Source organism: Bubalus bubalis, chromosome 9 (assembly GCF_019923935.1).
Source record: "Bubalus bubalis isolate 160015118507 breed Murrah chromosome 9, NDDB_SH_1, whole genome shotgun sequence".
Taxonomy (NCBI): domain Eukaryota; kingdom Metazoa; phylum Chordata; class Mammalia; order Artiodactyla; family Bovidae; genus Bubalus; species Bubalus bubalis.
In genome coordinates this window covers 105,387,518-105,455,909 of record NC_059165.1, presented here as the reverse complement: position 1 = coordinate 105,455,909, position 68,392 = coordinate 105,387,518, and the positions used below count along the sequence as shown (strand labels likewise).

General features: G+C 54.7%; 4 protein-coding genes and 1 long non-coding RNA gene across 9 annotated transcripts; 4 read left to right on the top strand and 1 right to left on the bottom strand.

Moving 5' to 3' along the window:
• The first annotated feature begins 1,055 nt into the window (after nucleotides 1-1,055).
• LSM4 (LSM4 homolog, U6 small nuclear RNA and mRNA degradation associated) lies at nucleotides 1,056-13,362 on the top strand. Its single transcript, XM_006057955.3, has 5 exons — nucleotides 1,056-1,187; nucleotides 5,512-5,553; nucleotides 8,074-8,172; nucleotides 10,692-10,875; nucleotides 12,728-13,362. Exons 1-5 carry the CDS (start codon nucleotides 1,185-1,187, stop codon nucleotides 12,817-12,819), a joined length of 420 nt encoding a protein of 139 aa, XP_006058017.1. The 5' UTR covers nucleotides 1,056-1,184; the 3' UTR covers nucleotides 12,820-13,362.
• Nucleotides 13,363-18,119: 4,757 nt separating this feature from the next.
• On the bottom strand, nucleotides 18,120-22,784 carry LOC102409836. The gene is made up of 3 exons (XR_003111592.2): nucleotides 22,517-22,784; nucleotides 18,524-18,743; nucleotides 18,120-18,328 (listed from the first exon to the last, which is right to left on the bottom strand). It is a non-coding gene; the product is annotated as an uncharacterized LOC102409836 (long non-coding RNA).
• An 8,973-nt stretch (nucleotides 22,785-31,757) lies between these two features.
• JUND (JunD proto-oncogene, AP-1 transcription factor subunit) lies at nucleotides 31,758-33,624 on the top strand. The gene has a single exon (XM_006057949.4). It carries the CDS (start codon nucleotides 31,893-31,895, stop codon nucleotides 32,934-32,936), a length of 1,044 nt encoding a protein of 347 aa, XP_006058011.2. The 5' UTR covers nucleotides 31,758-31,892; the 3' UTR covers nucleotides 32,937-33,624.
• Nucleotides 33,625-33,771: 147 nt separating this feature from the next.
• On the top strand, nucleotides 33,772-58,726 carry IQCN (IQ motif containing N). 5 transcript variants are annotated; one of them, XM_045166771.1, is made up of 4 exons: nucleotides 33,772-34,181; nucleotides 35,236-38,572; nucleotides 46,491-47,618; nucleotides 47,710-58,726. In XM_045166771.1, exons 3-4 carry the CDS (start codon nucleotides 47,592-47,594, stop codon nucleotides 58,639-58,641), a joined length of 10,959 nt encoding a protein of 3,652 aa, XP_045022706.1. In that variant the 5' UTR covers nucleotides 33,772-34,181; nucleotides 35,236-38,572; nucleotides 46,491-47,591; the 3' UTR covers nucleotides 58,642-58,726. The 5 variants fall into 5 exon arrangements, with proteins under 5 accessions (XP_045022706.1, XP_045022704.1, XP_045022708.1 ...); XM_045166769.1 differs by having other exon boundaries at nucleotides 33,772-35,020; XM_045166773.1 differs by having other exon boundaries at nucleotides 33,772-38,572; nucleotides 47,710-51,381; nucleotides 57,712-58,726.
• A 724-nt stretch (nucleotides 58,727-59,450) lies between these two features.
• Nucleotides 59,451-64,645, top strand: LOC102408859 (putative protein TPRXL). Its single transcript, XM_025293855.3, has 4 exons — nucleotides 59,451-59,865; nucleotides 62,461-62,850; nucleotides 64,231-64,382; nucleotides 64,499-64,645. The coding sequence occupies exons 1-4, from the start codon at nucleotides 59,757-59,759 to the stop codon at nucleotides 64,544-64,546; spliced, it is 699 nt and encodes a 232-aa protein (XP_025149640.2). The 5' UTR covers nucleotides 59,451-59,756; the 3' UTR covers nucleotides 64,547-64,645.
• Nucleotides 64,646-68,392: the final 3,747 nt, after the last annotated feature.

Sequence of the window (68,392 nt, the reverse complement as noted above, 5' to 3'; positions counted from 1 at the left end):
ATTCCAACCTACCAAAAAGATGGTGACTGTAGTCATGAAATCAAAAGGCACTTGCTCCTTGGAAGAAAAGCTATGACGAACCCAGAGAGCGTATTAAAAAATAGAGACTTCACTTTGCTGACATAAGCCCGTATAGTCTAAGCTATGGTTTTTCCAGTAGTTATGTACAGATATGAGGATTAAACCATAAAGAAGGCTGAGCGCCGGAAGAATTGATGCTTTTGAACTGTGGTGCTGGAGAAGACTATTTAGAGCCCCTTGGACAGCAAAGCGGAGAAGGCAATGGCACCCCACTCCAGTACTCTTGCCTGGAGAATCCCATGGATGGAGGAGCCTGGTGGGCTGCCGTCTATGGGGTCGCACAGAGTCGGACACGACTGAAGTTGACTTAGCAGCAGCAGAACAGCAAAGGGATCAAAGCAGTCGATCCTCAACCCTGAGTATTCGTTTGAAGGACTGATACTGAAGCTTCAGCTTCAATACTTTGGCCACCTGATGCGAGGCCGACTCACTGGAAAAGACCCTGATGCTGGGAAAGACTGAAGTCAGGAAAAGGGGACGACAGAGGATGAGATCGTTGAATGGCATCACCGACTCGATGGACATGAGTTTAACCAAACTCCAGGAGACAGTGAAGGGCAGGGACGCCTGGTGTGCTGCATTCCATGCGGGTCGCAAAGCGTCCGACTCACTGAGCGACTGAACGACAGTAATGAGAATCAGAAAAGGGGCGGGAAGGCAGACATTAAGCACATTCCAATAATAACCGATAATAACCGAACAGCCTCCATTTCTCAAGGAAATTGGAAGTAATAACCGACTTTGCCCACAGCGTGGAGCCGATGAGATCCTCGAGCGTTTGACCTGCGCAAGCGCCTTTACCCACAAGGCCTCCTGCTCGGGCATATTTTGTTCCGCCCCCTTTTGCAGCACTCACGGCGGCACTTTACGACTCTGGTCCTTATTTCACTGGTGAGAACACGGCCCGGCCCGCCCCTCGGGCTTAGTAGGCCCCGCCTTACTCTGAGTGGATTGGTTAGCCTTCCCACGAGCCCCGCTCTGACTGGCTCGCGTCGCTGCCACTCTATTTCAGCCTAGTGGCGCGCAGCGGCGGCTACCGGCGGGAACGTGAGCGGCGGCGGCGGTGGCGGAAGTGGCCGGGGAGGCCGGTCCCTACCGACACCATGGTGAGGCGACGGGGGATCCGGCCGCCAAAGGCCCTCGGGGCGGGTGCTGGGGCAGGGGCGATGCAGAGCGAGTGTGTTATCCGGGCCTCGAGTCCTGCCACCCGGTCGGAGCAGGGGAAACAGACCAGAGAATGCAGGGGTTTCTCTCAAAGCACCTGGCACGTCGGTCTCAGGGGAACAGAGGATTGGACGAACGTGTAATCATAGTATAGCAGTCTAGACGCAGTCTTCTCATTTTTTGGATGGGAAAAATGAGGCCGGAGAAGAAGGGGAACCCCCCTCCCCCTCCCAGAACCCCAGTGAATGAAACAGAATGACTTCTCAGTTAGGGAAGTGACTCCGAGTGATCAGACCCAGTCTGACCTCGTAGAATGTAAAGCTAGAGCGCCAGGAAGTAGAAACCCGTTGTGCGTTCTCAGATTAAGCCAACTTGGGGAATTTCAGAGCTTGTAAGGCCCTTAGAGGGCTTCCCTCGTGGCTCCGTGGTAAAGAACCCGCCTATCAGTGTAGGAGACGCGAGTTCCCCGCCGGGGTCAGGAAGATCCCCTGGAGAAGGAAATGGCAGTATCTTGCCAGAGAAATACCGTGAGCAGGTGGGTCTGGCGGGATACAGTCCATGGGATCGCAAGAGTCGGACCGACTTAGCTACTGAACAACAAGGCCCTTAGGATGCTAGCCGCACAATCTCCTGTGCCTCTCCTTTTCAGGCTGAAAAACACCCAGAGATGGGTTTGCTTTTCCCAGGGTCACACAGCATGCGGTTCAGAGGGAGAGGGGTCATTTTGAGCCAGAATGGGCTAACTATCCTCCCAGTTCACAGAAGGAAAAACTGAGACCCTGACAGGAAACCTCTCCAAAGGCATGCTATTCACAAGTTGTGGACAAGTTATAGATCTAAACCAGAGAGTGCGTGTACCCCGCCCCCTCCAGTGTATGACAGGGAAACTGTGGCCCCACAATGGAATTGAGAGCTGAAGGCTTCCTGAGAGAGTACCTGGCCTTTCAGCACCCAGGTTGCTCTGAGGTGGTCCCTGCACATTTCTCTGAGCCAACCCATGAGGGCTCATTAAATTTCTCCTGGTCAGTGTAAGGCTAGAGAGAAGGGAACAGGTTCCTCTCTGCTCAAGGGTAGAGTTGGTCTCAGGGAATGAGCAAAACTGGAAAAATCCATGTGTTAAGCTCCGTGGAGACAGGATTTTCGCTTTTTATTCTCATGGGAGTCCCAGAGCCTAGAGTAGTGCCTGCGTGAAGGACAGACTCGTTCAGCCTGTTCCTGCCTTCTGGGGAGTGTTGAGGCCATCGACAAGGCTTTTTCCCTGTGGTCCCCGCAGGGCCGGAAGCAGAGGTCTGGGTGAAGGAGTGGGTGGTCTGCAACAACTTCCTGAATTGGGAGCCTTGGGATACTGTTAGATCTAGGCCTGAGGACCAGGCCCCAGGCATTCTGAGAAAGGCCAAAGAAAGGCCTTTCTTTCCTCAACCATTTTCCCCTGACTCCAGAGGACCCTATCTCCCCCAGGACTGAGTGTTCAGCCCTCTCCTATCTCCCTGGCACCTTCAAGCATCTTCCATCCCCCACCTGTGCTGCTGTCCCTTCCCCTTGGCTTTCAGGTTCATCAGAATCCTCCCCTTCCCCTCACCCCTGTCTTCAGCACAGTTTGGGGTTGTAGAAGATGGTGAGATGTGATCGTGGCTCCAGGCCCTGGGCTGTCCCAGCTCCACCTCTCCCTACCCAAGCCTCTCCTTTCTTTGCGGGGTGGAGCAGGAATCCCCCCACCCCATGTGCCTCCGGGGGGTGGTGTGTGCTGTATTTGTTCAGCAAATATTTACTGAGACCTTCTCGTGTGCCTGACCGGGTGTTTAGTGCTGGACAAAGTCCACACCCTCCGAATTTTCCAGTCTAGCAGGAGGTTTGGTGTTTCCAGTCTAGCCAGGGAGACATAATAAATAAACAAGTTAATTAGAGACTGGCTGTGTCCTGTAATAGAAGCAGCAGAGGGTGACCCAGGTGGAAACCTCCTTTCTTCCCTCGACAGGGTTATAATGAGGACCTGGCTGAGGGGACAGTCACCAGCTGGGGGCAGGGCACCCCAGGCAGAGGGAGCCTTAGAACAAGGGCTACCAGCAGCACCAGGCGTGGTGTGTGAGGCGCAGAGGGGGCCGGTTTGCTGGAGCTGGATCGGGTCTGGCTCTGTGGGCTGCCTAGGGAGGGGTGCACAGGGAGGGTTGTGAGCAGGTGCTGGTCCCATCTGTGCCGCAGCCATCCTCTGAGGGCATACTGCCAGCAGCAGCTGTGGAGGCTGTGGGTCCTGCAGGTCTGTGCTGCTGGTAGCTGGGACAGGGTGGCAGCCTGAGAGGGACCAGCTTAGAGGCTCTGTGTGCCATAAAAGGACATCTGTGGGTTCCCTGCTGACAGGCATCAGCCTACTCTCCCCAGCTTTACCAGGACCTTGCTCTGTGGCCCTGGGTAGGTTCCTCCTGCTCTAGCCGCTGGTGTCTCATGTAGAGGCTCCTTGGTTGGACTGCTCCGACCCTCCCTCCACCTCTCAGAATCCATCTTCATTCTCGCCTTCCAGGGCTAACCTGGTGATCTGGGAGGAGGACCTAGGTGTGCCCCTGTCCAGATTCCCATTGTGGACACAAGAGAACAGGCTTGCCCAGGAAGAGTGCGAGGCTTCGCCGCTGTAAATACCACCTGGGTGTGTGGCTGCTGCATGCGTGTCTGAGCCTCCGGCTCACCGCACTCGGGCAGCCTTGCACAGATTCATTCCAGAGTAGAGGGCAGGTTGGCCACCCACGTGTCCTTCTGGGAACAACCACCTCCTTTCCACGTAGCCCCTTCTTCCTCCTTATCTTGCCCTTCCAGGAAGCCTGTGCAGGAAGTGGGCCTGGGCCTAGCTTCCTGCCGCCACTGGACCTCCCCCTGGGTGGCTTGTAGGGAAGGCCCGTGGGATGTGGAATTCCCCTCCCTCCAAGCCCTTGCACAGGGAGCCTTCCTCTGGAGATTGAGGGCCATTTGTGGCCTCCTGACAGAGAGGCTCACAGCCCCCACCACCTGGAGAAACAGCTACCCCCTATTAGATAGAGCCTGAGGGTAGGCTGGGACTCCCCAGCAAAAAGCTCCTAGGGGTCAGGCCAACTTAGAGTTCCCCAGTTACTGGGGCATGATAAGGTTTTCCCTGAGGTAATTTCCTGTCTGGTGGGGCCCTTGCTCTAGAACTTTCACCCACCTATGCTGGATAGGAGCTCCTCCTCCTGGTCCAGAGCTCCTCCACTGGACCCTGAACCCAAGCACTGCCCCTTGAGTTGCCCTTCTGGAGGCCCAGAGACAGGCCCCAGGGTAAGGCTCAAGATTTGTGTTCCAAAAATGAAAACTAATTTCCGCCCCGCCCCCCCAGTTAACACTATATGGTTTGTTTGTTTGTTTGTTTTTTTAATGAAAAATTCAGTAATAAAGGAAACAGAACTGTCTTGAAAGTTTACCTTATCTGGGTGAGTTTTAAAATCCCATTGTTTATCTACTGTCCCTTCCAGTAACCACAGACTTTTTCTGAAATGTTTCTTCCTCTCACCTGGTAAATTTCCCTCAAATGCCCAGCTCAGATGTCACCTCCTTAGATCATGAGGCCAGTTGAGCCTGATGGATCACTCTGCTAGGGGACAGTCAGGGCTGCCCCCCAAGGTGTGGGCCCAGGATGAGCTGCCTTCTGACAGATAGGGTCGAGCCACACTCCATCTCTAGGTCTCTGGCGCTGGGCAAGTTCCTCAGTCTCTAAGCTCATCATCCTCAACTGAAAAGTGTGTGTGACGATAACCATCTACCATACTGAAAATGAAGGCTTAGCTAGAGCTGCATGTGTTAACCTGGATGTATCTCTGAAGCAGCAGCAGAGCGAAACACACAAGCAGCAGCAGGACCCGTGTGCCATGATGCTGTTGATAAACCTGGAGGGCTATGCCTGGTCCTGTCAGGCATGAGCTACAGAGAAATACCCAGAATGATCAGCCCCAACACCGGAGGGCAGCTGCTGCTGAGATTGTCAGGGGAAAGATCAAACTGTTTTATTGAAGGACTTCAGGGGAGGGTCAAAAGGCTGGGAGGACAAAGATCTAACGTCCTCCTCCTGGCTGAGATCTCCCCAGCTGCAGAATTGCTGAAATGAGATTTTCTAGACCTGAGTGCTAACCTGGGAGGCGGGTATGTGGCCTGGGGTTGGGCAGAGTTCAGAGGCTGTGTTTCTGTTGAGGGGTATGCCAGCCCTGCCTAGAGGCCGGGGCCACGGTGCTGATGAGCCAGACAGGTCATGCGCTTTTGTTTGCCTTTCAGCTTCCCTTGTCGCTGCTGAAAACGGCTCAGAATCACCCAATGGTGAGTATGTGCCACTCTGGAGTGGTGCCTTTCAGCAGGGCCCAGCCTCAGCACAGGAACAGGGACACTGGGCAAAGGGCGAGGTGCCTCCAGACAAGCCCGCCTCCTGCCTGTCCCCGAAGCAGCAGCTTGTCCTCTCCTCCCTCTCCCACGTCAGGGCCTGTGTCATTTCTGCTCTTGTTCCAAGTCATACATACTTATTAAAAGTGTCAAATACTAGAGATTCAGAGGAAGGGGAAGCCCCTCTTCATTAATCTTTCCAACAATTTATTCTTCGGTTTTTACACGTTTTGACTTTTAACGTGTGTATAAGCATGAATGAATTTTTAAAATGTGGGTGGGTTCATGCAATACACATTCCCTAATCTGCTTTTGTTCCTTTGTGATAGAGTGTGATATCTGTCAGTATATTCTGTTGTCTTTTTTTAATTCAGATATTATTCACACAACCATACAGTTCAGCCTTTTCGGGGGGACAGTTTAGGGACGTTCAGCATGTTCACAGGGTTGTGCAACCACCACCTCTGTGTCATTGCAGAGTGATCCTGTCACCCTCAAAGGTGGCCCAGTCCCCACTAGCAGCCACCCCCACAGCCCCCTCCCCCAGCACCTGGCAGCCACTACTCTGCTTTCTGTCTCTGTGGATTTGCCTGTTCTGGACATTTCCCATAAATGGGATCACACAACACGTGGCCTTTCGTGTCTGGCTTCTCTCACTCAGCATGATGTTCTCAGGGTTTGTCCACGTTATAACGTGTGTCAGAGCACCATTCCTTATGGCCAGGTGCTATTCCATTGTGTAGATATATCACACTTCATCCATTTGACCTGGTGGCTTCCCTGATAGTTCAGATGGTAAAGAATCTGCCTGCAGTGTAGGAGACCAGAGTTTGATCCCTGGGTTGGGAAGATCCTCTGGAGAAGTGAATGGCAACCCACTCCAGTATTCTTGCCTGGAAACTTCCGTGGACAGAGGAGCCTGGCAGGCTACAGTTCATGCGGTCACAAAGTCGGACACGACTGAGCCGCTAACACACATCCCTTTGTTCCCTGATGACGGACGTCTGGGTTGTTTCTGCTTTTTGGCTACTGAAAATTTGAGCTGCTGGGAACATTTGTGTACTCATTTTTCCGTGGGTACATGCCTTCATTTCTCTTGGGCAGATAGCTGAGTTGATTCTTTTTTTTTTTTTTTTTTTTTAATTTTTTCAAACTTGAAAGTGATGACTTTCTAAATCGTGTTTAAACCTTAAAGTGGTTGCCAAGGGAAACAGGCAGAGTGGCTGTAAAATGTCTACAGCACCATGGAAGGCAGGGGAGAGCGCGTGATGACTGCCGGTGGCCATCCGGGGACTCAGCTGAGCTGTCCTGCAGGCCTACCAGGGTCTCACCCTCACCCACGTCACTGGTCACCCACCAGCAGGAACTTGAGCAGGAAGTCACGGGCATGGGCTGGGCTGCCGCTGGCGCTCATCATGCCAGCACCTGGCATCATGCCAGTGCTCAGGCCTGGCCCACAGAATGGTGCAGAGGTGGTGTCTGGGCAGCCCAGTGCCTCTCCAGCCCCAAGAGTTGATTATTTTTTAAAATTTTTATTTTATATTGAAATATGGTTGATCCACAACATTTTGTTAGTTTCAGGTGTACAGCAAAGTGATTCAGTTATGTATACACAGGTATCTGTTGTTTTTAAAATTCTTTTCCCATTTAGGTTGTTACATAATATTGAGCAAGGAATTCCCTGTACTATAGAGTAGATCCTTGCTCAGTTTTTTGTTTGTTTGTCTTTGGAGTATAATTGGTTTACAGTGCTCTGTTAGTCTCTGCTGTACAATGAAGTGAATCACTATATGTGTATATATATCCCCTCCCTCTTGGACCTCGTCCCACCCCACCCCCTTCCCATCCGTCTAGGTCATCACACAGCACCCAGCTGAGCTCCCTGTGCTATACTGCAGGTTCCTAATTATCCATTTTAAATATAGTTGTGTGTACATGTCAATTCCATACTCCCTAACTATCCCTCCTTGCCCCCATCCCCTCTGGTAACCATAAGTTTGTTCTCTGAGTTGATATTTTTTTAAGACAGGCTTTTCTAGCAAAAGCATGTCTTCTGAATGAGGTACTTTTCCCCAAACACATCAAGACAGGCAAGTAATTCCTGCAATGAAAGACTATCTCCAGACCACTATAGATCACACATGTGGCATCACTGGGCACCTGGCCACCCTGTTACTACTCATTCTTTTAAAGATGTGTGGGTGTTCATTTCTTCCACACACAAGAAAACGATTTCATCATAGAAAGTGTACAATGCCCAGCAAAGTGTACTGAGAAAGCAGAGCACATCTCCTGCAAGATGGGCCCCTGGGGGCCTGGGTACCGGGCGCTGTGCCCGCTGGGTCCCAAGAGGAGCCAAGGCCGTGTCTGAGCAAGGCCCGATGGTGGCGACCTGCTCCTCGGGGTAGGTTTGCACCTTCCTTGGGGCCTGTGCCTGATGTGGGGCCTGTTTCTCTCCAGTTGGTGGAGCTCAAAAACGGGGAGACATACAACGGGCACCTGGTGAGCTGTGACAACTGGATGAACATCAACCTGCGCGAGGTGATCTGCACGTCCAGGGTGAGTGCCCTGTGCCCTCAGCCTGTACCCCCTGTGTGGGGGCCTTCAGGTGGTGCTGGTCTGGTGGGCGTCTTGAGTGGAGGCTGTGTGGCCAGGGTCATGCACTGGGACCTGGGATGACCTTCCAGAGCCTCGGCCTTCTCGTTTCCAAGTCCGGTACAAGCCCTCTGCCTGGACCGGACGGCCCACACCCCAGCCTCTACTGCAGGTCATCCTGCCAGGGGCGGGGCTCTGTGGAGGGGCGGGGCCCGAGGGACTGGGTTGGGTGTGGAGCTGGGCAGAGGGACAAGGCTCTAAGTCTCTGGTGCCCTGGACTTTGCACCTGTGGATGCTGCCCAGCAGGTACTGAGCTGCTCCTCCACCCCCCAACCCCAACACCACTCCTGACCAGGAAGGACTTGGGCCTAGGGGTGCCTCTGGCTGTAAACCCGTTCTCTACAGGAAGGGGCTGGCCTCCAGGGCAGACTCCCTCCCTCTCCCTGCACTGGGTTCTGCTAGTTAGTACTTTCCTTTCCCCTTGATTCCTGTCTCCATCACCTGCCCAAGGTAGCCCCCCCATGTTATGGGGAAGAAGCTGCTGGGAGGCCCAGGCTGTCTTGAGCCAAGGACAGGGTACCCCCAGGGCTTGCCCCGCCAGCATTCAGCAGAGCACGAGGCAGCCTCTCTCATCCTCGAAGGCAGACGGGGGTGGGGGGACCACCTCCCCTCCCCCCTCAGCTGCTCAGCTCTGTGACTTATTTCTTGGGACCAAACTCCAGGCAGCAGGTGGCTGTGGCACATGGTGCCATGGTGCACAGCTGGCACATGTCCTTCTGTACACGGCCAGTAGGTTTCTGTCCACTTTGAGGACGCTGAGCCAATCACTGGGTCTTGGGGCAAGGTCAGTCCCACCTCCATGGCCAAGCCTGGACGTATGGCTCCCCCTGGAAGGTTCCCCTTGGGACCCAGCGGTTGGGAGGAGAAACTGGGTGTGAGGAACCAATCTATGCAGCCATCAGGCCTCCTCACCTGTAAACAGGTGACAGCAGCCCCTTCTCCCCTCAAGCAGCCGATGCAGAGACCGCAGGGACTGACAGTGTGCAGGAGAGCAGTGTCTGGAGGCACGAGCTGCCCCCGTGGAAAGCACATAAGCCTAGTTCCCCCAGGGAGTGCGCTGGGCTGGGCCTGCCCTTGGCCGGGGAAAAGCTTCACACTGAATGGCCGCCCCGGTCCCAGCCCTGAGCTTCCACAGAATCATCGTTCTGCCTGGCTGTACTCTGCATCCCCACGGACTTGGCTGCTTGCCTACCCTTTCTGGGAAAGGAATGCTCTGAGGCCTCTTGGGGCTCCTGTATGGGTCGGGGGCTCTTATGTATGTTCCTGGGAAGAGCTGGTCCTCAGACATTCCGCTTGTCCCCACCGAGCGCCTGCACTGGGCTGGGCCGAGTGGCCCAGGCACTGCTGATGTCATGCAGGAGGACTGGGGGCTTCAAGGAGGCTGCAAGCGAGGCCTGTTGAGGGCTGCAGTTAGCCAGACACGAAAAGGTGGGAACAGCGTGTGCAAAATGCTGGAGGCCAGAAGCCCACTGTGTGTGTTCCAGAATGTTCCATCTGGAAGGCACATCGAATGCTGAGAGAGGGCAGCCAGAGTGGGGCTGGATCTCAGGCCCTCTGGAGCCACACTGAGAGAGTTGGACCTCATCCTCGGCCAACGGGGCCCTGATTGGGATCTAAGCAGGGAGATGTCTTGGTCTGATTTCTAGGGGTGTGGGGGAGAGGTTGGCTTGGGGCAGCAGGGGTGGGGCAGGAGAAGCAATGTGATGGACGAGGTCCCGGGCTCCTGCCCAAAGGCAGCAGGAGGGTGGGGCGAGGCCTTGTGCTGGTCACAGGGTATTTGAGGGTCAGGGGGAGACAGCATCCTGAAAACTTCAAGGTCGGCGTTGCTCAAGAGTCTACAGCTGTACAAGCTCCCTTGTCTCGCTAGCTTCTATTAGCTCCCCTGTAAACTGGCATCACTGGGTGCCGCCCCGGCTGGCCGCAAACTGGCCTCCCCACCCCCTCCTGGCCCTCTTCACCCACCACGCAGCGTCTGTGTCCTGCTCACCTGTGTCCCATGCCCAGCTCAGACCCTGCCACGAGACACTTGTGTGAATGAATGAGTCACGGTGCGTGGAGCGGATCTGGGAGAGTTCGGGAAGACTGGGAGCAGAAGGGGGAGGAGCTGGGCTGTGGCAGCACCTGCCCGTGAGGCAGCCTCGCCCCTCTCGGGGCTTTGGACGGCATCCCCCACCAGAGGACAGGCTGAGGACACAGGCTGCTCACGAGGCCCTGCCCTGCCCGCCCGCCCTCGTGCATGAAGGGCTGCCAAGGATCTGGAGAGAGCCTGCTGGAGGGCGGCCCCTCCCGTGTCCTGTGCAGAAGGAAGAACCTCATACCCTGCGGGGGCGACGCCAGGTGCAGGGAGCCTGAGCGGATCGATGCTGCCCCGGCTGACTACACGTCCCTCCCCACGGCTCTGACGTATACCCCCTCTCTTGCAGGACGGGGACAAATTCTGGCGGATGCCCGAGTGCTACATCCGAGGCAGCACCATCAAGTACCTGCGCATCCCCGACGAGATCATCGACATGGTCAAGGAGGAGGTGGTGGCCAAGGGCCGTGGCCGCGGTGGCCTGCAGCAGCAGAAGCAGCAGAAGGGCCGCGGGATGGGGGGCGCCGGGCGAGGTAGGCCCTCCTCTCCCCCTTCTCCCCTGGCAGGCAGCCGGGGCCTCCCCGCTGGAGGATGACTGCCGCACACGGCATCTGGCCTGGCCCAGTGTTGACATTCTCCACTGGCGTCGTCATGTTGCCGAGGGCCTGGCTCTGCGCCCCTCCTCCATAGCGCTGGGGGGCTGTGACTCACAGGGCTCTTCTGTGGAACAGCTGATGCTGCTGGTTGCCACCTGCATGCCCCGTGTCCCCCACCCCAGGAGCCCAGCTAAGTCCTGGTGGTCAGTGCTAGCTGCGCCCGTCCCCGCAACATGGGCCCTCTTCCCCCCAGTGGCTCTTGGTGCTCCCTCAGCTCCAGGTGCCGCCCGGCAGACTAACCCGGTACCCACACAGACCTGGGACTTGAGCCCCACCTGTGTTTCCTGGCAGGTGCTCTGGGCACCTCTGCGAGGCTCAGATTCCCCGCTGCGGAGAAGATCTCCGTGGTGCCCAGCCTGGGACCCTTCCCTGCTGTGACTCCTTTAGACAAAACCGAGGTCATGCCTTTTGGGTAGATCACCCCGTGCCACCCTGAAATGATAAATCTAGCATAAAACTAAACGTGCAGTCAGCTAGAGCCGGAGCCCAGAGGCCAGCGGTGGGCCCCACCCTTCCCCGCCTCCCCACCCGACTTCCGTCCTTGGAGGGACCTGGCTTTGTCTTGCCCACCTGGAGGGGCTTGTATGCCAGGTCCCAGGAACCCACCTTAGGGGCTTATATGCAGAGCCAGGAGGGACATAGGAGCCCTCCCTGAGCTGAGGCTTGAGTGACAGAAAGGAGCCAGAGAGAAGAGGGCACCGCAGGTGGAGAAGAACCTCGGATGGGGGTGAGCAGGGCCCCAGGGGTCCCAGGACCTGCCCGCAGGGCTAGGCTCTCCACCCAGGGTGCCGTCACTGTCGAGTAAACTGCCTGAAGGAGCAGGGAGGACAGGGAGAGCAGCTTGCTTGCACAGGGGCCCCTGCATGACCAGGCTCCCCTTGGCCAAGCTGGGTCTTGCTCCATGAGAGATGAGGCCAGGCAGGCCCTGTCAGCACTGGCTGTGTCCCCTGCATGTGTGTGGAGGAAGGGGGCCCTGGAAGGTCAGGCTGCTGCTGCTGCGACTTCCTGGGCAGGGGCTGCACCCACCCTTAGGCTATTCACCTTCCCCAGCAGCAGTGCTGTGTGCGCCACGTAAAATGTCTTTCGGAAACAGCCCCACCTCTGGCTGCAGAGGTCAGAGCTCAGGAGGCTCCCCCGCCCCTTCTCTGGGCTGGACACACAGAAACCCCACCCCACCCCATTGTTTCTCTCAGGGCCAGCAAGACAGGCTGGGGTCCCTGGTGCAGCCCCAGCCACACAGCTGAGCATCGTTGCTCCACCCCTGGGCTGAGTCCAGGCCTCATTCTAGCTTGTACTCCCTCCTCCTCCTCCTGGAAACCCTCTGACTTTGTCCTGCTGATGACCACCCACCCCCTCACCTTGGCCCTCAGCCCTCTCTTCCAGGAAGCATCCCCCCCCGCCCCGCAAGCCCCAGTGTGACTTGGTGCCAACCTCTGTCCTCCTTGGCATCCTTCGCACCCTTGGGGCGCCTGGTCTGATATCCCTTGTCACACTGAGAACATTGTGGAGCAGTACCCCTGCCCAGCACTGGTCAGACGCTCCACCTCAGGTTTTCAGCCTGCTCTTCCCACTGAAGGTACGGTCACTGCCCCCACTTCACAGAGGTGAAAGCTGAAGCTCAGAGGGGTTCAACGACTTGGCTATAGTCTAAGAGTTCCAGTTCCTGGTCCCTGCCTACAGTGACCCTCCCAGCCCAGCTCTACTGAAGCCCCCCTCCTCTGTCTCACAGGTGTGTTCGGTGGCCGGGGCCGAGGTGGGATCCCCGGGACTGGCAGAGGTCAGCCAGAAAAGAAGCCAGGCAGGCAGGCGGGCAAGCAGTGAGCCGCCCCTCCCTCCATTCCCGAGACTGAGCTGCCGCATGGAGCATCTGCTCCCACCCCGAGGCTGCTTTCCTGCTCTCCAGTTTATGACTGTTCAGAACAAAAAGAAGAGGCAGGGGTCGGGGAGGACCCCCTGCCTGTCGTCTCGTGGTCCTCCTCTTTTTTTGTTAGCCAGCAGTTCTATGGTTGGAAATGTTATTCTGTGCTTCTGGTTTTGTGAAGCCGCAGCCAACTGGATTCCTGGAAGATTCTGTGTTTAATGCATCTGTAAAGCCCTCTTGTTTTAAGGGCAGGCATTTTCCAAACAGGTTTGTTTTGCATTCTGTATGGTGAACAGACCGGAGGTTTTTATTTTCAGCTGTTTGCACTGAGATTGACAGCCTGGAGGGTCTCCTGAAACACGGACCCTGAAACTGCCTTTTCGAAATGAATCCAGGCAAACAGAAGCTGTGCCTCAGAAGCTGTTCTGGGGGATGATGCCCTGTTCCGTCCCTTCTTCTCTCCCTCTTTGTCTTAGAAAAATAAAAACAAATACAACTACAAACTGTGAAATTCGTAATTCCTTTAAACCACTGGGCGCATCTAGTTGTAGTGTCCCCAGGAAATCACAGCCCCACGCAAGAAGTTTCCTTTTGCACCCTGTGGCCTCTCTCCACGGGGAAGCATTTCAATGGGACACTGGTTCCCATGACCCTCAGCAGCCTCTTACCAAAGGTGGAAGGCAAGATGGGGGTCTGGGCAGTAGGGGACCCCCTTCACCTCTTCGTGGGGAAGTGGGGGAGGGAAGTCCTAGGCGGGAGCCAGTGGGACACCCACACTGCCTGTCCTCAGCCTCCGTTCCTGTTGTGCAAGCACTATTCACAGCAGAGCTCCCTGAGAAGCTGTGACAGGGAGCTGCCTCCAGGAACACAAGAGGAAGGCTTTTCGCGAAGCTTTTGCCTCCTCTTGGAGTCGGGGCACTTTCCTGTCCGTGACTTAGCGATTTGCCTGAGACGCTGAGCCGGCACTTGTGCAGAGCACTTCCGGCGATGTGGTCCTTTGACCTATATTCCTGGACAGCCTGGTGTTCAGAGGCTGGTGCCTATGGATGTGAGGTCTACCTGGCCTGAGGTCTACTTATCACCGATACCGTATTGTGACCGGTTCTGAAGGGTGATTGGAAGAAAAGATGGTGGTGCCTGTGGAACTCCACTTGGGTCTGCAAAGTACTGGCCTAACTATTGCAAAGATTCTCTAAGATTTCTCAGTCGGATCCTATCTGGAGAGTGCTGTTCCCTGCCACTTCCTCATCATTGCTTTGCACCCCCTCCAGGGACCTGCTGCTGCCTGAGTCCTTGTTTTGGCATAGGTTGGGGACAGGGGTGCGGGGTCTGAGTGCGACCTGGGCCCTGGGAACCCACCTCCCTCAGAGACGTGGGCGGTGCCAGGCCAGGTTGGTAGGAAGACACAAAAAGAATGGCGGGGAGGGAGGGCCTGTGTTCACAACTCCCCTCCCCATAGCCCTGGACACAGAATCCCATTAATGGCCTTTGGGGGCCTTGGTCTGAAGTCTGGGTTTCCCACTTGCCAGGGGTGTGATGTCTCTGGTGAAGCTTTGATGGAAGCGGGGGGTTGTGAACGAGAAACCCCTTAGAAGCCCCGCCCCTTCCTGCTGTTCGCGGTTTGGTTTTTCTTCCTTAGCTGTGGACCAAGAACATGTTCAGACGTTCCCAAGGGCCCCTTCGCCGCTCAAGGTCTTAGGTCTCCGACGCGCCCCGTCTCCACACAGGGGCGCATCCCCGGCGGCGTGCGTAATCGCGGCTTCCTGCCAGCCGCGCCAGCCGCCCCTGACCTTTCCAGTCGGGCAGCCCCGGCTCACGGCCCAGTTCTCTCCGAGCCGGCTGGTGACGTGAGCCGCCTCCCCGGCACTGGCCGCTTAGGTGCCAAGGGGCTGCCGGAAGGCTCCGTCCTCCTGAGTTGGGTGTCAGGACAGCCCGGTTTTCCAGTTCTTCTTCCTGGTTGGTTTCAAGAAACCAGCCTCAACGCCCTGAACAAGAAGAGAAACCAGAAGTGCCGGGCTGGTTCCCACAAGTCGGCCTCCTTTCTGCCCTCCTGATGGTCTGTCTCCGGGGGCTGACGCCCCCATCAGCTGACTGCTGCATGACCTGCAGCCTGCGGGCTACCTTAAGTGTGGGTGGTGAAGTGTAGGTGTTTCTCGCGGGCCTACCGTCTCCCTTTGGAGTTTGTTCCAGCTGTCAGGCCAGGGAGGCCCACACACCCAGGTGTGACTCAGCCTGGGGCCTGCCTGGATTGCCCTTTTCCTTCAACCTGAGCTCAGGACTCAGCTCCCTGAGTCCATTTCAGGGAGCTGGATCCAGTGGGCAGCCATAAGCAGCAGCCCCCCAGGCAGGAGGGGGACTCGTGCCTTCCCGTGTCAATCCTGCCTGCACACCCCTCAGCACGGACTCCTCCTCCACTGGGCCTCACCTGGGGCTCCGCCAGCACCTCCCCTGGAAGCCCTGCCCCCAGCCTGCTGCCTCCCACTTCAGGCAGGCTTGATGGCAGGCGCCCTCCCCAGCCATCCAGCTGGGCCCTGGGGTCTGTGTGTCCCGGCCTGTGTCCGTACCCGCCCATCGCTGTCTGTGTCCTCTGACAGCCCTCCGTGGACAAGGCTGCTTGGTCTGTGGGAGGTATGGGAGGTGGTCTGATGTCCACTCAGACAGTCTCAATGGGGGCAGCTGTTCGCCATAAGAGGAACAGAGGCCTGGCTGGGGGTGGAGGAACTGGGGCCACAACCGAATCCTAGGCACTGGAGACTAAGCTGTGAATTAAAGAGTCCCCCACCACAGGGACCCTTACCTTCCAGAAGGGTGAGCTGGCAACGAACAGGCCGAATGCATAAATGACAAGAAGAAAATGAGGGTGGGGAAGAGAGGCGGTCAGGGCAGGCCAGGGGTGACATTTGAGAAGAGGGTTGGAGGGAGGCAGAGGAGTCATACCCCTGGCGAAAGAGTGTTCCGGACAGAGAGACAGCCTGTGCAAAGGTCCTGGGCCAGGTGGTGACAGGAGCAAAGTGAGAGGGCAGGAAATGGGGCAGGTGCAGGCCCTGAGTGAGATAGGAAGCCAAAGAAGGTTCTAGAACAGACTGAGGCAAGCGTGTAAGCCAAGAAACCAGAGGAAGCAGTGCTGGGGTGGGGGTGGGGTCAGCCCAAGGGAGAGGCCACAGGTGGCGGAGGCAGGGGTGCCGTGAGGGCCCAGGCAGGGCTGTTCTGCAAACTCAGGACGCTGGGCTGGGAGCTTTTTGAAGACTAGAAGGGGCACATGGTCAAATTGGTTTCTGAAGGACATGAAGCCTCTGCTCAGGACTTTTCTGGAAGTCCAGTGGTTAAGACTGCCTTCCAATGCATGGGGTGCAGGTCTGATCCCTGGTCAGGGAGCTAAGATTCCACATGCCTCTGGGCCACAAAACCAAAACAGAAAACAGAAACAAGACTGTCCAAATTCAATAAAGACTTTAAAAAGTGGTCCACATCAAAAAAGTCTTAAAAAAAGAAAAGAAAAAGAAGCCTCTGGCCTTGGGAAGAGAGCAGGGAACAACAGGTAAAGGGAACAGTCAGCACAAAAGCCCTGAGACTCTGGGGCCTGCTTGGGGAGGGACGCGAGGATGAGCAGACCCAGGGGCTCAATCCCAGCAACAGCTGAGCGGGGCGCAGGCAGTGCCCGTGCGCAAGCACAGAGGGCGAGCCATCTACCCCAGGACACACCCTGGGACGTGTAACCCCACTGTGCCTCAGACACACAGCCAGTGCTCCATACTTGCTTTTAAAAAAAATTTTTTTTTTTTATACTAGGAATTGAACTCATGCCCCCTGCAAGTGGAAGCGCGGAGTCTTAACTGCTGGACCTCTGGGGAAGTCCCTCATTCCTGCTTGAAAACACAGGAGAAGCACCTCACTGGGCACCTGGGGAGTGTCTGAAACCTCACCTAGGACCCTCTTTCTCTCCATTAGCTGTGGGGGCAGCGTGACTGACTGGCCAGGGGGACCTGAGCAGCGGTGCCATGCCACAGGGAGGGGCCGGGCCACTGTCCTCTGTGCCCCGGAGGCCGACACCAGATGCCTGGCCCCAGGTCCCTAAGCTGTCACCTTACAGGCCCTGGGTCCTGCCCTGAGACCCCCCTCCTGGTCTGGGCCCAGCCACCCAGGGATGACTCACCCCCACTCCGCCCCCGCTGGAACCAGGCACCAAAATAGTCACCCAGCTCACTCTTGGGAGTGGCCGTGGAATATTTCAGGGCCGAGTTCAGTGCCTAAAAATACTTGGGGAATACAGGCATGCATCTCCCCTCCCTCGTTCCCGTCTCTGTTCCTTGGAAAACCATCCCTATAAGCACCCCCGGGCCCGTCCCTCCACGCTACACCCCTCCAGCAGGTTATGCCTCCCCGGCCAGCAGGTCTGTGGGAGGTCCCCAAGTGCCCACATCCCTGTCAAGTGTGGTGAGGTGGCCTTGCTTCCTCCCTGTTGCCATGGAGAGACTCCACAAGGTTCCCCAGAACTCTCTGGAAGGGCAAAGCCTTTTCCACAACCCTTAGAAGTCTCGATTCCTGGAGAGGGAGGCCAGGACACAGCAACATGGATCAGGGAGATCTTCATTACTCAGCAGTTTTCCTTCAAAATTAGAAAATGGATCTTGCTGTTTGTGTTCAGGAGGCTGCTGGAAGCAGGCTCCTAGGACAGGGCCCCCAGCTGGGTCCAATCCTGTTGCCTCCGCTGGCCACTTGTTTTGGGACCGCACATAGGTTACTGGTCCTTCTCCCTCCCCCAGGGAGCAGCCTGTCCCCCTCCAACACACCCAAATACTTTGACATCATCCTAACCACTGAGTCTCCTGGGCACACTCCATTCTAACCCCAAGCCCCTTGACCTTTCTTGTGGCCCCAGGAAGGAGAGGGGAATGATTCGAGTTGGAGTGTGGCTTGGCCCACTGGGGTCTGATCCACTTCTCTATGCCCTGAAGCCTCCAGCTGCAGGGAATAGCAGGTGCAAAGGCCCTGGGGAAGGCACATGCTGGGTGTCTTGGAGACACAGCAAATTGAGCATTATTGCCTAAAGTCCACACCTGATGACTCAGAAGGTAAAGAATCTGCCTGCAATGCAGGAGACCTGGGTTCCATCCCTGGAATTGGGAAGATCCCCTGGAGAAGGAAATAGCAACCCACTCCAGTATTCTTGCCTGAGACATCCCATGAACAGAGGAGCCTGGCGGGCTACAGTCCACGAGGTTGCAAAGAGTCAGACACAACCAAGCAGCTAACACAGAGACAGTTTTTACCTAAAGTGCTTTAAAAACAATTGAAGTAACATTCAGTAACATAAAATCAACCTTTTTAAAGTGAGCAATTCAGGGACTTCCCCGGTGGTCCAGTGAAGACTCTGTGCTCGAAGTGCAGGGGGCCAGGGTTCCATCCCTGGTCAGGAGGGACTAGATCCCACTTGCTTCAACCAAAGATCCCGCATGCCACATCTAAGACCTGGCACAGCCAAATTAAAAACAACCAAAAGAAAGTGAGCACTTCAGCGTATTTAGTACATTTGCGATGTTGTGTAACCACCACCTGTACTTAGTTCCAGAACACTGTCATCAGCCCAGAAAGAAGCCTCACACCCACTCCCTCCTCCTCAGCCCCTTACTACCACTAATCTGCTTGCCGTGTTTATGAACTGACCTGTTTTGGACATTTCACATAAACGGAATCATATCCTATGGGGCCTTTCGCATCTGGCTTCTTTCACTCAACATAGGATTTTTAAGGTTCATATGTTGCAGTGTGTATCGGTGCTTCATTCTTCTCTTTGGCTGAATAATACCCCATATGACTGGATACATTGTGTTTATCCTTCATCAGCTCCTGGGCTGTCGGCTGAGTGTTTACTCTGTGTTCACACCTAAGGAACAACAGGCCATCTCTTAGGTCTATATACTCTGAAGATGGAGGGTAGAGAGATAATCAGGAAACCAAGAATTAAACAAGACAGATACCTGGTGAAGACCCTAAGGGTCTTTCAGGCAGAGACAGCAGTATGTGCAAAGGCCCTGAGGTAGGAATGAGCTGATGTACTGGAGGAAAGGCACAAGGCTGATGTGGCTAGAGCAGGATAAGTGAAGAGTGAGGTGGGCACAGCTGTGAGGCCTGAGGGGTGTGGGGAAGCGTCTGGGCTGTACTTTGAGATGGAGACCGAGAGAGAGACTGAAAGAGACACAGGAAGAGGGGGAGAGACTGACAGCAGAAGGGAGAAAAGAGGGCCTCAGCATCTCGAGGCCTGGGCCCAAGCGGCCAAGGGTCTTCGCCAGCATCCTCTCAGCCCAAACCCTTCTCTGATACTCTGATTGCCCTGTGCTGAGAACAGTGTGGCCACGCAGGAAGTGGTCCATAAACGTTAGGTGGATGAATGAACAGAGGGATGGATGGATAGGTGGGTGGATGGATGGGTGGATAGACAGACAGATGGGCGGGATGACAGGTGGATGGAGGGAGGAAGAGCTGGTACCCAGTCACTGCAGTGAGAACATGATCTCCCACCTGCTAGCAGGTGATTGGATGCGGGTTGTGGAGAAACTTAACCAGCTGCCGCAGGGCCTCACCTGCCCCTCTCTGGTCTCAGAAGATGAGTGGAGTGCAGGCTGCAGGGTGGGGGCTGGGCAGGGTGCCTTGCGTGCAGAGGCGGCCTCCGGGTACCAAATGCCGCTACCTGCCTCTGCCTCTGAGTCAGCATCACCATGGCAACGCGGGCCCTGCCGGATGCTCCTCCAGGCACATCCCCCATCACTGCAGCCACCATCACTGCCACCTCCTCACAGGGGGCTGGGGCAGAGGGGCAGCTATTTTTAACCAGGTTGTGGGCAGAGCTCAAGGACCCCGATGCCCACCTTCTCCCATCTGTCAGCCTCTCTGTCTCTTAAGCCACCCCCTCCCTGCAGAGCTTGCGGCCAAACATGGGGTGAGGGGGCTGAGTGAGGGGCCCAGTGGGGTTGGGGAGCCAGCCAAGGGAAAGTCGTCAGGCTCGGCTAGATACGGGGGCTGCAGAGTGTTTTGTGGGCACTAGTGAGGGAACATCATGGACAAAGGTTAGGTGGCTGGATGGCAGCAGTGGGCAGAGAGCTAGGGGGTGACAGGGAGATGGGCTGAGCAGGGAGCCACAGGGCATGTGAAGAGGCCAGGGGGCACCCACAGAGAGCAGGAGATAGACCCCTGTGACCCTGGGCAACCTCTATGCCCCGTGTCTCCCCTGCATCCTCTGGAACATGGGCACTGGTGGGGAAACGGAGGCAGGAAGGGTAGTCACAGGCTCTACCTGAGCTGGCAAGGACTCCACCTTCCCCCACCCCAGCTACTGACAACATGGATGCCCCTGTGATTCGCCCCTGCCCTTACCTTCCCCCATCTCCCCTTTCCTTACTCTACTCCAGCCTTGATTGTCTTCCAACACACTCTGTATCTCTACCTCAGGGGCTTTGCACTTGCTAACCCAGCGTTTAGGAACATCCTTCCCTGGTGCCTCCTTGCAGATGTCATGGACCCTCTGTATTCCCCACTCCCCTCCTCCTGGTGAGATTTCTTCACAGCTCTTGCCAGATATTATATTACCTACATTCTCAGATATTCCCACCCCAAGAATGCAGGCCCCTCTCAGAGTGTCGGTCTATCCAACGACGGCAGTAGCCAGTGTGCCGAGGGAATGGGAAGCCAGGCCATGAAATGCCAGTGTCTGGGTCCTCTCCACCTGACCCAGAGCTGCAGGGCCAGGCTGGGGACTTGGGAGTGAGAGCTACAGCTCCCTGGGTGGTTCAGGCCACAAAGCACTGAGGTCACTGAGGGTGACCTCACTCAGTGACCACCACTGAGAAGGTGGGCATCGGGGTCCTTGAGCTCTGCCCACAAGTCAGAGGTCACTGAGCAGTGGGTGAGCCAGGCCGTGGCCAGAAGTCAGCGTCAAGGATCTTGCCCTGTGAGCCTCCATGGGAGCTGAGGCCTCCAGCTCGCAAGGTGGCCTCCTGAATCCCTTATCACCACACATACTGAGCATCGCTAGGGCCGCCATGCCCTCACTAGCTCCAACTAGGCTGCCCTCGGACAGTCACTTTGGATAGTATCTTCCTTGTACAGATTTATAATGTCACCCATCTCATCATGCCAACAAGACTGAGGACTGGTTCCAATCCCCAGCCAAGAACCATGGACCCCAGTGAAAATTGGCTTGATTTTATAACAATCAAGAGTCTCTTGCTGTGTCTTTTGTCTTCTATAACTGGTCTCTCTTCCCACCTCCTTTCTCTCTGGTCTCTGTCAGTCTCCACCAGACTTTGCCTCCCTCCCCTCCTGTTCTCTTCCTCCATCTCTGCCTTTCTCCCTTTGTTTATTTCACAGTCACTATAATTCCTTTTCCCCTCCCAACTATTTGTCGGCTCCAGCCCTCCTGTTAGGAGGCCATGAAGAGTCTGCCTTGTCCAGCCCCTAAGCCTTGATTGATCCATTCATCAGTTTTATCTGGTGGCTCAGTGGTAAAGAATCCGTCTGCCAGTGGAACCCCCGGGTTCCATCCCGGGGTGGGGAAGATCCCCTAGAGAAGCAAAGGGCAACTCACTCTAGCATTCTTGCCTGGGAAATCCCCTGTCCATGGGGTCGCGAAAGGGTCAGACGTGACTTGGCGACTAAACAACAACCCATTGATCAGATGGGCTTGTCCTGGGGCCTGAAGTTCTGGGCGGAGGGGAGTTTGGCAGCTGACACTCTCCCTCCTTCCCGGGCAATAGCAGCGCTCCAGGGCCCGGCATCGAAGGGGTTAAGGCGTGCGGTCCTCCCTTCCCCAGCCCTGCATTTAATTAGCGGCCCCGCGGGGAGGCCAAGCCAGCCCGGGGGTGGCGGGGCGATGGGAAGGAGGAGGGGAGGAGGGGAGGAGGGGGGAGAAGTGGAAGGGAGGAAGGGAACGGAGGGAGAGGGACCAGAGAGGGCTGGAGGTAAGGAGGCGGGGCCGGGAGCCAGTGGGGGATTCGAATCTTGCCTGGCTAGTGTCCCCAGCTCGTACCTCTGGGCTTTCGTTTCCCTTCCCCGCCCCTCGGGGTGGGAATCCCCTCCCAACCCCCTCCCTAAGGCCGAGAGGGCCCCAGCAGTAAACGTCAGCTCTCTCCCCATTGTCGGGTGGAGAAAACTGAGGCCCACGTTGAAGTGGCGACTAAGTCCGGCAGCACCCGGGGCCGCCCAGCGAGTATTTAGGCGGTTTTGTCCGCGTGCTGGAGAACAAAACTAACATATCAGTCCGTGCCAGCCAGGCGACCCCAGGTAGGGGGACAAAGGTGAGGAGTCCCGGCTTGGATGAGGGTGACCAGGTGGGACAGGGGCGGGCGGGGGCCTGGAGCCCAGGGACCCGCGGCGATTCCAGGTAGGCCACGCCCCTTCTCGTGCCTCAGTTGCCCCGTCTTTTTGCACCGCGTGGGGGAAACTGCGGGGGTAGGCCTCCCCCCACCAACCACACCCACCGCCTCCCGAGCGGCGGGGGCGCCGGCCACGCGGCCCGAGCATCCGCGTCTACGCCGCTCCTCCTTGCCTTGACGTCGGTTCTGACGCCACCCACCCCCACGCTAGAGTCCGGTCGCAGCAGGGGTTAACTCTTGCGCTGCCGCCTGCTGCGCCGAACCCCACCCCCCCACCCCCCGCCACAACCTTTCTCTCCCAGATCTCCGCCAGAGGCGGGGCCAGGCTGCGGGGACCGACGTGAGACAGGTTTTGGGCAGCGCAGCCGCGAGGCAAGCCGAGAAGCCCCATCGGGATCAGGTCTTTGCCTGCGCCGCGGAATGCGCCTCCCTCCTCCCTCCAAGTCCGTGTTTACTGCGACGTCGCTCCCTCCGGCCCGGCCCTGACCCTTCTAAGGCTGGGCGTGTCCTTGTCCGGCTGGGTTTTCCCGCCCCGGGCCGGGGGTGGGGGTGGGGAATGAATAGGGTCGAGGGGCTCGTCAGGTCCGGGGCGGGGACCTCTCACCCAGCAATTCACTGTTTCAAGGTCGAGCTTCTTATCCCCACATTTAAGATGAGAACCGTCAAAGCCTAGAGAACTTGTGTTACCGTGGGGTGGGGGGGTGGCGGGCGTGCAACCCTGGCCCAGTCCCAGCTCGGGCAGCCCCCCTTGGGCCCCACCCCTGTGTGTGTGCGGGGGTGGGGGGCCCTCGATTCTTGCTAAGGGGGAGGGAACCCTGCAGGCCCCGCCCTGCCCCAGGGGAAGTGAGAATGGGGGGCCCTCCCCCGCATCCTCACCACTTCCTCCCTGGGAGAGGCGGCGGCGGCGGAGCCTGGGGGGAGGGGGAGGAGGCGACGGGCGAGGGGGTTCGGAAGAACGTCCTCAGGTTCAGAGGAAGGGTCGTCCTGCCCCCTCGCCCATTAAGCGCAGGACTGGCGTTAATACATACCCCATTTGTAGGCCTTCGCCCCAAGTCTGCTCCTTCCTTGGGGCCTCTTCCTAAGCGACGCGGACTCCGCCTGCTCCTCCCCACCCTGGGGGCCCCCGCCGCCTCCTCCCTGCTGCTTCACCCCCTCGTTCGATCTACTCCCCTACAGGGGCCAGGATCCTGTAGAGCTGCCGACGTGGTGCCTTCCCCCAAGGGCCCCAGCAGCCCCAGGTCCAGCCTCATCTCCCCAAGATGCCCACCTCCCTGAGCCTTGTCTGCCCGTAGAGATTCACCTGGATTCCAGTCTTCCTCCAAAGTCTGGACCTATGCTTTGCTCAGAACCTCAGTTTATGTGAAAAATGGGGACAGGTGTCCCTCTTCTCAGTGCTTCTGTGGGGCTTTTAAAGAACAATGTCAAGAGTGGGTTTCCCATCTTGGCCTCCTGGAAGCATCTGCTCATTACTCCACTAAATGATACACTTATTCATTTAATTATTTGTTACTGTATCCATTGATTCCCAACTTCCCTGGTGGCTCAGATGGTAAAGAATCTGCCTGCCATGCGGGAGACCCGGGTTCGATCCCTGGGTGGGGAAGATCCCCAGGAGCAGGCAATGTCTAACCCACTCCAGTATTCTTGCCTGGATAATTCCAAGGACAGGAGTCTGGTGGGCTACAGTCCATGGGGTCACAGAGTCAGACAGGACTTACATCCCTCCTCTCCAACCCCAGGTAGTATGGGAAGAATGTCAGGGTCCCACAGTATTGTGGGTGGGGCATCCCCAAGGTCTTTAGGCAGAAATGAGAGCTTCCACTTAACCAACTTGAAGCCTCCTCAGAGAGACCCCTGGCGACACACACCCAAGAGGCCTCTGCCTGCCACTGCCATCTGTCCCCCCGCCCCCTAAACAGCTCAGTACCTCGAGGAACCTTGGGAGGATCCTGGCTGATGCAGGCAAACCCCACACATATTATAGTAGGTGCTTATCACCCAGGCTGGGCACATTATTGAGCTCCTACTGTGTGCTGACCCCACTCTTGGAGACTGGAATGCTGTGTGGGTCCCTGCGGCCCTTCCTGCCCTGTGAACACACATGCCTGTCTTGTTGGTTTGGGGCTTCCCAGCCTTTAATATTTTTTGGATAATGGAACATTTGGGGTCCGGAATCGACCCAGAGTGTCCCGGAGGAGGGAATGCCTGAGTTTTGCTCTCATTTCTTCGTTTTTCAGTTTCCTTCTATTTATGGCAAGAGAAACTGGTTTTCCATTCCTGGTGCTGACTCGAAGCTTCCCTTTTGAAATGTATTTACTGAAGTAAAAGCTGGAAAGGGGTCAACTTAAAGGAAAAGAAAATGATGACACTGACCTAAAGTGGGCTTTTCTGTTATGGTGGTGGTTTCCCATCCCCCGTGAGATTCTGGTCAGCTTAGGGGTTGATTGAATTGGGAAGGCTAAGGGAAGGCCCTAAACCCTCCCCCAGCGCATAGACCTTGGCATACAGCAATGGTTCAGTAGAGGGTGGTAGATGAGTGATGATGCTTCAACTTGGCCAAAAGCAAAAATCAACTTCTGAAGTTGGTCTTGTGACATCTGACCCTGAAATCTGTTTCTCCAATGTCCACCTGTGAATACACTGGGCCTGGGCTGTGCATGCAGCAAGTGTACTTACCTAGGCCTGTACCATGCGGTTAGTTGTGTCCGACTCTTTGTGACCCCATGGACTGTAGCCTGCCAGACTCACTCCTCTGTCCATGGAATTTTCCAGGCAAGAATACTGGAGCAGGTTGCCATTTCCTACTCCAGGGGATCTTCCCCACCCAGGGATCTAACCGGAATCTCTGTCTCCTGCATTGGCAGGTGGATTCTTTACAACTGAGCCACCTGGGAACCTGGGCGTGGGTATTCAGCAAATGTACATAAAATGTTCACTGGATGAGTGCAGGAGTCCTGCCTGTCCTGGGCGGGGGTGGGGGTCAGCGTGGCCTCAGTTATTTTCTTCTTGTCCCATAGTTCTTCTGGGCTTACTTGGTACGGTCAATTCAATCAACATATATTGGACTTAGCGGCTCTTCTGGGAGCCTAGGGACATCACAATCTCGGGGAACAGTCAACAGGGTCGCGGGTCGTAAAGCAGGCTCTGCCCGCTTTTCTGGTGCTGAAGGGGGCTGGCGGCGCATCAGTTTCCTCGCCTGTAAAATGGTCTTGTGAGACTGGAAAGAGCCAGAGGGCTGGGGCTGGGTCCTCACCCAGCGACCGGACAAACACCTGTACTGGACGAGGGAGATGACTGCCGTTCCCGCTCCAGGCGAGGGCGGAAGCGGGGCAGGAGGGGAGGGGCCGCCGCCTGCGCCAGTAACCCGATCCTCTGGAATGCGCCGGGGCCAGACGCGCCCCCAGCCCGAGCCCGGCGCCCTTCCCCCGGCCGATGCACAGCTCCTGTCCCTGGGGACGGTCTCCGCAAGCTCCACCCCCACCAGCCCTTGGGTCCTAAGCGCCGGGGACTCTGTAGGCAGGAGCCCCACCCGCCCCGCGGGGTCCCGAGCGCCCGGGCAAGACCCTCTGCCCCAGGACCCCTCCGCTTCATTCCTTTCGGCTTCCTCCTTAACTTTATTCTTTTGGGGCTTTGTGTTTTATTAAGTAGATTTTAGGTCTCGATCTTCAAATAAAGACTAAACATTAAATCGAATTGTAGGTTCCTTTAAACAAGAGAGCAATCTCTTCGCGCTGGGGAGAGGCCAGAGCCGGGAGATTTGAAAACGAGCGAGGGGGCTGTTAAGATTAGACAGCCTCCCTTTGGAAGGCTAGGTTGGGAACGGGGCTTCAGCTTCGGCTTTGTGACCCAGGGCAGGTCACCCATCTTCTCTGGACCCTGCTGGGGGTGGGGGGTGGGGTGGGATAATTCCCAAGACTTAAGACGCTGCAGGGAGAATAAACGGGAAAATGAGGAGTCCCAACCTAGCCCATTTCCCTTCTAGTCCCTCAATTCCATCTGCCACTTCTGCTCTTGAGACAGGCGCTCAGCCGTGTCCGAATCTTAGCGATCCCATGGACTGCAGCATGCCAGGCTTCCCTATCTTTTACCACTTCCCAAAGTTCAAATAGCACCTGGGTTTCAGTGGAAGCACTTTCACCTTTCACCGCCACCCTTACCTTCTCTCCCTCTGGCTTTCCCTGGCTCAGTGAATCCAGCCTCACTTCCCTCTCTACCCTGCACAGATGTGGCCAGCAGGTTTCTGCCCCTGGACCTTTGCACTTGCTGCTTTCCCTGGGACACTGCCCTCAAATGAATTATCTCATGATTTGCTCCAGCTCCTCCTGAATTCAGCATCATCTCCTGGGGTGACCCTCCCAGAGTACTCAACTCTAAAACCACTTCCCCCTGCATCCTGCAGGAAGGAGGTACCATTTATTCTCCTTGAAGCTGTGCTTGTCAGGTTCCTCCCTCAGACTGTGTGCCTGAGCGGTTGCTGGTGTTTGTGTCATTCATGTGTTCCATCACTAGGCTCACAGTAAGTGCTCAGTCAATGTATGTGGAATGAATGAATGAATGGGAGATAGCCCATGTTCACTGCCTGGGACTGGTTGATAGATTTCAGGCCCCCTTTGACCTGGCTGAGGAGCCCTCCATCTGGGAAGACTAAGCTGGAAACAGCTGCACCCCAGCTCTAGGGGGTCAACCCCTGGCCCAAATGGAGGATCAGGACTGGGATGTCCCAGACGGAAAAGGGAGAGGATGAGGAAGGACACTGGGTCACAAGGAATGCCAAGTCACAGCACAGGAGCCTAATGGGGTAGGTATTGGAGAGTAGGGATGGCAGAGGCTGCCAAGGGCAGCCAAGACAGGGCTTCCCCATCTAGCTCCAAGGACCCTCCTGCTGCTAAGTCACTTCAGTTGTGTCTGACTCTATGCGACCCCATAGACGGCAGCCCACCAGGCTCCCCCGTCCCTGGGATTCTCCAGGCAAGAACACTGGAGTGGGTTGCCATTTCCTTCTCCAATTCATGAAAGTGAAGTCGCTCAGTCCTGTCCAACCCTCAGCGACCCCATGGACTGCAGCCTACCGGGCTTCTCCATCCATGGGATTTTTCCAGGCAAGAGTACTGGAGTGGGGTGCCATTGCCTTCTCCAAAGGACCCTTCTAGGGCAGAGTAAAGCAGACATAGAGAGTGGGAAGGGCTCACTCAGATGGAAGGGTCTAGGGAAATCCCTGTAGGCATGGTGATGGAAGACTTCTTGGAGCAGGGGACACTGGAGGTGGGTTTTGAAGGATTAGTAGGAGTTCGCCAGGAGGTTAAGGAAGGGCAGTCCAGGCTGAGGGTAGTCCAAAGAACTGCAGTTAAGTTTGGCCAAATGATAATAAAACAATTACAGAAAACATTTATTGAGCTCTTACTATGTGTTCAAATACTTCCAATAGAAGTCACAATACTCTATGAAGTAGGTGGGATTATTTGCTCTATTTTCATAAGCAATAAATACAAACAGAGGTAATATGCCTTGGCCTTCCTTTGCCTCCATTTTCCAAAGCCTGTCTGCTGGTCACCCACAGGTGACCAGCTCAGGCTAGCCCTGCCCGCAGCTCACCAGACCATTCTTACCTATCAAAGTCAAGGCCCAAGGTAAGGGGGGAGCCTCCTTAGGCTACCCACTCACCCTCCTGCCTTGGGGAGAAGCATGGCCCCATCTCCTTCAATCTAGCCCCACTGCATAGGCCCAGAGCAGGGTCCTAGGGTGTGGCTGGTTATAGGCTAGGGGCTGCATCCCCTTCATTTAGGGGTCCCTTCAGAAGAACTGTACAAAAAAGATCTTCACGACCCAGATAATCACGATGATGTGATCACTGACCTAGAGCCAGACATCCTGGAATGTGAAGTCAAGTGGGCCTTAGAAAGCATCACTACGAACAAAGCTAGTGGAGGTGATGGAATTCCAGTTGAGCTATTTCAAATCCTGAAAGATGATACTGTAAAAGTGCTGCACTCAATATGCCAGCAAATCTGGAAAACTCAGCAGTGGCCACAGGACTGGAAAAGGTCAGTTTTCATTCCAATCCCAAAGAAAGGCAATGCCAAAGAATGCTCAAACTACTGCACAATTGCACTCATCTCACATGCCAGTAAAGTAATACTCAAAATTCTCCAAGCCAGGCTTCAGCAATACGTGAACTGTGAACTTCTTGATCTTCAAGCTGGTTTTAGAAAAGGCAGAGGAACCAGAGATCAAATTGCCAACATCCGCTGGATCATGAAAAAAGCAAGAGAGTTCCAGAAAAAAATCTATTTCTGCCTTATTGATTATGCCAAAGCCTTTGACTTTGTGGATCACAATAAACTGTGGGAAATTCTGAAAGAGATGGGAATACCAGACCACCTGACCTGCCTCTTGAGAAATCTGTATGCAGGTCAGGAAGCAACAGTTAGAACTGGACATGGAACAACAGACTGGTTCCAAATAGGAAAAGGAGTATGTCAAGGCTGTATATTGTCACCCTGCTTATTTAACTTATATGCAGAGTACATCATGAGAAACGCTGGACTGGAAGAAGCACAAGCTGGAATCAAGATTGCCAGGAGAAATATCAATAACCTCAGATATGCAGATGACACCACCCTTATGGCAGAAAGTGAAGAGGAACTCAAAAGCCTCTTGATGAAAGTGCAAGTGGAGAGTGAAAAAGTTGGCTTAAAACTCAACATTCAGAAAACGAAGATCATGGCGTCTGATCCCATCACTTCATGGGAAATAGATGGGGAAACAGTGCAAACAGTGTCAGACTTTATTTTTTGGGGGCTCCAAAATCACTGCAGATGGTGACTGCAGCCATGAAATTAAAAGATGCTTACTCCTTGGAAGGAAAGCTATGACCAACCTAGATAGCATATTCAAAAGCAGAGACATTACTTTGCCAACAAAGGTCCACCTAGTCAAGGCTATGGTTTTTCCTGTGGTCATGTATGGATGTGAGAGTTGGACTGTGAAGAAGGCTGCGCGCTGAAGAATTGATGCTTTTGAACTGTGGTGTTGGAGAAGACTCTTGAGAGTCCCTTGGACTGCAAGGAGATCCAACCAGTCCATTCTGAAGGAGATCAGCCCTGGGATTTCTTTGGAAGGACTGATGCTAAAGCTGAAACTCCAGTACTTTGGCCACCTCGTGCGAAGAGTTGACTCATTGGAAAAGACTCTGATGCTGGGAGGGATTGGGGGCAGTAGGAGAAGGGGACGACAGCGGATGAGATGGCTGGATGGCATCACTGACTCGATGGACGTGAGTCTGAGTGAACTCTGGGAGTTGGTGATGGACAGGGAGGCCTGGCGTGCTGCGATTCATGGGGTCTCGCAAAGAGTTGGACACGACTGAGCAACTGAACTGAACTGAACTTGGCCGTACTGGGACCCAAGAGGACATGACTGGAGGCTACAGAAACCCACATGCCTGGAAACACATACAGATATACACATACATACATACACATGGGTATACATATGCATGGATTCACACAAGCACAGACATCCACTCCTGTGTGTGAACACACCTGGGTTCATACATGAACACATATAGGCACATGTGGGCACAAACAGACATTTGTGGGAACACAGACATACATCCATACCCCCAACTCTCCACCAGCCAGGCCAGGCCTCTTGCTCATGGTGACAGCCTCCCTCAAGGCCTTCTTGCTCCACAGCCCAGTTAGGGGCAAGGCCAGGTGAGGAAGGGAAACAGAAGACCAGGTGTTCATGTCCATAGGTCAATCAGACAAACTGAGGCCAGAAAGTGCCACAGAAATCCCACCAGCCCTCTTCTTTAACACTGGCTATTGGATGCTAGGCCCCATGCAGGGAGCTGGAGACCCAGCAGGCCCAAGATAGCCTGCCCTGCTGGGACTTATGGTCCACCCTAGCATTCGGAGAAGGCAGTAGCACCCAACTCCAGTACTCTTGCCTGGAAAATCCCATGAATGGAGGAGCCTGGTAGGCTGCAGTCCATGGGGTCGCTAAGAGTCAAACACGACTGAGCGACTTGACTTTCACTTTTCACTTTCATGAATTGGAGAAGTAAATGGCAACCCACTCCAGTGTTCTTGCCTGGAGAATCCCAGGGACGGGGGAGCCTGGTGGGCTGCCGTCTATGGGGTCACACAGAGTCGGACACGACTGACAGCAGCAGCATTGTGGATGGTTCCAGGTATAATGGAAACAAGGTGAGTGGGAGGGGCCTCTCTGAGAATCAGCCGTTGGCATTGGGGGAAGGGAGCCAGCACCTGTTCAGGCCCTGAGGGCAGCAAGGAGTTGGGAAGACAACGCTCAGAGAGGGTGAGTGAAAGGTTACAGGGTGTCACTGTAAAGAACAAAGGAATGTATGGGCCCTCCACCGACTAGTGATGGACTGGGCCCCATCCAGTGTGTGATGAGAGCCATGGGGGGGTTTTGTGCAGGGGTCGTAGGTCAGACCCAGATGTCCCAAGGATCTCCTGGCAGTGTGGTGAAGGGCCCCTCCCACCTCCCTCATATTCCCATCCCCAGCCAGTCTTTATGGAGGCCCATTAAGCCTGACCTGACAATCATAGTAGTCATTAACAGGTAATAATTACCATCTGGGATTCCTGACTTAACAGCCCAGTCCGGGAGCCACCGGGGTACCCACAGGAGGCTCTGGCAGACGCAGAGGTAAAAACGTAAGCCGCTGCCCGGGGCATGGACGCCCGGGTTCTACTGCATGGATAAGAGCTCAGGCTTGGTCACGCTCTGGCCTCGAGGGCAGGTCACTCCACCTCGCAGAGCCTCAATTTCCCGTCTGTAAAGTCAGGAAATCGGACTCCTGCGATTTAGACCCCACCCTATGAAAAGCAGCAGGATCAAAGCATTTCCAACAACTTCTGACTGGAACCTCCTCTCCCCTCCCCAGCCTTTCTGGGGCAAACACACCGGGGTGGGGGGTGAGCTGGAAACAGACCTGGCCCACAGCCGCAGCGAGCCGCCGGGCACAGCTCCCTTAGGCCCGCACTATGTCCAGTGTGAGGCGCGATAAGGGAGACACAGCATAGTGAAGCGGGAGGCGCCAGGGAGTTATTTATCCATCCGGAGCCCCATCCCCCTCCTCCGGTCTCCGGAGGCCGGCACCGCCCCCTTCCCGCCCGGGGCCCCACGCGCGGACGCGGGGCGGGGCCTCTGGGAGGGCGGGAGCCGGGTGGCCGGGCCCATCACGCCACCCGGGACGTGCCTTGGCGGGAGGCGGCGCTGGGGGCATTGGTCGTACACGGCACTCCTGGGGCGGAGTGACCAGGCCTGAAGCTCGGCCCGCCCCCATGACGTCAACCCACAAGGCAGCGCGCTGTTGTGCCGTTTACCGCGCGTCACCCGGACAACGGCAGTCGGTGGGGGATAAGGGGGGCGTCATTGACTTGGCCCCACCCCATCATGCAAATGAGAGACGTCACTCGTGCCCAATGGCGAGCGGGGACAGTGAGCTCATCGCGCCGGGCCGAGGCTATAAGGGGGCGCACCGGTTGCGCGGCGCAGGAGCCGCCGCCAGCGGAGGGCCGGGCGCAGCGGCCGCAGCCGGGGAGGGTGCAGGGCCGAGCGGACGGGGGGGGCGCGGGCCCCCGGGCGGCCGCGGCCACTCCCCCCCCGGGCCGGCGCGGCGGGGGAGGCGGAGGATGGAAACACCCTTCTACGGCGATGAAGCGCTGAGCGGCCTGGGCGGCGGCGGCAGTAGCAGTGGCGGCGGTGGCAGCTTCGCGTCCCCGGGTCGTCTGTTCCCCGGGGCGCCCCCGACGGCGGCGGCCGGCAGCATGATGAAGAAGGACGCGCTGACGCTGAGCTTGAGCGAACAGGTGGCGGCAGCTCTCAAGCCCGCGGCCGCGCCGCCCCCGGGCCCCTTGCGCACCGACGGCGCCCCGGGCACGGCGCCCCCCGACGGTCTGCTTGCCTCGCCCGACCTGGGGCTGCTCAAGCTCGCCTCGCCCGAGCTCGAGCGCCTCATCATCCAGTCCAACGGGCTGGTTACCACCACGCCGACGAGCACGCAGTTCCTCTATCCCAAGGTGGCGGCCAGCGAGGAGCAGGAGTTCGCCGAGGGCTTCGTCAAGGCCCTAGAGGACTTACACAAGCAAAACCAGCTGGGCGCGGGCGCGGCCTCCGCTGCAGCCGCCGCCGGGGGACCTTCGGGCACGGCTGCGGGCGCCGCGCCTCCCAGCGAGCTGGCCCCAGCGGCGGCCACGCCCGAGGCGCCCGTCTACGCGAACCTGAGCAGCTACGCGGGCGGCACCGGGAGTGCTGGGGGTGCTGCGACGGTCGCCTTCGCCGCGGAGCCTGTGCCCTTCCCACCGCCGCCACCCCCAGGCACGTTGGGGCCACCGCGCCTGGCCGCGCTCAAGGATGAACCGCAGACGGTGCCCGACGTGCCGAGCTTCGGCGAGAGCCCGCCGCTGTCGCCCATCGACATGGACACGCAAGAGCGCATTAAGGCAGAGCGCAAGCGGCTGCGCAACCGCATCGCTGCCTCCAAGTGCCGCAAGCGCAAGCTGGAGCGCATCTCGCGCCTCGAGGAAAAAGTGAAGACGCTCAAGAGCCAGAACACGGAGCTGGCGTCCACAGCGAGCCTGCTGCGCGAGCAGGTGGCGCAGCTCAAGCAGAAGGTCCTCAGCCACGTCAACAGCGGCTGCCAGCTGCTGCCCCAGCACCAGGTGCCCGCGTACTGAGCCCGCGCACGGGGCGCATGCGCGGCCCCCTCCCAGAGAGGCGGGCTCGCGCGTTGGGGGGAGGGGGGCGTGGGCGCCCCGGACTCGGAGAGGGCGCGGCCCCGGGGACCCCCTCCCCCATGGTGCCAGGACTCGGAGAGGGCGCCTCAGACTCGACAAGCTGGACCCCCTGCTCCCGGGGGGGTGAGCGCATGACCTCCCCTGCCCCGCTCTTGCGCTGCCTTTATCCCGGGCCGCGGTCACCCCGTGTTGCACAAACCCGCGCGTCCTGGCCGCCCCTTTGTACACACCGCCGCCGAAGGAGGCTCCGAGGGGGCGCAGCCTCAAGCCCTGCGCTTCCTTTTTCTTTTACCTTTTTTTTTTTTTTTTTTTTGACTTTGGAAGAGAGAAGAACAGAGTGTTCGATTCTGCCCTATTTATGTTTCTACTCGGGAACAAACGTTGGTTGTGTGTGTGTGTGTTCTCCTGTGTTGGTTTTTTAAGGAAATGGGAAGAAGAAAAAAAAAAAAAAAAGCCCTCCTCCCCTTTCCTCGCTCTCGCTTCCCCTTCCCTTCCATCCCTCCGACACCCCCTCCTCCCGCCCTTTTCCTCTGTTTGTTTTTTTGTTTTGTTTTGCTACGAGTCCACATTCCTGTTTGTAATCCTTGGTTCGCCCGGTGTTGTTTTCAGTAAAGTCTCGTTAACGCCAGCTCGGCTCTTCGCCTCCTTCTTCTCTTGCAGGGGCCTGACAGGGTGGGCGGGGCCTGGCCGGGTCCCATCCGCTCCTGCCTCCTTCTCCTCCCTCCGCCTCTGCTCGGAGGAGGCCGGACTCGGCGTCCGGGAAGAGCCTGCACATCTGGCGCTCAGCGAGCGCCATCTAGGCGCTCCTGGGCGCCGGGCCGACTCCGGTCGGCTTGGGTGGGGGACATTGGGGTTTGCAACCTGCCTTTGGAAATAGCCAGCCCGCGGGTGTCCCCTTTGCGTAGGAGGGACTGCGGGAGGGAAGCGGGGAAGGCAACTCCAGCCCGAGACTGAGTGAAAGGCGGAAACTTGAACTTTCCGGGCTGTTGTCTGCTTGTCTCTAAGATGGGCAGAGCAATCTTAAACTTGTCCCATAAAGTTGTGAGGATTCAGAGAGTTTGTTTACAGAACAGGTCTTGGCTTACAGGTGGTGCTCAATCTAAGCTTGTGTTATCATTTGTTGGATGGGAAACCTGAATCTCAGGACCAGAAGAAAGGCTGTCTTCCCCCAAGCCTGGGGTGTGGGTAGGTTCTGTGGGACCTCCCTGTTAGAGCACTAACTTGAAATCCAGGACTTTTCAAGAACTTTCTGAAACACCCCTCCCCCAACATCCTATTCTCCCGTTTTGAAGAAACTAAGGTTCAGGGAGGTTGAGTGACTGGCTTGAGGTCACATAGCCTTTTTAGGAGCCTGTGCCGGGATGTATGGACCTTGGACCTCTCATCTCCAGAGCCTTGACTTCCAGGTTCCCCTCTTCCCCTGTCTGCTCTGGCCTTTCCTATTGTGGGGGCAAAAGACCCCAGACCTTGGGCTTCTGCCTAATTTGGGGTCCCTAGGGACTTGAGCTTTGGTGGCCAAGGACACAGGGCAAGTGAGTTTTGAACTCCAGTTGTGTATCCAACCCTGCTAGGGAAGGTGGGCAAATCATGCCTGTTTTACAGATAAGGAAACAGATGCAGAGAAGGAAGGCCTTGTGCCCACAGTCCCCCTTGGCCATCAAAAGAGAGGGGCCTCCACTTACAAGTTCATTTTTCCTCCAGGTCACCCTGGCTGCCCACTTTTTAAGGCTTCGAGAGCTGCTTTGGGGTTTGTTTTTTAACCATGTGACCTCTCCTTGGTCCAACCTTCAGGAAGACGTTTCAGGAGAGGGGCCTGGAGAGAGAAGAGGGCTGATAACTGAGCTTGGGGTGTCCACACAGAGGGGACCAAGCAGAACCATGCCTGGGGGGCAGAGCCTCACTCTTCAGGAGACTTGGGTCCCAGCTTGAATGCCAGCGTGCCGCTGTAACCCTCAGCCACGTTCCCTTCCTGCTCTGGCCTTTACCTCCTATGCTGTGAAAAAGGATGTGTTTCCTGTGTCCAGGTAATGTGTCTCAGGTCAGAAGTTGGAAGTGCTCAGGAGACAAAGAGTAGAGAAAGAGTAGTCAGGCGAGGTGCACCCTGTGCAGCCCCAAACCTATAGAGAAGGGGGGACCCCAGGGAGGTTAAAAAATCTGCTGATGCCCCCTGAGATGTTTTTACTCACAGCACTTCTGACATCAAATGCATGTTTGTTTTATTTCTCCCCATACCAACCAGTTCTCCAACTCCAGACACCAACTGGGTATCCTACAGTTCTCTACTGGAATTAGAAGGGGCCACATAGGTGAAGAGTTCAAGACTGCCCCACTTCAGATACTGATCAATCCTAGATTACAACCTGTACTCCTTTATTTTTTAATTAAAAAAATTTTTTACCTATTTATTTATTTTTGGCCTCGCTGAGCATGCTAACCAGGATTTGAACCTGTGCCCCCTGCAGTGGAAGTGCAGCATCCTAACCTTACTGGAGCGCTAAGAAGTTCGCTGCCCCCTGTACTTCTTAACGACTGACTATAAACCCGAGAGTTTCCACTACCCATTCCTCAGGTTCAGTAATTTGCTAAAACAACTCACAGACTATTTCCAGTTGATTATAAAGAAAACAACTCAGGGACATGGAAGAGACCCGCAGGGCAAGGTATGGGGGAGGGGCGGGGAGCTTCCCTGCCCTCTCCAGGTACCTCATCTTCTGAGCATCCCCTGTGTTCACCAATGGGATGAAATCACTGGCATTTGGGGATTAACTCAAAATCCAGCCATCTCCCCTCCCAGGAGGTCTGGGAAGTGGGGGCTGAAACTTAGTAGGAAATGGCAACCCATTCCATTATTCTTGTCTGAAGAATCCCATGGACAGAGGAGCCAGTGGGCTAAGGTCCATGAGGTTGCAAAGAGAAGAGCACTAAATGACTTCGCACAGCACGATCATGCCTTGGTCTTTTTGGAGAACAGCCCCCATTCTGAAGCTATTTAAGTGCTTTGGGCCACTGCTTTTGTTATTAGCATACAAAAGACACATCCCTCCGGAGTTCACCAAAATTTTAGAAGCTGTGTGCTAAAAACCAAGGACAAAGATCAGATATATCTTGGGACTTATCTGGTGGTCCAGTGGATAAAGACTCCATGCTCAGAGGGCAGGGAACCCAGGTTGGATTCCTGGTCACGGAGCTAGATCCCACATGTGAAAACTAAAAGTTGCATGCTGCAACGAAGACCCTGCACAACCAAAAAAGGATCAAGTGTGTCTTACACCTTCCTGCTAAATGGCAGCATGGGAGCCTTTGACCTCCCTCGAAGGAGCCTCGGGGCTCAGTGGAAGCCCAGTCTTTTTACTAGCCTGTGCCAAGAAGGAGTTTTTGGAAACCACAGATCTGACCCCTCCTTGATACTTTTCTGGAAAAAAGGCTTTGACTGCACTTGGCCCTGGGCATGTGTCTCTTTCCAGGCTCCACCTCCCCACCCAAACTACTGCCTTTCCTTCTGGCCTCAGGGCCTTTGCACAGCTGCCTAGCCTGATACACTTCTTCCCTCAGCCACACAGCTCATCTCCACCTTTCAGCTTCTGCTTGCAGGTGCCCTTACGGGGCTCCATCGGTGCTCTGTGCTTCTACTATTATTGCCTTGGTCACCCTGGATTTGTGTTTGGCTCTCTTAGGGCCTGGATAGGAGCTATCCTGGTGACTGCTGAAACAAAAGACTGACGTTTTGTCCAACTGCCATGTCCCTGGTTTTGCCCAGAACCTCACCCATGGTGTGGAAAAGACAGGGTCTTTGGAGAGGAAGGCTGAGCATCCCCGAAGGCCTCTTGCTTGGATGTCCCCCCAACCCTGCAGGCTCCCCAGGGAGGCCAGCCAGAGGCCTGTGGGCCAGGCTGTGTGGCTTTGGCAGGACTTTGCTGAGCTGAGGCCAAAGTGTGTGTCAGCCGGGACCCAGCCAGCAGTGATTCACACCAGGCCTTGGCCCAGCCCCAGGAGGTGACTGGGGATGGTGGCCTCACTTCCCCTTCCAGGACTGTGGCTCAGGGTCAGTGCCCACTTTTGCCAAGCAGTGGTAAGTTGCCAAGGGGCCCTGGACCTGGCACTACCCTAAGGAGCCCCCATCCTCCACAGCGGGAGCCCAGAGCCTGTGCTCCTTTGCTTTAAACCCTCTCATGGCTTCCCTGCACCTTCTCAACAAAACCAAAGCTGCTATCCTCCTCTCTGAAGCCCCACCCTCACTACCCTCCTTTCCCTCTCTCAATGGCTTTAGTGCCTCCATGATCTCTATGGTCTTCCCTGGTGACTCAGACAGTAAAGAATTCTTCCTGCAGTGCGGGACACCTGGGTTTGATCCTTGGGTCAGAAAGATCCCCTGGAGTAGGAAATGGCAAACCACTCCAGTATTCTTGCCTGGAGAATTTCATGGACAGAGGAGCCTGGCAGGCTACAGCCCATGGGGTATAAAGAGTCAGACATGCCTGAGCAACTAACGCTTTCACAAGTTCCCTAAACGTGACCAGCTTGTTCTCACCTCAGGGCCTTTGTATGTGCCCTGCCATCCATCTGGGATGCCGTTCTCACAGCTGGCCCCCAGGAATCTCTTTTTCTCTCTCTGTGGGGTTCAGCCCATCCCACCCCCTCTTTGGTTTGTGAAATGATATATTTCCTTCTGAATCCAGTGGGCAAGAAATGTCACAGCCGTTAGCAATTTCTGGCTTCTAACTGTAAATGAGGGCTCCCCAAAGGGGACAAGATCCCTGCGATCCAGCAGCTTTCCCTCATGGTGATTGCTGAGGAGCTGGGTGGTGTGGGGTTGGGGGAGGATGCAAAAAGTAGCCACTCACCACACCTGCCAACAAGGAAACAGGCCCCATAGATGGCTGAGGTACATAGGAAAGAAAGCATTTCAGTGAGCCCAGAGGCTTACATCTTTTACATAGTGCGCTAAATTCCTTAACTTGATACCTGATTTTTCTTACTTCACAATAATCTTTGATGTTCTGACTACTTGCTCCCTTTGTTGCAAACTTGGATATAGCCTGATTCCCCCTCCAGCCTCCTTGGAGCAGTTTTCTCAGCGCTACTGAGAAGTTGGCTCCCGGGCTTGGTGTCCTTAACACTCCTACCAAATAGAACAATTCTCTATTTACAGGTTGTGACTATCTTTTAGTCGACAGGTTCCTTCCTAACAGTTTCACATCCCCTAAATTATTTGAGTTGTTTGTGTCCCCAACACAAGGGTCCCAGCACAGAGTAGGTGTTCAGGAAATGCCCAAGGGATGAGAGAGACTGAGGCCATCTCCGGACACACGAAGGGGGAGAATTTGGGGTCCCCTCTGTGCTCAGAGCCCTAACTTTTCTATTTGGGATGGGCAGGCAAGGTGCAGCAACCACCATACCCTTCAGCCCTGACCTGGGTCCTGCCCCCTCCCCCATCCCACTGAGTCAGCCTTCTAGAATCCCCTCCCATCAGGAACTGGTAGGGATTGGCCAGAACCTGGCTGTGAGTCACAAAGCCACCCTGATACCAGCGCCCCAAGGCTGGCCATTCAGGCTGGTGGGTTCAGCTTCAAGGGCAGGTGAGTGAGGCTGGTGGTGGGCTTAGTAAGGGTGGGTATGTGGAGACCTGGTCATTCTCCCAAGGCCCCCAGGGCCTTCAGGGTCCTCCTGGGCCTTCCAGGCTGCTCTGAGAGGTGGGACAGCCCCTCACAGCGAAGGCGCAAGGGGCCCCCAAAGGCCTGATGGTGAGTTTGTCAGCCTTGGGCACCCAGCCTGGAGAGCCTATCGCATTTTCTTGGGAACCTGGGAAGGTGGTCTTTGCTCAGGTGACATTTAATGGAGACCCAGAAGGGTTTACTCAGAATTGCCCAACTGGCCACTCAGCTCATGTGTCTGCGGCTATTACTCCTTCTCATTTCTCGACATCCTGTTTCTGTCACCCTGTCCTTCGTCTCGTTCTGATTGAGTTTATGGAACAGGCTGAATCATGCGGTTGAGGAAACCTCAGAACCTGAGATGGACCAATTCAGATCCTGAAGTTTCCGTCTCCAAGTTCTGAATGGTGGACCACATTCATCCATCCATCTGTTGGTCCATCCATGTATCCATCCTTCCGTTCATTCTTCCACTTATCCATAAATCTCTCTGTTTTAAGAAAATATTTATTTGGCTGTGCTGGGTCTTAACTGCGGCACTCAGGATCTCCGTCTTCCTTGTGGCATGCAGGATCTTTAGCTGAGGCATGCACACCCATAGTTGTGGCGTGTGGGATCTAGTTTCCCAAACAGGGATCCATTCCCGGGCCCTCTGCATTGGGAGCACAGAGTCTCAGTCACTGGACCACCAGGGAAGTGTCCCCATAAATATATCTGGGACACCTACTATATGTACTGTTCTAGACACTGGGACTCAAAAGCAGACAAAGGGCCCTACCTGATGATCAGCTCCCAGTCTAATGGGGGAGGCAAATAAGAAACGATATAAAGAAGTAAGTCATGGTATGTTGGTTTCTCTGGACCTTCGTTTCCTCCTCTGTGACATGCAGACAGCGACCGTGCAGACCCCCAGGGGATCCAGCCTCAGGCCAGTTTGCTGTTATGAGTCAGTTCCCACTGATGCCCATTGTGCCTGGGCCTGGCCCATCTTGGGGCCAGATATTCAGACCATCACACAAGTGAAGTCAAAATGTCTAGTGGGAAAGGAGGTGGTGCTTGGGTCTTTGAAAACAAATTGTTTGTGATCATCTCTGTCTTAAGGTATTTAGTCCATTACCATCTCAGTGATTTATATGATTGAATTTAAATATACCATTTTACTAGTGTTCTTTCTGTGGTCTGAATTTTATTCCTCCATTCCCTCTTCTGCCTTTTTTTTTTTATTATTTGAATCATTTTTAGAATTCTATTTTAAATTCTACTGCCTTTTTTTTCCTTTTTAGGGGCTGCTAAAGGAATTGTAATCCTTAACAAACATTAAGTGATAACTGAATTAGAGTTACTGTTGTTCTACTTCATCTAAAATGTAAAAATTTTCCAACCGTATAGATCCTTTTACCCTCAGCATTGTTGTTTATTCTCTATTTTTCATGTGAAATACATCTGCTGCTGCTAAGTCACTTCAGTCGTGTCTGACTCTGTGCGACCCCGTAGACGGCCTCCTACCAGGCTCCTCTGTCTCTGGGATTCTCCAGGCAAGAACACTGGAGTGGGGTGCCATTGCCTTCTCCGGTGAAATACATCTACATAGATTATAGATGCCGCAAGACCATGTCTTAATCTTTGCTTATACTGCCATATGTAGTTTTTTTTCAAAGATGAAAATAATAGTCTTTCCTTTTTATGTGGGTATCTGTTATCCCTTATGTATTCTTCATTTCTCCCCAGATATGTCTCCCTCAAGTATGATTCTCCTTCAATTTGAAGAAGTTTCTTAGCATTTCTGCTCTAAAATCCTTGTCTGATAATTACAAGAACTTGGCCTCTTGGGGTCACACTCCATTGATACACTTTTCTCACGAGAATGTTTCATTTTCTTGAGTTTATTCAAACTCATTTGTTGCCATTTTGGATTATATCCTAGACACTGCAAATGTTAAGTTGCGGACACTCTGGATACTGTCATCGTCTTCCAAAAGTATGGGTATTTTTGTTTTAGCACGATAGCAACTTGGACTCTTTACTACATGCATCGCAAACTTTTTTCCTAGTCTCTTGTACTTTGGCCTTATTTATGGCATCATTAGTCATATGCCTTTTTTTTTTTTGGTCTTTATGATGTCAAACATGTCTATCTTTTTCAAAGCTTTTGGGTTTCCTATTTAGTTTCTTAAGAGCTCACTGACTTATACACACATAATAATAAATATTCTTATAATTTTTTAATCCATCTGAAATTTTTAGAATATGGTATGAGGTAGAGGTCCAAGCATATGTTCTTGCAGATAGATTGCCCTGTACCATTTATTTAAACACAGACTTTCCCTCTCCTGAGCTGAAATACATTATATCATTGGTATTTTGGTACAATGGTATTAATTTCTGGTTTCATTTTTCTGGCCCACTGGTCTATTTCTCTAGTCACAGATGTGAACCATACTGTGATGACGATGGCTTTTAAGTCTATACATCTGACGGGTCACAGTTTTCTTATTACTGTTATTTTTTCTGATCTTTTTGGCTACTCTCACTTACTCTTCCATCTGAATACTGAAATTATTTCAGTATTTCCAAAACACTCCACATTGAGATTCTAATCGGACATGAATTATAGGCTGTGAATTGTGACATTGTGTAATAATTGTTATAGGAATTCTTTCTTTCTGCTGGTGGTACATCAGGTGCTAGGGTGCCTGTAGTTTGTAACTTGCATTTTTCATTTAATGTATGCTCTGATTATTTGCTTACCTCATTACATATTCCTCAAAATCACTTAAGAGTATTTTGGCTTCTGTATGAAGGTGATGCAGAGAGAAAAGCCTCCAAGAGATCTTTTGTCTCTTTTCCTCGCCTTCATATAACTCCTTAGGCTTTTGTGTAATATTTGTTCCTGTGAACTGTAGAGTTTTGGACATCACTATGAATTTTTTTTTTCTCATTTCCATTTGCAGCTCGTTTTTTGTATGCAGCCATGTGCCTTAGGATGATGGGATATATATATATACATACATGTGTTCTGTATGTGTATACAGATCTGCTTTTAAAAATTAGAATCTCTTGGATCTTCTAATTGAGAATTCCTGCTAAGCTCTCTTTTCAAACATTTACACTGATTGTCCAAGTCCTTGTTATCTTGCTTTTGCTATGATTACCAAAAATAATGATACCCACAGCAAGGGTGGGCAACATCTTTCTCCTTCCTTTAGCAAAAATGACTTTAGAATTTCAATGTAAAAATGGCATTTGTTATGGTTTTGTGGTTAGACTTACCATTTTTAGGTACTATCTTATCTATTTTTAAAAATATTTATTATAAATAGCTATGGATTGAGGAAAATGCTTTGGGGTGCTATTTGGAAAACGATATGGCTATCTTTTAAAGTCCTAGATGTAATGAATTACCTTGGGAATCTAAAGATACTGAACTAATGTTACATCTTTAGAATAAATCCTACTTGGGTATAGTATTATTCTTCTGATAACTGGTCTTTTCTTTTTAGAGTATTTGCATCATATCTGTTGGTGAGAGCTAGACTTTGATAACATTTTTCTTTTTTCTTCTTTTTTAAAAAGGAAATTACAAAGTTTTTCTTTTCCTTTTTTTATGGTAACTGGTGCCTCAGACAGTAAAGCATCTACCTGCACTGCGGAAGACCCTGGTTCGATCCCTGAGTCAAGAAGATCCCCTGGAGAAGGAAATGGCAACCCACTCCAGTACTCTTGCCTAGAAAACTCCATGGATGGAGGAGCCTGGTGGGCTACAGTCCATGGGGTCGCAAAGAGTGGCCCACGACTGAGCGACTTTTCTTTCTTTCTTTCTTTTTTTATGAGTTGGTTTGTTTTTGAGGTATAGTTTTCTTCTTAAAGAAAAGTTTTCCCCCAGTTTTATTGAAATATAATTGACATACAGCACTGTGTAAATTTAAGGTGTATGGCATAATGACTTACATACATCATGAAATAATGATCACAAGAAGTTTCATGAACATTGGGACTTCCCTGGTGGTCCAGCAGTTAAGTCTCTGAGCTCCCAATGCAGGGGGTGCTGATTTGACCTCTGGTTATAGCTCAATTGGTAAAGAATAAGCCTGCAATGCAGGAGACCCCGGTTCGATTCATGGGTTGGCAAGATCCGCTGGAGAAGGGAAAGGCTACACACTCCAGTATCCTGGCCTGGAGAATTCCATGGACTGTATAGAACATGGGGTTGCAAAGATTTGGACATGCAATGGCACCCCACTCCAGTACTTTTGGCTAGAAAATCCCATGGACAAAGGAGCCTGGTAGGCTGCAGTCCATGGGGTCGCTAGAGTCGGACACGACTGATCGACTTCACTTTCACTTTTCACTTTCATGCATTGGAGAAGGAGCTGGCAACCCACTCCAGTGTTCTTGCCTGGAGAATCCCAGGGACGGGGAAGCCTGGTGGGCTGCCGTCGATGGGGTCGCGCAGAGTCGGACACGACTGAAGCGACTTAGCAGCAGCAGCAGCAAGGCGACTTCCACTTGCACTTGGAGGATTAATCCCACGTGCTGCAAGTCATGGCCTTAAATAAATAAATAAATATATAAAAGAAAAAAATGTTTAGTGAACATCCATCATCTCATATAGATACAAAATAAAAGAAAAAGAAAATTATTTTCCCTTGTGATGATAACTCAGAATTCACTCTCTTAAATCTTTCATATACAACATACAACAGTATTTTTAAATCATGTTGTACATTACATCCCTAATATATATTTATCTTATAGCTGGAAGTATGTACCTTTTGACTGTCTTCATCCACTTCCCCCTCTCCCTACCCCACTCCCTCCGGTAACCGCAAATCTGATCTCTCTTCCTATGAGTTCATTTGTTTGTTTTTGGCTGCACCCACAAGGCACGTGGGATTTTAGTTTCCCGACCAGGGATTGAACCCGAGATCCCTGCAGTGGGAGTGTGGAGTCTTAACCACTGGACCACCAGAGAAGTCCATGTTTGTTTGTTTTTGAAGTATAATCGACACACGGTGTTAAGTTAGTTACTGGTTTACAATTTAGTAATCTGATGTTTCTGTGCATTAAACCATGATCACCACGTAACACTGTTTTAAAATATTCCATCATTCTTTCTATGTTTGAGTGAAGGAGTGAGGGAGGCCAGGTCCCCACATCATATCCTCCTGCCGGCTTGACTAAAAGGCCAAATTCTAATTTTTTAAGTTAAATTTTGTTTATTAAAGTACCCCTTGAGACTACTCCTCACACACACACACACACACACACACACACACACACACACACAATCACTTGTCAATTTAATGTTTATCCTTCCAGATTTTTTAATGTCTATTCCAGTGTATGTGTGTTGTGTGTGTTTGTATGGGCTATTTTTTTAAAAGTCAAGTCCTGGGACCTCCCCGGTGGTCCAGTGGTTAAGAATCCACCTTCCAACAGACGGGATGTGGGCTTGATCCTGATCGGGAAACTAAGATCCCATATGCCACGGGGGCAGCTGAGGCGGCACACTGCAGCTACTTAGCCCACATGCCGTAAGTAGAGAACAGCCTGCCCACCACTGCTAAGACCTGATGCAGCCAAGCACATGAATAAAAGAAAAAGGTCAAGTCCTGTGCACTTGTTGTTTATAACTTGTATTTTTCATTTAAGGTATGCTCTGATTATTTGCTTATCTCCTTACATATTCCTCATCATCACTTATGAGTATTTTGGCCTCTATATGAAGGTGATGCAAAGAGAAAAGCCAGGCCATATTTTCACAATCCAAAGAAACCTACGTGACTGGCTTCCCAAGCCCCCCCATGTCCCCTCTCAATCACCTCATTTCTGTATTTATTTTATTTCTTGGCTGTGATGGGTCTCCCTTGCTACACACTGGCTTTCTCTAGTTGCCGTGAGCAGGGGCTGCTCTCTGTTGTGACGCGAGGACTTCTCATCGCGGCGGCTCCTCTTGTTGTGGAGCACAGGCTCTAACTGTGCGGGTTTCAGCAGTTGTGGCACACAGGCTTAGTTGCTCCTTGGCATGTGGGAGCTTCCGGGACCAGGGGTCAAACCCGTGTCCCTTACCTTTCAAGGTGGATTTTTAACCACTGGATCACCAGGGAAGCCCCTGTCTAGACTTTCAATAGCAGAGCTTAATTACTTCTCTTCTCTTTTGTATGTCCTATAACTGGAGTAACCAATTTGTCATCTTTTATGTTCAGCTTCTTTCACTCAAAACAATGTATGTGAGATTCCTCTATACTGTTGACCGCTTTCTCACTGACATGTCAAATAGGATCCATTGATTTATAAATATATAAATCAATGGATCCTATTAAATGAATCCTATATAAATGAATAGAATTAAAAATATCGATTTATAAATAGGTCGATATTTTTAATTCTATTCATTTATATTAATATATTGATAGATATACAGTTGGCTTACTCATTATTCTGCTGATGGACATTTGAATGGTTTCTGGTTTGGGGTGAGTGTAAACACTTGAACCTCCTGAGTATATTCATCTGAGTGGAATTGATGACTTGTCTTCAAGATAGAGATCCAAGTGGTTGTAACTTGTTTCCCTTTTAAATTTTACCTATTCTGGTGGATCTGGACACCATTTCTTTTTTTAAATCCTTTCTTTTCTTTTAAAAAAATATTATTTGGCTGTGCCCTATTTTAGTTGCAGAATGCAGGCTCTTCAGTCTTCATTGAGTCATGAGAAACTTTAGTTGTGGCTTGTGGGATCTAGTTCCCTGACCAGGGATTGAACCTGGGCCTCCTGCATTTAAGCCACCTCCCTGCTAAAAAGCATTGTTGTTTTCAGTTTTGACTCTCATAAACAATACGGTGATGAACATCCCCTAGTACCCTTCTTTATGCACTTGTTAACTGACCCCCTAGCAATCACCTTTTTGGTTATTTCCAGGTTTTTTTTTTTTTAGGTACAAAATAACACTGGATACATATCAAATCTATTACCAAATGGACCTACAAGATAACACAGGGAACCATGCTCAATATCTTGTAATAACCTATAATGAAAGAGAATGTAAAAAAGGAATATATATGTGCCTCCCCTCATGGTCCAGTGGCTCAGACTCCAAGCTCCCAGTGCAGGGGACCTGGGTTTAATCCCCAGTCAGGAAATGAGATCTCCTATGCTACAGCTGAAGTCCCCATGTGCCACAGATAAGACCTGGTGCAGCTAAATAAATAAAATAGCACAAATAAATATTTTAAGGAGGAATATAGACATGTATATATAACTGAATCACTTTGCTATATACCTGAAACTAATACAACATTGTAAATCAACTATATTTCAATAAAAATTTTTTTAAAAAGGAATAAACTTCCTTGAACATTCAGTTTTGGACTTAATATTCTTTGTTTTTGATGTTTCATCGTTAATCCAAAGACATGAACATGGAGGAAATTCACTGACAGTCATAGCCAAAATGCCAATTTTTTAAAAAAAGATTTATTTATTTATCTGGATGCACCAAGACTTAGGTGCGGCATTTGGGATCTAGTCCTCTGGCCGGGATCGAACCCAGGTCCCCTCCACTGGACACAAGATATAGCCACTACATTAGCTACTAAACCACCAGGGAAGTCACCCAAAATGCCAGTTTTCCCCCATACCTCCCAGGTTCCAAAATACCAATTTTTGATGGTGGCTTTACCCTACTTTTTGACCTGACTGTTATTTCTCTAGTTTTACCTCTGAATAAGTGAACTTTGCAGTAACAAAAAAGGTTTTATTTTGTTTTTTAAATAGAATTTAGTTTTTTGTTTTGGGGGGTTTTTTTTGGTTTTAACATCTCTTCATTTTGGTCTTGGGGACAGAGTCAGCCCAGGGCAGTGTTGCTGCACATTGCGTGGGATGAAGGGCTGAAGGTTGCTGCTTCTTGCAAGCTGGCTTCTGAGACTGCACCTTCTTCTCCTGCTCCTCCTCCAACTCTATGATCTTCCAAGGTATGAAGTCTGTTGTCCCAGCCAGAAGGGGGGACTCCTGTAAAGTAAGTGTCTTATGCTTCAGGGCTGCCTTAGTGTCTGAATACTTTGCACCGGGGTACTTCTGAAATCTAGTCATCTCTTCATTTTTTCTTGTACCCATCCTTCCATCTGTCATTGATCTATCCATCATCTATGTTATCCCCCATCTGATCCATCCAGCCATTCATCAATCCACCTCTTTTTCATTGATCTCTTTACCAATTCCTTTACCTTTCTTCATTCACTCACTCATTTATCTACTCATTTTCCATCTATTCACTCACCCACTCATCTATCCTCCATCCCTCCAATTATCCTGCTACCCAGATACCCGTCCATTTATCTGTTTACCCTCTCATCCATCCATCCATCCATCCATGTATCCATTTCCTTATTTACTGATCTGTTTGCCCATTCATTCATCAACTTCATTTACTCACCCATTTTCAATCCAAACAGTCTTATCTGTTCCTCCAACCCATCCAATATTCATTCGTCCACTAATTTATCCCTTCAGGATCTAGTCATCCATCTACCCATCCAACCTTCAATCTGCTCCCCTACTCATTTACAGCCAAGCTAGCCACTCAGAACATCTACCTTTTCACAACTGGGAGCCCAGGCCCTGTGACTGAGATGGGGCCACAGAAATGAGTCAGGCTTGGTTCCTACCATCTAAGAATTCAGAATACCATCAGTCAGTGGGAAAAAGCAAATCACACCATGCACATGGACACAGGCAGGATATTTCCAAAACAGTATGATCAGTGCTGTCCTTAGAGTGTGTTCCAGATACAGAGGAAAGTTGAAGAGCAGGTAGGTGGTCAGGCGTTCAGGTGAGAATGTGCCCTGTGTGCTGATGTCGAAGTAGCCACAGGATGATGTGGCCTGGGTACGAAAGGGCACCCGGGCATGTGACTGGAAGGAGTACCTGCCAAGTGGAGGAGGAAGATGGCAAGATACCAGGAACAAGAACATGTAGGTTCTGGGGGTGAGTACCCGCCCCCGCTAGGAGGCCTCGTGTCTGCATGACTCTGCTCCCTGACCACCTCCCTACTGCCCCCCACAGGCAGAGCTGACCCGCCTAGGAACCAAGACAATGCAGCAAGCAACACGGCTACAGGCGTCACCCAGTGGGCAGAGCTCCTATCAGTCCATCCCCAATTTCCAAGATAGAATGGGGACACTGCGTTCACAGCTACAGGCGTCACCCAGTGGGCAGAGCTCCTATCAGCCCGATCCCAGTCTCCAAGACAAACCGGGAACACTGCATCCACAGCCCCAGAGTGAACCCCCTGCCTCCAAGGAGACCCTTCTGGAACAGCCTGACAAGGACAAGACAGTGGTTCGTCGTGTCCCTCGCCTCCGGGCTGTGGTGGAGAGCCGGGCCTTCAGGAATGTCCTGGTGGATGAAATGGACATAATGGTGTCCCATGCAGCCACCCTCATTCAAGCCTGTTGGAGGGGATACCGGCTCCGGCAGAAGCTTATCTCCCAGATGATGGCGGCCAAGGCCATCCAGGAGGCCTGGCGACGCTTCAACACCAGGCGCCTCCTCCGGTCTGGCAAGACAATGGAGAAAAAAGCGAAGGTGGAGGAGGGGCATATCCCTTACCACCCGCCCCAGCAGGTGCGATTCCAGCATCCGGAAGAGGGCAAGTCCCTTCTGGCCCAGCCCACCATGGTGAACAAGGAGACCCAGTTCCCTTCCTCCGACAGCCTGGCCGCTTATACCCACCAACTGGCTCTGTTGCAGTCCCAGGGCATGTCACCGCCTGGGACGTGCTCTGCCGGAGGCCCCAGCGTCACCTTCCTGCCACACCAGACAGTCGCCATCAAACTTCCATGTCCCATGAGTCTCGATGCGAAGTGCCGCCCATGCCTGATGACAAGAACTGTCAGAAGTACCTGCCTTGTCCAAGTAGAAGGGGACCCAATGAAGACCAAGCAAATAACTTCCAGAGCCAACAAGGCAGGAGCCATGGGGCCACCACCATCTGGAAGGTGCGCCCAGGCAGTTCAAGGACAATGCAAGACCCAAACCCAGGCCCACATGGAAGCAGAGGTCCTCAAAATGCTACCTCAGACAGGCCCAGCGCCTGTGATAGCCAAGACCCTCACCCAGTCAAGGCCCACTATGACCACGACCAAGACTCCCTTCCAGATGTACACGGGAGCCACGATAACCAAGACCTCGCCCCCGCCTTGCCCAGTGCCCATGGTAACAATAGCCAAGACCCCACCCCAGATGTACCTGGCAGCTGCAATGACCAAGATTCCACCAGAGACAGACCCAGCAGCCCCCATGACCAAGACTGCGGCCCAGACATGCCCGGCGGCCACCATGATCAAGACTCCACTCCAGTCGTGCTTGGCAGCCATGATGAACAAGACCCTACCCCAGCCGTGCCCGATGTCAACTGCCACAATAACCAAGGCCCCACCCCAGGTGTACCCCCAAGCCCCGGTGGCCAAGATCCCACCTCAGATGTGCCCACCAGCCACAGCGACCAAGACCCCACTCCAGTCATGCCTGGCGGCCATGATGAGTAAGATCCAACCCCAGCCATGCCCAGTGCCCATGATAGCCATCACCAAAACCCCACCCCAGCCCTGCCCGGTGACCCAAGGGACCAAGACCCCAGCCCCAATGCGACCAACAGCCTCCACGACCAACACTACACCCCAGACACGACCGGCAGCCACCATGACGAAGGCCCCACCCCAGCTAGGCCTGCTGGCCTCGATGATCAAGTCTCCAACTCAGACACGGCCTGCGGCCACGGCGACCAAAGTCCCGCCCCAGGCGTGTACAGTGCCCTTGCTGACCAAGATCCCACCCCAGACACGCCCAGCACCCACGGGAACCAAGACCCCACTGCAGACGTGTCAGGTGGCTACAGTGACCAAGACCCTCTCTCATCAGATGATCCAAGGAGCCACGGTGGCGAAAACTGCTCCTCCCCAGACGCGCCTGGCGGCCATGATCACCAAGACTCCAGCTCAGTTACGCTCAGTGGCCACCATCCTCAAAACGCTGTGCCTGCCCCCGTCAGCAGCTGGAAACCCCAAGCCTCCGTTTTCAGCAGCGGCGACAGCTGGAATTTCCGATACCTCATCCCACACGTGTCTAAGTGGACCAAAGGCCAGGGCCACGGTGAACGTGAGACAGGCGACCAGGGCTGTCAAGGTCCCGTCCCGCTCATACTTGACAGAGGGAAAAGTGAAATGCTTTCCCCCGTCGCATCCGGGGGCTGGGGCTCCCAAGCCTCCAGCCAGGCCTCCTTGGGAAGGCGAGAAAATCAAGGCCTTCTCCCAGAAACAAGGGAAAACGGAAACCACGTCTGACACCAGTATGGCCGTGGAAATGCCCGGGGATCTGACCTGGGCAAAAGTGGCCAGCGATAGGAACAAGTGGGCACATCCGAGGACGGACGTCTTGAAGGTTCAATCCCAGCTGTATGGGCCTGCAAGAACCGCTGGGGCGCCTCTGAGCACATGTCTGCCTCAAGAGCAACTGGCCCCTCGTTCAACCACAGGCTTGCCTCAGGCCCATCTGCTGGCCGAGCTGACTAAGGCCCTGCCCCAGGAGCACGTGTCTGCCAAGTTGACCATGGCCCAGGGCCAAGGATACCCACAAGCCCAACCCCCCGCAGCCGTGGCCCAACCACACCTGAGTGTGTGTCTGTCTAAGACGCCGTCCCGGGCACACCTGCCCGCCAAGCTGATGAAGGCGCAGTCCCAGGCACAGCTGACCACAGCAGTGATCAAGGTACAGTCCCAAGGGCATCTCCCCACCGGATTGACAAAGGCGCAGTCCCAGGCCCAGCTGGTCACAGATACAGCTAAGAGCCTCTATGCGGCCCACCAGGCTGCTGAACTCAGCAGCAAGACGCAGTCGCAGCCACTCCTGGTGGGCTTCAAGGCTTCCACCCAGCCCTGCCAGCACATTGGCGCTCTGCCTCGAGCCAAGCCAGAAGACAGACTGACCCAGCTCTCATCCCACAGCTACATGCAGGGCAAGGCCACCCTGGGCCTGCACCAGGGGGTCTCTGAGACCCAGAACATGCTGGTGCCTCTGCTGGCCTCTGCTGGCCACACCACGTGCAACGCTGAACCCTGGGGGGACAGCAGGGCTGCCCGGGCCCAGCCGTCAACCCCCAGCGCAGCCCCACCCAGCCAGGAGGAGCTAGCGGCCTCCCAACTCGCCTCCCTGTGTGCTGAGCTGGCCGCCGTGCTGGGCTCCCAGGAGGACCTCCGCGCCCTGCTGGCCAAAGCCCTCTCCCAGGGGGAGGTGAGGGCGGCCCTGAACCAGGCCCTGTCCAAAGAAGTCTTGGGAGCCACGATGGCCAAGGCCTTGCCCCAGGGCATCCTGGGCACGGTGCTGGTGAAGGCGCTCTCCTGGGGCGAGCTGGGCACCAGCCTGTCCCGCGCACTGTCCCGGGGCGAGCTCACTAAGGCCATTCAGAGTAGACTGGTGGACGTGCTTAGCAAGGCCCTGACGGAGGAGGAGCGCGCCACCTTGCGCCAGGCCCTGTGTCAGGGCGAGCTGGGTGCAGTCCTCAGCCAATCTCTCTCTCAGGCGGCCCTGAGGTCTGGAGTCGGCCTCCCCAAGGCTGCCTCTGAAACGATGGGAAGTGGGATGACCGTGATGCCGGCCCCCGTGGAGGTGGACTGCAGGGGGAGCCTGTCGGCCGCGTGGGGGCCCACCCTGCGCCCCATGAGACTACAGCCCAGCAAGGTTAGGGTTCCCTGGGGTGGGGCCTGGGAGGGTTTTGTCACAGGCTGGCCGTCCGGGCTCTTGGAAGACAGGGGGGATGGGGCTATGCTCGGGGGGTCACCCTGCTCATCCGTGGTCTCTGTAGGTGCCTCCTTGATTGCTGGGGTGATCACCATTCACCAGTATCCCCCTTTTTCTGCCCCGGGTCCCACTCTGTCATGGGAGATGGGACCCAGCAGAAGCCCCTTAAATCTGGACCTGACCCCCAAGGTCTGTGAGGAAAGAGTGTGCCTGCACCCCAGGGTGAGTGAATTGGCATCAGCTCTCGGCCCAATGGTGAGTGATGTGGACCCCAACTTGCCCAACGTGCCCCACCAACAGCCGGCCTCCGGTCTGTGGCAGCCACTCCTTGCCAATGGCGTGGGCCCGAGCACCAGCCAGCCGTCACTGGCCACTGGCAGCTCAACCACAAGCACCCACAGTCCACACGCGGTCAGCAGGGTGGCCCCACACACAAGGGCATCCCCAGGGGAGTGCAGGTTAGCACCGGGCAAGCTTCCCAGCACCACAGGTCGTGGGAGCGGCACCCACTCCCACAGCTGTGCCACCAACTATGGGGGGTCTGTTTGCTGGTGTCAGCCCTCGGGGATCAGCAGGGCACCCCCCAGTGGGGGCCAACCCCAAGGGGCCAAAGTTCCACAACAGCTACCTGTGGTCCCCGAGGAGACCGTGCAGAGAACTCGGTCCCCGAATCATAAACAAGGCTGCAGGGGCCCTAGGCAGGTGACCAAAGAAGCGACCCCAGTTCCGCCACAGGCCTCCACAGTGAGCAAAGCACAACTGCATGCCCCCAAGGCCTGCGTCATAACCCCAGGTCCCTGGCCCGGCTCCGTGGCTCCTGGTCGTTGCTGGACACCCAAGCGACGGGGTCCGGTGGATCCCGGTCTGATCCATGCCTCCCCAGGCAATAAGCTGACACCCACCCTTTCCCGAACAGCCATCCCTGGGAAGGAGAAGAATCAAACACGGGGTAGCCTTTCCAGGGCACATGGCCCACAGGAGCGGATAACTGGCCATATACTTAGTGAACTGGTGGCCAATATGCCACAAGGTCCAGACAATGACCTGTCCAGAAGCTTCTCCCAGGGCTCCACAGACTACGGCCTAAATATGAGCAATTCCCAGAGCTCGCCGCGCAGCTGCGGCTCACTCAGCCTTTCCACCACGTCTATGGCCAGCATGGCCGCTGTTGACGTGGTGGACGAGGAGCCCTGGGAAGCCAGCTTGGACAGGGACTTTGATCTAGATGCTCTCCTCTTCGCAGAGGCCATGGAGAGGTCCCAGGGACCCAGGAGTGTGGAAGAGACTGAGGGAGCAGGTCACAGGCACCTGGCCCCAAGCCTCCATGACCACCAGTCTTCTGCAGACTCAGAACTGATCCCCATTCTACAGCATAGCTCACTGGCCAGTCGCATGACACTGAGTGTGCACTGGGACTCAGAGGATGAGGAAGACATGTCCTCAGATCAGAGTTCCATGAATCTGAAGGAGAGTTTGTCCCAGGCACCCTATGGGACTGTGTTGACCAGAAGTTTGTCATTGAGTAACGTGGTCCCTACTGTCTATCAGCAGCCGTCTGTGGCTGGTAGGTTGACCTCATGCCTATCTCAGCCTGTAGTAGCCAGTAAGGTGGCCTCAAATCCAGGCCATCTCTCTATGGCCAGTAGAATGACAAGCAGCCTATCTGAGCCATCTGTGGTCAATAAGGTGACTCCCAGCTTAGGCCAGATGTCCAGGACCAAGAAGGTGTCCCTCAGCCTAGGCCAGCCATTGATAGTTGAGGGGGTGGTTCCCAGCTTTTCACAGCCAATCATGGCCTGCAGACTGGCTCTGAGCCTGGCCCAGCCATCTATGACCAGTGGGGTGGCCTCTAGTCTCACCCAGCCACCTGTGACCAGTGGGGTGACTCCCACACTTGCCCATCCACCTGTGACCAGTGAGGTGGCCCCTAGACTAGCCCAGCCAACTATGCCGACTAGGGCGGCCCCTAGCCTAGCCCAACCACCTGTGACCAGTGGGGCGGCCCGCAGCTTGACCCAGACATCTGTGACTGGTGGGGTGGTCCCCAGCCTAGGCCAGGCATCTAAGGTTTCTGGGGTAGAGCCCAGTCTAGCCCAGTCACCTATGACCACTGGGGTGGCCCCTAGCCTAAGCCAGCCATCTTTTACTAGTGGGATGGCTCCTAGCTTAGGCCAGCCTTCTATGACTTGTGTGGTGGCCCCCCGCCTAGCCCAGCCATCTGTGGCCACCAGGGGGACCCCCAGCCTGGCCCAGCTACCTGTGATCAGTGGTACAGGTTGTGCTATGAGTCAGCCCAGTTGGGCCCCTAGGGTGAGTCCAAATTTACCATCCTCCAGGGTGAACGCAGTGGCTCCCAGTCAGCATTATTCATCCTTTGCCACTGAAGTCACCTCGGGTGCACCATGTGCATCAGTGGCTAATGGCATGGGCCAGGGTCTGAGCCAGCCAGCCGTGTCTGCTAGGGTGGACCCACGTCAAGATCCTCTGACGGTCAGAGGGGTGGTCCCGCATCCCCAGGTCCCCGAGTTCAGCGAGGTGGCCCTGGGCTTTCATCAGCTGCCTGGTATTGGTGGGAGGCACCCAAGAGTAACGGAACAACCTGCTGTCATCGTTTCTGCTCCAAAGCTCTACCAGGCGCCTGTGGCCAGTGGGGAGCACTCTTGTCTAGGCCAGGAAGCCAGTGTGTCTCTGTTCAGGGGCATGTCTGTGAGCAGATCCCAGGGTGCCACAGCCTCCGAAGTGCTCCCAGATGTGTCTCAGGGGACTCTGGCTACTGGCATGTTCCTGAGTATGTCTCAGGTACCCATGTCCCCTGGCAGATCAGGGAGGGTGGCCCAGAGGAGTGTGGCTACTGCTATGGGCCCAAGCCAATCTCAGATGAGCAGGGGCATGGCTCCCATGACATCCCGTGCCTCTGTGGCTGCTGCCCCTTTGACTCATGAATCGGCCAGGATGGCTCCTGGCTTCTCTCAGGCTTCAGTGTCCAGTAGACTGGGTGTGAGTTCGTCTAAGTTTTCCGTGACCAGTGTGGGCCCCAGCATATCTCAGGTCAGTGTGGATCTTCCAGTATCTCTGGACCACCGGTGTCCTTCTGTGTCCACAATCTCCAGTAGTTACCAACAAGCTGATGTTGTCAGCCAGGAGCCTGCAATGGGCATTCCCAGTGCTGTGGTGCCAGGTTCTATAGCAGGTAGGATCACCACAACTGTGGCCCCAGGTTCTATAGCCGGTGGCATGGCCTCTAGTCTCCCCCCAGGGTCCATGATCACAGGCATGGGCCAGAGCCTTCCTCCAGGGCCCATATTGAGTTGTGTGGCCCCCAGCCTTCCACCAGGTTATGTGGTCAATGGTGTAGTCCATACTCTTCCCCCAGGGTCTGTGATCAGTGGCGTGGGCCTGGGCCTCCCTCCAGGGTCTGTGATCGGTGGTGTGGGCCTGGGCCTCCCCCCAGGGTCTGTGATCGGTGGCGTGGGCCTGGGCCTTCCCCCAGGGTCTGTGATCTGTGGCTTGGGTCAGGGCCTTCCCCCAGGATCCGTGATCAGTGGCGTGGGCCAGGGTCTTCCCCCAGGGCCTGTGATCGGTGTTGTGGGCCAGGGCCTTCCCCCGGGGTCTGTGATTGGTGGTGTGGGCCTGGGCCTTCCCCCAGGGTCTGTGATTGGTGGCCTGGGCCAGGGCCTTCCCGCTGGGTCTGTGATTGGTGGCGTGGGCCAGGGTCTTCCCCCAGGGTCTGTGATTGGTGGCCTGGGCCAGGGCCTTCCCCCGGGGTCTGTGATTGGTGGCCTGGGCCAGGGCCTTTCCCCAGGGCCTGTGATTGGTGGCATGGGCCAGGGCCTTGCTCTAGATCCCATTAGCAGCACTGTAGCCCAGGGCCTTCCTCCAGGGTCTGGGGCAACTGGCATGGCCAGAACTGTGCCTATGAGTTCTGTGGCGACTTCAGTGTCCCCCAGTCTGATTGCAGCATCTGGCAGTGATGGGAAGAAGCAAGGTCTCTCGATGAAACCGTCAGCTAGTCTAATTGCTCCGGACCTGCTCTTAGATTCAGTGCTAGGTGCAGTGGACTCCAGAATCCCTCCTTGTCCTGTGAACTCTACTGTGGATACAGCATCTATGCCTGGGGGACTCAGTCAGAACCTAGTTCTGGAGTCCATGGCTAGTACAGCCAGTCCGCCCTCCACAGTGGGAGGCGTGGCTCCGAGCCTTCCCCAGGGGTCCCTGCTGATTGGAATCTCTCCTCGTCCATACCATGGGGGCCTGGCAGGGGAAGGGTCCACAACCACCTTGCAGGCATCCCATCCCCCTGGCCTGGCTCAAGCTCCCCTCCAGGAAGCTCCTGGCATGGCCGGTGGAGTATACCAAGTGCCTTCGGTTCTGCAAAGAGCCTCACAGTTGAACCAGGCTCTTGGGGTGGTGACGGCATTTGAGACCACAGATCCCAAGACTGTGATGAGGCCAGAGGACCCGGGCAGGGCTCCTCCCCAGGGGCCCGTATCCAGGCAGGGGTCCGAAGTCCTTGCGGCAACCCCATGGATATATCATAGTCCCCTGGCAATAGACACTGACTACAGCCAAGAATTCCCTGTAGAGAATGAGGCTCTTCCCAAAGACCAGAGGCCGCTATTGGAGGAGGTAGCTCCCGGCCAAGCTAAGTCAATGCCCAGCAGTGTGGCCTCTGTCCTTCCCCAGTCCCTGAGTCTTGCCAAGCCCTCCACGGTCAGTAGTGGCACCCCAACCCTGCAGCAGAGGTCAGAGACCAATTTGGTGGCCCCTGGTTCCCACACTGTGGCTGCCAGCCCCAGTGTGCAGACGGTGCCCATCAAGGGCACTGGGGCCCCACTGACTCACCCGCAGACGCCAAGCTCTCACACTACACTCCGGAGCCCCTCGGCTTATCAAAAGGCTTTGGTGGCTCATATACTGCCCCAGAGCCCCTCAGTGACTCACCAGTCCCGTGGGATCATGGCTTCTACTGGAGTCTCAGGGTCACCCAAGCCGACCCATGACAATACTGCGGCCACCGGTCTACACCCAAGGTCTGTGGCTAGGACGGGGACCCCTAGAACTTCCCGGAGGTCACAGCCACATGTTGCACCTCATCCATCCCTGATTAGAAAGATGATGTACAGTGGTTTCCAGAAGGAAGCCATTCCCAGCGCACCCCAGAAGACAGCAGCTGGCGGTCTGATTCAGAATGGCCACGGGCCCCTTGGCCCTAGAACATCCTTCAGGTCCATGCATGCTATTTCTGTACCAGAAAAGCCAGACAGTTCTGCAGCTGGGACTGTGCCCTCCGGTCAGGAGCAGCAGGATGCCCCCAAGTCCTCGCAGAAATTATCTAAACATTCCCTGCGTGCACCGCCAGACTTAACGCCAATAATCCACACTAATGAGCTGGCACACGGCATGGCCAACTCTAAGCTGAACCCGGGGATTCGGAGGGTGTCTCTGGGTTATGAGTCTTCACCAAGGGGTTCCCGGCGGCCCCTTTTTAGGCAGGAGTTGCCGCAGGCGTCTCCAATTTCCCTTAGCTTTGTGGCTCCTGCAGAGAGTCTCAGGGCATCCGCGACTCCCGCTGACATTCTTGGAACTTCTGTGACTCCTGCTGAGAGTCTCAGGGCATCCCTGACTCCGGCAGACAGTCTTGGGGCATCCCTGACTCCAGCTGACAATCTTGGGGCATCCCTGACTCCAGCTGGCAGTCTTGGGGCGTCCCTGACTACGGCTGACAATCTGGGGGCGTCCCTGACTCCGGCTGACAGTCTCGGGGCGTCCCTGACTCCGGCTGACAGTCTTGGGGCATCCCTGACTCCGGCTGACCATCTTGGGGCGTCCCTGACTCCAGCAGACAGTCTCGGGACATCCCTGACTCCGGCTGACCATCTCGGGGCTTCCCTGACTCCGGCTGACAGTCTCGGGGCGTCCCTGACTCCGGCTGACAGTCTTGGGGCATCCCTGACTCCGGCTGACCATCTTGGGGCGTCCCTGACTCCAGCAGACAGTCTCGGGACATCCCTGACTCCGGCTGACCATCTCGGGGCTTCCCTGACTCCGGCTGACAGTCTCGGGGCATCCCTGACTCCGGCTGACAATCTGGGGGCGTCCCTGACTCCGGCTGACAGTCTCAGGGCGCCCCTGGCTCCAGTTGACAGTTTCGGGGTGTCCCTGACTCAAGCTGACCATCTTGGGGTGCCCCTGACCCCAGCTGACAGTCTCGGGACGTCCCTGACTCCAGCTGACAGTCTCGGGATGTCCCTGACTCCCGCTGTACTCCAGGGCCCGGAGGACACTGCCATGTCTGGTGGCCAAGCGTGGAATTCTACCATCCCCAGCGTAGCAGTTGGGCCCAGGGACAGCACCATGGCCCCTGGCGGCGCTTGGGAGCCAGCTGGGGGCACTGTGCCGTGGGACGTCGTGGGCAGCAAGGCAGCGGTGGACCCCAGACAGCCGAGGGAGTTGGTGGCATCAGTGCAGGCTGTAGAGAAGATAACCATCCACGCTGCGGTCATTATCCAGGCGTGTGCACGTGGCTTCCTGGTGCGCCGTACCATCAAGGTGTGGCACCAGTGGGCCATCATCATCCAGGCTGCCTGGCGTGGCTACTGTGTGCGGCGGGACCTGGCCCGCCTCTGCCAAGCTGCCACCATCATCCAGGCCGCGTGGAGAGGCTTCGTCATTCGCCAGAGCCGCACCCAGCAAATGCTGCTCCAGAACGTGTGGGCTAAGACCGGCAGTGGGGCCAGGACGACGTCTGACCACCGCTGCTTCCAGTCCTGCCAGCCCCATGTCTGTGCTCTCTGCCAGTCACTGACCTCCGGACTCGGAAGCCCACCCAGCGTGGTGATGCTTGTGGGTTCCAGTCCCCGCACATGCCACACGTGCGGCCACACCCTGCCCACCCGGGTGGTGCATGGCACGGGCCGGGGTGCTGCCAGCCAGGCTGGTGTGCCACGGGGCTGCCTGACCCAGTCAACCGCCCAGAGCCTTTGGCGGCCACCCCATCGTCAGACCAAGGCAGCCACGGCCATCCAGTCTGCCTGGAGGGGCTTTGTCGTGCGTCGTCGGCTGAAGCAGCAACAGGAAGCAGCCAAGATGCTTCAAGCCACCTGGCGCGGCCAAAGCACCCGGGCCTCCCTCACCACGAATGCGCTCCTGGGGCCAGCGGTGTGGGACAACTCACGACACACGCAGTGGCCAGGCGTCTAGGACCTTGGCTTACTGGTGGGGGGATGCCAGGGGAGGGGCCGCATGGCTCTCTGGGTTTCATGAATAAAGCCCTCCACAGCCTGGATCTTGGCCTCCTGTGCGTGTGGGCATCTTGGGCATGGTGTGGGGTGGGAATCTGGGGGACCTAGAACATCCTGGACCGGAGGGGTCCAAAACTTCCAGCCACGCCGCAGGCACCTGGGGTCTGTGCCTGGAATCGGGACCCTAAGCCTTCTGCGGAGGTCAGGGCGGCCAGCCTGGACTCACATGTGCCTCCGTATTCATCCAGGGCGAGCAGGGCAGCGTCCAGCCAGTTGTGGACGGAAGCACTCCAGAAGCCATTGTCTGGGGGGCCTGACTTGGAATGGCCACCATGAGGCTCTTGTTCCTAGAAAATCCTAGAGGCTTCCAGCCACATCCTGACTTGGGGGCATGCTGGGCCACCCTCAAGGGGCCCCAGTGTAGGTGAGAGAGAGCTGGGCACAGGTGGGATCAGGGACACAACAGAGAGCACCCAGAGCGGGCAGCCTGGCCAAGCGGAGGGGCATGGGGCTGACAGCATGGGCTTGGGAAGGCATAGGGGGCAGCAGAGTGGTGGGGCCATCAGTGGAAGCTAGGAGGGGCAAGGGTGTCCTGGAGAGACGTGTGTGCGTGCTAAGTCACTTGAATCGGGTCCGACACTGACCCCTCGGACCACCAGGCTCCTCTGTCCATGGGATTCTCCAGGCAAGAATACTGGAGTGGGTTGCCATGCCCCCCTCCAGTGGATCTTCCCGACCGAGGGATCCAACCTGCAGTCTCTAGCGTCTCCTGCATTGGCAGGCGGATTCTTTACCGCTAGCGCCACTTGGGAAGTCCCCTGAGGGGACAGGCAGAGTGTAACGCTTTGGGGTCATGAACCAAGAGGGCTTGTTAGGAGAGGTGGAGGGGGAAGTCAGGAATATCAGCCCTGGTGAATACTAGCGCCGTTCACATGCCCTGCGTCCGGAGGCCCCGCCTCCGCCTCGGCCCTGAACAGTGCCGCGCGCCGACAGCAGGGGGCGCGCAGGTGTAAAGAGCGGGCACCGGGCCACACACCTGTGCGGAGCCGTCTTTCCCCCTGTCCTCACGCAAGAATGGCCAGCTCCCAGCCGCCGCCGCCGCCGCTTCTATTGCTGGCGCTGCTGCTGCTGCTGCTGAAAGCTTCTGATACGACTTCCTCTGTTCCCACGGCCACCTCTACAGGTAAGAACAGGTAAGATCCGGCTTCCAGGAGGCTGGAGGGGGAAGTGGCCTAGTCGCACACCTGGTGTCTGGACACCTCCCTCAGGCCACACTAGTCTGCCACCGCCCCCCACCCCCCTCCTCGCCCGGAGCTGTTGCTCCTGGAAGCAAGAACAGCGGGAGCACCAGCCCCTCCACCCCCCACCCCTCACCCCAGTCCCGAGGGTGCCAGGTCTGCCGCCCCAGCATTACATGAAGAGCGACAGGCTGGTGAATGCCTCCTACCCAATCTGAGGTTCCGTTCCCAATCTCAATTTCTCTTAGCCAGCCCCCAAAGGGAGAGGGGTGAGAACCCAGGGACCGTGGGGATGCGGGCGGGAGAAGGGCTTACTTCCTGCTCGCTGAACATCCATGGCTCCCAGCGGGAGGTTCTTGGCCCCTGACTTAATTTCTTTCTGTTTCCCTATAAGACAACTCCGGGGGTGGAGAAGAGTTGAATTTCTCGCATCCATGGCCCCCATCCTTTCCACCCCATCAAGTCTCTGATCAGTGTCCCAGCCCCAAACCTGGAATATCAGAGTGGAGGCCACCACAAAGGAGACTCTCATAGCAGACAAAAGCTTTACTCAGAAGGTCCACATAGCTCAGGAAACTGAGGCTCAGACAAGCCACATTTCCCAACCTGTGCCAGACCCAGATTAAACCAACTGACTTGACTCACGCCAGCCTCCTGGTCTAGGAGTCTCTGGGCAAAGCAAAGTCCTGGCACGGTGCATAGACTCAGCCCCACTTTACCTTCTGGTCGACTCTCCAGCAGCTCGTGAGTGCCCTGTCTGCGCCAGGCACTCAGCGGAGCTTACATCCTCCACAACCTCCTCTTTCCAGTTTGCCTTAGTTTGCTTTAGAAGTACAACTCCTCAGAGGTCTCGCTTGGCTTGGGGTCCACTGTGGCCCCTGAGTCATCTTCATTTCAGCTGAAACCTGTCATCTAGATTCCTTCTCAATGGTAGGAGACAGTTTGAGCAGGCTGGGCTCTTAGTCCTTGAAGCCTTTGAGGTTTTGTTTTGTTTTTTACTTTATTTTTAATTGAAGGATAATTGCTTTACAATATTGGTTTCATTTCTCCCATACATCAACATGAATCAGCCTTAGGCATACATATGTCCCTCCCTCTTGAACCTTCCTCCCACCTCCCACCCCTTCCCACCCCTCTAGGTTGTTAGAGCCCCAGTCTGAGTTCCCTGAGTCATACAGCAGATTTCCATGGGCTGTCTATTTTACATGAGGTAGTGAATATGCTTCCATGCTACTCTCCCTGGAGATGGTTGAAGAGCCTTCTTACTTCCCAGTCACTGTGGGCCAGACACTCTGCCATTGTGAGCCTCAGTTTCCCACCTGTGAAATGAGGATGAAGTCAGGCCAGTACACCATGTCTCCTTCCAGACTCATCTATCATCCCCTCAGGAACTGGGAAACTGGGTAGAGAAATGGGGTCTGCATGAGGACCCAGCCCCCTCCTGGGGCCAGGGCCACATGTTATTTCCTCATTTGTGCTGCTTAGGGTGAGGCAAGCACAAAGATCCACCCAGGGCAGAGTGGATTGGGTGTGGCAAGATATGGTTGATGAATGAACTTGCAATCAGTTAAGTTTACCAGCAGCCTGGAACTGGGAAGGAAGTAATTGTGGGAGGTGGCCCATGAAATCATTACCCACCCTCAGCCTGGCCCCTGGGCTTGAAGCTAGGGAGCAGCTAGAGCAAGGTAGCAGAGGTTCCAGAGTCTTGTTGGTCAGTCGTGTCTGACTCTTTGTGACCCCATGAACGGCAGCATGCCAGGCTTTCCCGTCTTTCACTTTCTCCCGGAGCTTGCTCAAACTCATGTCCATTGAGTCGGTGATGCCATCCAACCATCTCATCTTCTGTCATCCCCTTCTCCTCCCGCCTTCAATCTTTCCCAATATCAGGGCCTTTTCCAATGAGTCGGCTCTTGGCATCAGGTGGCCAAAGTATTGGAGCTTCAGCTACGGCATCAATCCTTCCAATGAATATCTGCTGACTGTTCTTAGAGCTCAGGCCTCAGTGCCCCCATTAAAACCTTGAGTTTAGCCATGGGGACCTTCCAGGTAGCTGGGAAAGGAGATTAGGGTCGATACTCTCTGGGAGCTGAGATGGATCTCTGCTGCCCAGCGTCACTGAGTATCAGACCTGCGTGTGCTCTCAGAGACTGACTTTCTGTGATGTCCATTTTACAGATAAGGAAACTGAGTCCCAGAAGGGTTGAAAGAGTTGCCCAGCATGCTGCCTGGGTTGGCAGCCATTCCCTATATCCAGAAGAGTTCCAGAGCCCTGAAGAAGAGTAGGGGGCAGGGAGGGTCCACCCCAGACTGAAATGCTGGCTGTGGGAACTCAGATGAGGAACTTCAGACACCAACACCTCAGTTTCCCACTGAGCACTCCCAGTGTGCACTAATCCCTCCAAGTCTCCCTAAGTGGTGGGTGTTGTCTACTGGCATAATAGGGAAAGAGGCATCTGGCGGGTTGGGGCCAGGGTTGCATATCCTTGTTCCTAATCATCTCCTTCCTACACCCCAATGGTGTTTTCTTTCCATTTCCTCAGAGACGGACAACTCGACTTCCAAACCTCTGACTTCTCCCTTCAGCTCCAGCTCCCCTACTGTCGGGGAAAACCACACCAGCCAAGAGAAGCCAGAGACGGCCTCCACATCCCATCCCAACAGCTCTAGTTCAGAGTCCACAACCTCCCACAGCCCCTCAAATTCAGGGACAACCTCCACCACCCAGCCCACCTCCTCACAACCAGAGCCAGACACCCACCCCAGCTCTGGCTCCCCCAGGCCGGAGCACACCGTCACCTCCCCCTCTAGTGCCCTGGGTTCTGTCTCCTTGGCCACCCTGCCTTGGAGTCCCACTCACCCCAAGCCCAGCACGGGGCCTCCCTCTGTGTCCTTGGCCACCACTGACCGGACATTCGAGACCTCTGGTTATGGTGAGTATTGGGACATTGGGGCTTGGAGGGGGATGGAAGGATTGAAGGTAGGAGGAGAAGGGGATGACAGAGGACGAGATGGTTGGATGGCATCACCGCTCCAATGGACATGAGTTTGAGCAAGCGCTGGGGAATCGCGAGGGACAGGGAAACCTGGAGTGCTGCAGTCCATAGGGTCTCAAAGAGTGGGACAAGGCTGAGAGACTGAACAGCAAGGGGGGAAGGTTGTGGGTACCAAGTTGCAGTTCTGAGATTGGCCACCAGGGGGAAACACAGTCCTAAGAATGTGCTGGGACGGGCCTCTTCCCCACCCCACCCCCTCACCTCCCATCACCTAAGCCTCTTTAGACCTTCATCCCAAGCACATTTTATTAACCATCTATTGTGGGAAACGGTTATGTTGGAAGATAGGCTATAAGTAAATTTGTTTATAAAAGAACAAAGTAGAGCAGGATAAAGGGTCGAAATGTGAGTGCAAAGGATTTGATATTTTAAAAGACTACTCGGCAGAGGTCTTAGTTTGAAGGAGGTGAAGGAGGGAACCGTGCCGGTACCTTGAGGGAAACAGGACAGGCAGTGAGCACAGCAAGTACAAAGGCCCTGGGGTAGGACTGTTCGTGGTGCATCTGAGGAGCAACCAAGGAGAAGTGAGGTGGCTGAAATGGGGTGAGTGGGGTACTAGTTGGGGTGGTGAGGGTGGGGAATTTGCACAGTGTGGTTATACAGGGTCCCTGGGGTCCAACAGAGGCCAAGCATTTTTTAGAGAGTCTAGAAAAATCTATCATTCAAAATAATATGTTGTCTCCAAAACATGCAAAGAAGAGTGCAAACATGAAGTATAATAACATTTTGCTATAAATTTAATAACAGTTTGCTATAAATAAAAACATTTTGCTTAAAGTCACAGGATATAAAACCATCTTTACAAAGTGTCAAATTTTGTACATATCCTCAGAAAGACACTGCATTTGGGAATTGAGTTTTAGGTTGAATTTTTTTTTTTTTTTTTTTTTTTTCACTTTGCAAGAACTCCCAGAAATGGCCAGCAGTGGAGTGGGAACACAGCAAAGAAAACGAATGCCTTGTAGACAAATCTATTCAAAAGAAAAGAAAGAGAAAAACAAAAGTGAAAGTAAAAGGGTAAAAAAATGTGCTTGAAAAGATAGTTACAGCAGCCACTAGAGAGGGAAGTAAGTATCGAAGTCCCGAGAAGGGACTTAGAGGCCCTGGGCTCTATACTTCCACTGCAGGAGATGTGGGTTTGATTCAGGGAACTGAGATCCCACATGACTCGCGGCACAGTTAAAAAAAAAAAAAAAAAAAGGCCCTGGGGCCCTGGTGTGTCTCAGTCTTAGAAGAGTTCGGTGCTCCTCCCTTCAGCTCCAGGTGGCTCTGGGGCTCCCAGGTTGCACAGGAACCCTGGTGTGGTGGTGGCCGTGTGTCTGCTGGTGTCTGCTTTGCTCATCGGAGGTGTGATCATGGCAGTGAGGCGCTGTCACAACGGGGTTTCTGAGTTCCAGAAGCTGGATGAGGTATCCATGGCGGGGGAAGGCTGGACTGGGGTGGGGATGCACCCTCAGGCAGGGCAGGCCCCTGCTGCAGAGACTGCTGGTCCCTGAACACCCCCTCGTGTGTGTTCCTCCTTCAGGGGCTTGTGAGCCGAAGGTCATCTTCTGCCCATCACACACTGCCGTGATCTTCGATCTTTGAAGCTGAAGGAGAGGGACTTGGATGAGGCTGGGGCATCTGGCGAGGGGCAAAGTTTGTGGGAATAAAGCCCCTATCATTCCTCTGAGGCATCTTGAGTCATGGATTCATTTGACAAACATTTTAGAGTGTCTACTCTGTGCTGGGGTCACAGTGGGAACCCTTTCTCCACCCTTATGGAGCCCACAGTCTCAAGAGGGAAGACCGACAGCAGCCAGGTAATCAACTGATGTAATTTCAAATGGCTGAGGGCTGCACAGTGGGGTTGCAGCTGGGTCCCAGGGTCCTGTGTACCCAGGTTTGCCGAGAGGGCAGGGAGGTCTCTCTGGAAGGTGATACTGTTTTCCCTGGCCATACCATGCAGCTTGTGGGATCTTAGTTCCCCAACCAGGGATTGAACCCAGGCCCTCAGGAGTGAGAACATGGAGTTCCTAAACACTGGACCACCAGGGAGTTCCCTGGAAGGTGATGTTTGTGCTGAGACCTGAAAGAGATAACAGGGCCACTGTGGGGAACGCCAGGGAAGGCGTGCCTGGGAGCAGGCACAGCAAGTGCAAAGGCCCTGTGGTAGGTAGGAAAAACTTGGGGTGTTTGGGAAACAAGGAGATGAGTGAGGTCAGAGCTGGGTGAGGGAGGGATACGTGCAGCACCAGGTGGGCTATGGGAAAGAGCGTGAGTTTTAGCCAGAACACCGTGGGGGCATTTTCAGGCAGCAAGTGCCAAAATCCAACTTCAGGTCTTTAGGAGGGCAGATCAGCAGGGGAAGAGGCTCTGCAGGAGGCAGGAGCAGCCTGTGCAAAGGCTTGGAGACTAGACAGGGACAGAAGCAGGCAGAGAACACGGAGTCAAAACAATCCCCACCCCCCCTGCCCCAGTCTTGTGGTCCAGTGGTTAGGAAAATGCCTCCCAATACAGGGGATGTGGGTTCGATTCCTGGCTGGGGAACTAAGATCCCACATTCCAGGGGGCAGCTAAGCCCTCCTGTGGCAACTACTGAGCCTTCACATCACAGCTAAGACCTGACACAGCAAATATAAATAAACAGTTTAGAAAACAGCCACCACTACCCCCAACCCCTCCATTATCTCAGTCCTGTTTCCCAAGGTCTGAGCCGGGCATCCATTCTCTTCCCTCTCATCGTACAGGAAGGAAAACTGAGTTCAGGGTGGGGCAGGCCTGGGGCTCGGGCCCACGGTGGTTATGGGCTTTCCCTTCTAAGGGGACCTTCCAGGATTCTCTAGCAGCTTGGGACATGGAGGCTTCAGGCTGGGTCTTGGCCTTGTCCCTTGGCCATGATTCAGGTCTGGAGCTGCCCCCTCAGAGCTGGGTTTACTGTGCAGTGAAAATGGGTGGTCAGAGAGGCTGGGGGTCAAGGTCATCCAGAACATGGAGGTGAAGCCTGCCCAGGGGAGGGTCACGCTCTGATGATTCTTGGAGGAGGAGAGGACACCAGGCCTCCTGGGCAGGCGGCGGGTCTGGTGAAACATTAACTTGTGGCAGCTTGGGAGGTGGCCTTTCCCCTGGCCACAGCGCCCCCTCACCCCACAGCCCCTCCTGGAGGCCCCCAGTTCCTGCTGCAGCTCCAGCCCCTACTGTTTGTGAAGTGAGTATTAACCAGAGGACCAGAGAAGGTCATCAATCTGCCTGGGGCAGCAGAGCATGACAAGTAACTCTCCCAGAGCCTCCAGGGACCCCCCGAAAGCCATCCGCATGTTCCTGAAGCCATTCCTCAAGGACTCTGCTGTGAAGCCCATGTTCCAGACCCCAGGGACTGGGATAAATAAAATCCTCCCATCCTTTTCTTTCTTTCTTTTTTTTTTTTGGAGAACAGTTGCTTTACAATGTTGTGTTGGTTTCTGCTGTGCAATGAAGCGAATCAGTTTCACATATACAGATATCCACTTAGGGCTTCCCTGGTGGCTCAGATGGGAAAGAGTCTACCTGCACTGCGGGAGACCTGGGTTCAGTCCCTGGGTCGGGAAGATCCCCTGAAGAAGGAAATGGTATCCGCTTAAGAGGGTGGCAAAGCGTGAATCAGTTCGATAACATCACTGACGCTATGGACTTGAATCTGAACAAATTCCAGGAGATGGTGAAGGACAGGGAAGCCTGGCATGCTGTGGTCATTGGGCTCACAGAGTCAGACACGACTTAGTGACTGAACAACAAATACATATATCCCCTCCCTCTTGGCCCTCCCTCCCACTCTGCCACGCCACCCCTCACAGAGCAGCGAGTTAAGCTCCCTGTGCTATACAGCTCTTCCCACTGATTATCTGTTTAACACATGGTAGTGTATACATGTCAACCCTAACCTCCTAATTCGTCCCACCTTCCCCAAATCCCCCCATTCTGGCCTCAGAACTGCGCTTCCCTCTGTCTCTCTGCCTCCCTTGTCCCTGTTTCTCCGTCTCCATCTCTCTCTTTCCAACTCTCTCTCTGGCTCTGTCCTTTCCTCTCTCTGCCTCCCTCCCTCTCTCAGCAAACACAGGAACAATTAAACTTAATGCCTGCCCACTCTGGGCTCACCCCACCCGCCATCTCCCCCCACAAACACAGATGGTCAACGCTCCTGTCCACTCTGTCTCACACCGACTCGTGACACTTTCACACCTTCCCAGTCTCTCTGCCTGCCACTTCCGGCTGGTTCCTGAGGGTAGCACGTGGGTGTGGGTGTGTCCTGCTCAGGGCTGGCGCTCAGACAGTTAAGGGGCTCCACCAGGGCGGGGACCCTGGGCTGCCTCTTGGGCAGGCTTCGTCCTCCCTGCCCCCACTTCCTGCTGGGTCACAGGACTCAGTGGTGGCAGTGAGCTCAGACCTACCCAGGCCTCTCAGAACTTGTGTGAGTTTGAGGGGTTCCCAAGTGGTGGGCTTGGGTCCCTGAACTGTCCAGCGCTGGGCTGGGAGCTAAATGGACAGCCCATGGGGCCAGAGGACTTCTTCCTGAGGGTCCTGATGCTCCAAGGCTGCTGACTCTGGGAAGGAGTTGGGAGGGGCTTGGGGAGTACATGTGGGGTTCCAGACCTGCTGCCCCTGGACAGAGGGCCCTGAGGAAGGCTGGATGGTCGTCCTACACTGGCGTCAGTGGCCTGGCCCAGGCTACCGTGATTGAGTGTCTTCCAGGAGAGGGTGCAGGCTGTGGGAGTGGGCTCCCTGTCTAGGGGAGTCTCGCAGGGGAGTAGCTGGGCTCCCGGAGCCCAGAGATCTCATGTTCATCTCCCCAGGTTCAAAGACACCTCAGGCTTCCCTGAGGCATAACAGAACACTGCTCTCCTTCTCACTAGGGGTGGGGATGTGACTGAAGTGGGGTGGCCTTGTTTGTGCTGTGGGGGCAGGGGGCCCAGTACTTCGGAACACCCAGAGCAGCCTGAAGACCCACATGCAGGTGAGGAGACTGAAACCTTGAGAGGTCACGAGCAGGCTGCTTGCTCCAAGGACCCAGCCCCTGGCTGCAGCTGTTGCTTTACGGGAAGGAGACCAGTGGAGGGGGTTGAGGGGAGGGAAGGCAGTAGGGTCCCCTTGGGTCTGGATGCAAGGTTTCGCCCAAGGAAAGGGGGTCTGGGTGTCCTCAGTCCAGGGTGAGGAGAGTGTGAAGCCTCTCACACCTCCTTTCTTTACAGGGCAGGGAAACTGAGGCAGGAGTAAAAGACAGTAGTGAGTGAGGAACTGGGAAGGGGCTGGATTTGAATCCCACGTTACTGCCCGAGCAGCTGGGACACTCACACTCTGTGAGCGTGCGTGCTAAATTGCTTTAGTCATGTCCAACTCTGTGCGACCCCATGGACAGTAGCCTGCCAGGCTCCTCAGTCCATGGGGTTCTCCAGGCCAGAGTTCT

What these genes read in the sequence shown, in the direction of transcription:
- JUND (XM_006057949.4), top strand. Translation starts at nt 31,893, where the DNA reads ATGGAAACACCCTTCTACGGCGATGAAGCGCTGAGCGGCCTGGGCGGC.
- LSM4 (XM_006057955.3), top strand. An exon ending in CGGCTCAGAATCACCCAATG is followed by an intron (nt 5,554 to 8,073) that starts GTGAGTATGTGC and finishes GTTTCTCTCCAG; the next exon opens with TTGGTGGAGCTCAAAAACGG. An exon ending in AGGTGATCTGCACGTCCAGG is followed by an intron (nt 8,173 to 10,691) that starts GTGAGTGCCCTG and finishes CCTCTCTTGCAG; the next exon opens with GACGGGGACAAATTCTGGCG.
- IQCN (XM_045166771.1), top strand. Translation starts at nt 47,592, where the DNA reads ATGGCAAGATACCAGGAACAAGAACAT. An exon ending in GATACCAGGAACAAGAACAT is followed by an intron (nt 47,619 to 47,709) that starts GTAGGTTCTGGG and finishes TGCCCCCCACAG; the next exon opens with GCAGAGCTGACCCGCCTAGG.
- LOC102408859 (XM_025293855.3), top strand. Translation starts at nt 59,757, where the DNA reads ATGGCCAGCTCCCAGCCGCCGCCGCCGCCGCTTCTATTGCTGGCGCTG. An exon ending in TCCCACGGCCACCTCTACAG is followed by an intron (nt 59,866 to 62,460) that starts GTAAGAACAGGT and finishes CCATTTCCTCAG; the next exon opens with AGACGGACAACTCGACTTCC. An exon ending in AGTTCCAGAAGCTGGATGAG is followed by an intron (nt 64,383 to 64,498) that starts GTATCCATGGCG and finishes TTCCTCCTTCAG; the next exon opens with GGGCTTGTGAGCCGAAGGTC.